Source organism: Manis javanica, chromosome X, assembly GCF_040802235.1.
Source record: "Manis javanica isolate MJ-LG chromosome X, MJ_LKY, whole genome shotgun sequence".
Lineage (NCBI taxonomy): Eukaryota > Metazoa > Chordata > Mammalia > Pholidota > Manidae > Manis > Manis javanica.
This window is the reverse complement of record NC_133174.1, coordinates 97,170,697-97,242,785: the sequence shown is the minus strand read 5'-3', so window position 1 is coordinate 97,242,785 and position 72,089 is coordinate 97,170,697. Positions and strand designations below refer to the sequence as shown.

General features: G+C 35.8%; 1 protein-coding gene across 1 annotated transcript; it reads right to left on the bottom strand.

Annotated features, from left to right (window-relative positions):
* Nucleotides 1-42,607: 42,607 nt before the first annotated feature.
* Nucleotides 42,608-67,729, bottom strand: LOC140847519 (kelch-like protein 4). Its single transcript, XM_073228048.1, has 10 exons — nucleotides 67,579-67,729; nucleotides 67,055-67,191; nucleotides 62,951-63,147; nucleotides 58,622-58,834; nucleotides 55,781-55,967; nucleotides 51,163-51,387; nucleotides 49,507-49,669; nucleotides 47,374-47,586; nucleotides 43,477-43,648; nucleotides 42,608-42,779 (listed from the first exon to the last, which is right to left on the bottom strand). The coding sequence occupies exons 1-10, from the start codon at nucleotides 67,719-67,721 to the stop codon at nucleotides 42,720-42,722; spliced, it is 1,710 nt and encodes a 569-aa protein (XP_073084149.1). The 5' UTR covers nucleotides 67,722-67,729; the 3' UTR covers nucleotides 42,608-42,719.
* Between the last annotated feature and the right edge of the window lie 4,360 nt (nucleotides 67,730-72,089).

The window sequence follows — 72,089 nt, the reverse complement described above, 5'->3', positions numbered from 1 at the left end:
GGTTCCTCAAAAAACTAAAAATAGAAATATCATTTGACCCAGGAATCCCACTCCTTGGAATTTACCCAAATAATACAACTTCTCAGATTCAAAAAGACATATGCACCCCTAAGTTTATTGCATCACATTTTTCAAAAGCCAACATATGGGAGCACCCTAAGTGTCCATCAGGAGATGAATGGATAAAGAAGAGGTGGTACATATACACAATGGAATACTATTCAGCCATAAGAAAGAAACAAATTACGCGATTTGCAACAACATGGATGGAGCTAGAGGACATTATTCCCAGTGAAATAAGCCAGGTGGAGAAAGTCAAATGCCAAATGATTTTCCTCATGTGTGCAGTATAACAATGAAGCGAAACTGAAAGAACAAAATAGCAGCAGACTCAGAGACTCCAAGAATGAACTACTGGTTACCAAAGGGGAGGGGTGTGGGATATTGGGTGGGGAGGGAGAGAGAAGGGGATTGAGGGGTACTATGTTTAGTACACATGGTATAGGGGATCATGGGGAGAACGGTGTAGCACAGAGAAGGCACATCGTGGATCTGTGGCATCTTACTACACTGATGGACAGTGACTGCATTGGGGTATGGATGCGGATTTGATAATATGAGTAAATGTAGTAACCACATTGTTTTTTCATATGCAACGTTCATAACAGTGTATATCAATCATCTTAATAAAAAACCTAATTAATTAAAAAAGAAAGATCACCTACAAAAGAAAACCCATCAGGCTATCACTAGTCTTCTCAGAAGAAACCCTAGGAACCAAGATCCGGCGTGCATAAAGCAGCGGAAATCTCCTCCCACAACCATATATATTTTTGAAAATACAGCAAATACAACTTTCCCTAAAAGAGAGACCAGGAGATACAGGACAACAGCCAGGATACATCCACACTGGTGAGAACACAGCGCCTCATGAAGGGGTAAGATACAAGCCATGGCCTGGCTGGACCCAAGCGCTCCTCACCTCAGCTCCCAGCTGGAGGAGAAGAGTCAGAGTAGGGAGGAAGAGGGAGCCCAGGACTGCTAAACACGCAGCCCTAGCCATCCGCACTGAAGTGCAGACACACAGCGCATGTGTGGGGTGCTGGAAACTAGAGAAACAGGACAGTAAGACCTGTGAGCGGGTCCCTGCATCTGGCACCCCTGGGACAAAGAAAAGCGAGTGCTTTCCAAAAGTCTAAAAGGGGCAGGAACCCAACAATTGGATAGAAAACATCCCGGCACAGCTAGCCCAGCTGCAGGGAATCCTGGGGAACTCCGGGCACCCTAACCCCTGGGCAGCAGGGCAGCTTGGAGGCCCCTCATGCAGATAAACAGCATCCCGCCCATTTCCCCTCCAACACAGCTCTGCCATAGTGGAGAAACAGCATGAGGTAGTATTGCAGAGCTTCTTGCACAGCTGTTGGGCAAGAATTAAAAACCCCGACTGTGTGTAGTTATGCAGCACAAGCTGCTAGGGGTCGCTGTTCTCCGAGAAGAGGAAAGGCACAAACCAGCAATAAGGGATGTTCTCCAGCCAACACACATGACAGCTCCCCACAAATACCTCTATCACCATGAAAAGGCAAAAGAATTTGATACAGATGAGACTAGCCCAGACATCCTCTGCTGAAAAAGAATCTGGGGAGATAGACCTAACCAATCTCCCTGAAAAAGAATTCAAAACAAAAGTCATAACCATGCTGATGGATCTGCAGTGAAATATGTAAGACCTAAGGGATGACATCTGGAGGGAAATTACAGAAATGAAACTATCTCTGGAAAGATTTATAAGCAGAATGGATAAGATGCAACAGGCCATTAGTGGAATAGAAACCAGAGAACAGGAACACATAGAAGCTGACACAGAGAGAGATAAAAGGATCTCCAGGAGTGAATCAATATAAAGAGAACTGTGGTACCAGTACAAACGGAATAATATTCACATTATAGGGGTACCAGAAGAAGAAGAGAGAGAAAAGGGGACAGAAAGTGTCTTTGAAGAAGTAATTGCTGAAAATTTCCCCAAACTGGGGGAGGAAATAATCTTTCAGACCATGGAAGTATACAGAACTCCCAACAGAAGGGATCCACAGTGGACAACACCAAGACACATAATAATTAAAATGGCAAATATTAAGGACAAGGACAGAGTTTTAAAGGCAGCTAGAGAGAGGAAAAAGGTCACCTGCAAAGGAAAATCCATCAGGTTATCATCAGACTTCCCAACAGAAACCTTATAGGCCAGAAGAGAATGGCATGCTATATTTATGCAATGAAACAGAAGGGCCTTGAACCAAGAATACTGTATCCAGCACGATTATCATAAAATATGAAGGAGGGATTAAACAATTCCCAGACAAGCAAAAGCTGAGGAAATTTGCCTCTCACAAACCACATCTACAGGGTATTTTAGAGGAATTGCTCTAGATGGAAGCACTCCTAAGGCTAAACAGATGTCACTAGAGAAAATAGAATCATAGCAAAGAAAAGAGACCAACCAAATACTAACTAAAGGCAAAAAATAAAAACAGCTACCCACAAAAGCAGTTGAAAGAAACACAAAAGAGCACAGAATAAACCACCCAACATATAAAGAATGGAGGAGGAGGAATAAGAAGGGAGAAAAATAAGAATCATCAGATTGTGTTCATAATAGCTTAATAAGAGAGTTAAATTAGGTGGTTAGATAGTAAAGAAGCTACCCTTGAACCATTGGTAACCATGAATCTAAAGCCTGCAATGGCAATAAGTACATATCTTTCCATAATCACCCTAAATGTAAATGTACTGAATGCACAAATCAGAAGACACAGAGTAATAGAATGGATAAAAAAGCAAGACCCATCTAAATGCTGCTTATAAGAGACTCACCTCAAACCCAAAGACATACACCGACTAATAGTCAAGGGACAGAAAAAGATATTTCATGCAACTAATAGGGAGAAAAAAGCAGGAGTTGTAGTACTTGTATCACACAAAATAGACTTCAGAACAAAGAAAGTAACAATTGATAAAGAAGGACATTACATAATGATAAAGGGGCAGTCTAACAAGAGGGTATAACCATCTTAAATATATATGCACTGAACAGAGGAGCACCGACATATGTGAAACAAATATTAACAGATTTAAAGGAGGAAATAGAATGCAATGCATTCATACTAGGAGACTTCAACACACCACTCACTCCAAAGGACAGATCCACCAAACAGAAAAGAGGTAAGAACACAGAGGCACTGAACAACACGCTAGAACACATGGACCTAACAGACATCTACAGAACACTATACCCAAAAGCAGCAGAATACACATTCTTCTCAAGTGCACATGGAATATTTTCCAGAATGGACAACATACTATGCCACAAAGGGAGCTTCAGTAAACTCAAAAAGATTGAAATTCTGCCAACAAACTTTTCAGACCACAAAGGAATAAAACTAGAAATAAGTTATACAAAGAAAACAAAAAGGCTCACAAATACATGGAGGCTTAACAACATGCTCCTAAATAATCAATGGATCAATGACCAAATGTAAACCGAGATAAAGCAATATATGGAGACAAATCACAAAGACAACACAAAGCTCCAACTTCTGGGGGCTGCAGCGAAGGCAGTTTTAAGAGGAAAGTATATAGCGGTTCAGGCCTATTTAAAGAAGGAAGAACAATTCCAATGAAGAGTCTAAACTCACAATTATTTAAACTGGAAAAAGAAGAACAAATGAGGCCTGAAGTCAGCAGAAGAAGGGACATAATAAAGATCAGAGAAGATATTTAAAAAATTGTGAAAAACAAAACCATAGAAAAAAGTCAATGAAACCAAGAGCTGCTTCTTTGAGAAAATAAACAAAACTGGTAAACCCCTAGCCACACTTACTAAGAGAAAAAGAGAATCTACACACATAAACAGAATCAGAAATGAGAAAGGAAATATCATGACAGACCCCACAGAAATACAAAGAGTTACTAGAGAATACTATGAAATTCTGTATGCTAACAATCTGTAAAACCTAGATGAAATGAACAACTTTCTAGAAAAATACAATCTTCCCAGACAGACCCAGGAAGAAATAGAAAATCTAAACAAACCAATTACCAGCAGTGAATTACATCAATAATCAAAAACTACCAAGAAAAAACCACCAGACCAGATGGATTTACTGTGGAATTTTATCAAACATATGGAGAAGACATAATCCCCATTCTCCTTAAAGTTTTCCAAAAAATAGAAGAGGAGGGAGTACTTCCAAACTCATTCTATGAAGCCAGCATCACTCTAATACCAAAACCAGGCAAAGCCCTCACCAAAAGAGAAAATTACAGACCAATATTCCTGATGAACATAGATGCAAACATACTCAACAAAATATTAGTAAACCAAATTCAAAAATACATCAAGAGGACCATACACAATGATCAAGTAGGATCCATCAACATCATCTACCACATCAACAAAAAGGACAAAAACCACATGATCATCTCCATCGATGCTGAAAAAGCATTCCACAAAATTCAACACCAATTCATGATAAAACCTCTCAACAAAATGGGTATAGAGGGCAACTACCCTAACATAATAAAGACCATATATGAAAAACCCTCAGCCAACATCATACTTAACAGTGAGAACCTGAAAGCATTCCACCTAAGATCAGGAACAAGACAGGGATGCCCACTCTCCCCACTGTTATTCAACACAGTACTGGAGGTCCTAGCCATGGCAATCAGACAAAACAAAGAAATGCAAGGCATCCAGATTGGTAAAGAAGAAGTCAAACTCTCACTATGTGCAGATGACATAATATTGTACATAAAACACCCTAAAGACTCCAAAATTACTAGACCTAATATCTGAATTCAGCAAGGTTGCAGGATACAAATTAATACACAGAAATCTATTGCTTTCCTATACACTAATGATGAACTAGGAGAGAAATCAGAAGTAAAATACCTAAGAGTAAACCTAACCAAGGAAATGAAGGACCTATTCCCTGAAAACTACAAGACACTCTTAAGAGATATTAAAGAGGACACTAACAAATGGAAATTCATCCCATGCTCTTGGCTAGGAAGAATTAATATTGTCAAAATGGCCATCCTGCCTAAAGCTATCTACAAATTCAATTCAATCCCTATCAAAATACCAACAGCATTCTTCACTGAACTGAAACAAATAGTTCTACAATTCATATGGAACGACAAAAGACCTCAAATAGCCAAAGCAATCCTGAGAAGGAAGAATAAAGCAGAGGGGATCTCGCTTTCCAACTTCAAGCTCTACTACAAAGCCACAGTAATCAAGACAATTTGGTACTGGCATAAGAACAGACCCACAGACCAGTGGAACAAAACAGAGAGTCCAGATATTAACCCAAACATACATGGTCCATTAGTATATGATAAAGGAGCCATGGATATATAATGGGGAAATGACAGCCTCTTCAACAGCTGGTGTTGGCAAAACTGGACAGCTACATGTAAGAGAATGAAACTAGAAAACTGTCTAACTGCATACACAAAGAAAACTGAAAGTGGATAAAAGTCCTGAATGTAAGTCATGAAACCATAAGCTGTTACAAGAAAACAGAGGCAAAAATCTCTTGAATATACACATGAGTAACTTTTTCATGAACACATCTCCTAGGGCAAAGGAATAAAAGCAAAAATGAAAAAGTGGAACTATATCAAACAAAAAAGCTTCTTTAGAGCAAAATGCATTAGCATAACAAAAAGGCATCCTACAGCATGGGAGAACATATTCATAAACAACATACCCAATAAGGGGTTAACATCCAAAATATATAAAGAGCTGACATGCCTCAACATCCAAAAACCAAATAACCAGATAAAAAATGGTCAGAGAATTTGAACAGACACTTCTCCAAAGAAGACATTGAGATGACCAAGAGGCACATGTAAAGATGCTTAACATCGCTAATCATCAGGGAAATGCAAATTAAAACCGCAATGAGATATCCCCTCACAACAGTTAGGATGGCCAACATCCAACAGACAAGTAACAGCAAATGCTGTCTAGGATGTGGGGGAAAAGGAACCTTTCTACACTGTTGGTGGGAACTTAAATTGGTTCAACTGTTGTGGAAAGCAATACGGAGGTTCCTCAAACAACAAAAATTGAAATACCATTTGATGCAGTAAATCCACGCATAGGAATTTTCCTGAAGAAAACAAGGTCACAGATTCAAAAAGACATTTGCACCCCTATGTGTATTGCAGCACTATTTACAATAGCCAAGACATGGAAGCAACCTAAGTGTCCACCAGTAGATGCATGAATAAAGAAGGGGTGGTATATATATACAATGGAATATTATTCAGCCATAGGAAGAAAACAAATCCTACCATTTGTAACAATGTGAATGGAGCTACAGGGTATTATGCTCAGTGAAATAAGCCAGGCGGAGAAAAACAAGTATCAAATGATTTCACTCATTTTTGGAGTGTAACAAGAAAGCAAAAAACTGAAGGAACAAAACAGCAGCAGACTCACAGAACCTAAGAATGTACTAGCAGTTACGAAAGGGACAGGGAGTGGGGAGGGCAGGCAGGAAGGGAGGAAGAGGAAGATTAAGGGGTATTACGATTAGCACACATAATATTGGAGAGGGGTCACTGAGAAGGCAGTATAGCACAGAGAAAACAAGTAGTGACTCTATAGCATCTTAGTACTCTGATGGGCAGTGACTGTAATGGGGTATGTGGTGGGGACTTGATAATAGGGGTGAGTGTAGTAACCACAGTGTTGCTCATGTGAAACCTTCATAAGATTGTATATCGATGTTACCTTAATAAAAAAAAGATGAAAAGGACAATAAAAAAAATGTTAAGCCTGGAATTGTTATGGCAACTTTGAAGAGGTTTTATACCAAAAAGATCTGTGTTAACACCTGTGCTACTTAGAAATAATACACAGACTTAGACAAATCTTGATTCTGTTGTTATTCCCATTCATAGGTGAAAAGAAGGTATAGAAATTCAATTCCTTATGTTAAGGCATTCTTTATGTTTTGGAATGAATTCTAGCTACAGTGTCAGTATCAATAATAATTATAGTTAACACTGAATGATCACTTATTTTGTGACAGGTACTTTTCAAAGTAGTCTAGGTAAAGTAACTCATGCAATCCTCTCAGCAATTCTATTCTTATACTAATTTAATTGGTAGGGAAACCGGCTGTGCAGATTGTTAAGTAAAGTGCTGATCATAATAGCTGCTAAACAACACAATGAGAATTTGAATCCAGGCAGTCTTCCTCTAGAGAGGCAGAGTCTTACCCATTACACAAAACCACTTCTCTTTCTACAGTATCCAGTCTCATTTGTCGCTTTCTTGATTAATTTTGGAGATTAAACGCAGACTAATAGTGACAAGACTTACATTAAATTTTCTCAGAATCTGGATAATTATAACAGCTGGTATATGTCAAATTGTTTAGGCGTCCCAGAAGTTGGAAGATTGCCCAAGAGACACTATGTGATTTAAATTTTCTTACATATAAATTGAAAGTGATAACTGCAGAAACCTAGAGGGAAGCAAATCTTCCAATGTCCCAGTGGGCTCTGCTCTGCCTCCCCACAGCCACATTTTAACTCATACTCTGTGAAGGAACTGGTTCTATCTGTACTATATTTGGAGGTAACTACTCCCTTAACTCTTGCATAATTTAATTTCTAAACAACTTTGAGATACATTTAAAAAATTTCTTTATGGAAGGCTATTTAGTTTCTTGCTAACAGTAATTTTCTACAAAGAGTATAGGAATTCATTCATCAATTTATCAAATATTTATTGAATGCCTACTCAAAAAGGAAGGAATACACAGTGGGTCTTCCCCCATCCATGCTTTCATTAAATGAATTGTCCTGTGTAACTAAGATGAGAAAATAAAGCAAAATCCATAATTTTATTACTAACCAGCAATTTTAGTTTTACCACAATACAGTTTACATAGCAATATTTTAAAAAGAAAACACTTTATATTTAATATAATAAGTTTGTATTATTATATTTTAATTAGGTATTATTCCCCAGCAATCTGATTGGTTATTATTTCCATCACTTTTTCTCATTTCCAATATAGCAAAAACAGAAGTGAGTATAAAATGACACTATATTAGCCAGTGCCACTCATTTTTCATTTGCAAATTATTACTCATATGCCCAAGACATGTAAGGGTTGAAGAATATGTCTGATCCACCCTCATGAAAAATGGAATATTCCTCTCCTGCAGTAAGTACCATCTAATGAGGAGGCCAAAGAGAGGAGATGAGGAAGGAAAATGAGTGATAGAATTTTACTGGCCCCCTAGAACAGAGACAGATCTAAAATGATGACAATGGGAGGTTAGTTCTCCTCTATTCCCACTGAAGAAAACTATTTGCGAGCCGGGAGAACCCTAAGGAATTTTTGGCAATTTTTTAGACATGAAGCCAACAACATCAGAGTTGGTGGAACAAGAGTTTTCATGTTGGTTATGAAATCCAAAGTGACATAAAAATCAAAATAATGGAAAAGCCTATGATTTTAGCTTTGTTATTTAGTGTAGTTAGAGATTCCAGATGCACCATTCCTTAGGAGTCATTTCTGGATGATACCAGCACCAGTTGATTCTAGTGAGTCTCCAATGCAATAGCAATATGTTTTCTCTGGGAAGAAGAAGTGGGATTGGGGATCACACAGACCTGTTTATGATAGCCCAAGCTGACAAAAAGGGAAGACCTTGTTCTTTTTTTCAGCTTTATTGAATATGGTTGACAAAAGTTACATATATAGGTTGTATAATGTCACTTTTAAAGTTTAAACTGTGATGATTTATTATATGTATGTATTATGAAATGATTACCACATCCATCACTTCACACAGTTTCTATGTTATGTGTGTGTTGTGTTGTGAAAATACTTAAGATCTACTCGTTTATCAAATTACAATTATATAATACAGTATTATTAACTGTATATCATGCTGTACATTGGCTGTCCATAACTTGCTCAACTTATAACTGAAGGTGTATACCCTCGGACCAACATCTTCCCATTTACTACATCGTTCAGCCCCTCACATTCATTGTTCTGCCATTTGCTTCTATGAAGTTGACATTTTTAGATTCCACATAAGTGAAGTCACCCATAATTTGTCTTTCTATGCCTGGCTTACTTCACTTAGCATAATAGTACCTTCCCCAGTTCCATCTATGTTGTAAAAATGAAAGGATTTATTTCTTCTTTATGACTGAATGACATTCCATTGTACACACACATACACATATTCCATTGTGCACAGACACAAACGCGCACACACACACGGGAACTTCGGTTGCTTCCATGTGTTGAGTATTATGAATCATGCTGCAGTGAACATGGGAGCACAGAGTTCCCTTTAAGGTAGAGACTTCATTTTCTGTGGGTATATATCCAGAAGCGGGATTGCTTAATCATGTAGTAGTACTTTCTTTAATATTTTGGGGAACATCTCCACTGCTTTTCATGGTGACTACCAATTTGCCTTCTCACTCACAGTACACAGGTTCCCTTTTGCGAATGGCCCTTACCAACACTTGTTATCTCCCATCATTTTGGTAATAGCCAGTCCTAACAGGTGTGAGGTGGTATCTCATTGTGCTTTTTCTTGAAATATAGTTGATATACAACAATGTGTAAGTTTATGGTGTAAAGCATATTAATTTGGTACATTTGTATTGCAATATGACTGCCATTGTAGAATTAGATAGCATCTCTATCCTGTCGCATAATTGTCATTTCTTTCTGTGGTGGGAACAATTATGGTCTAGTTTCTTAGAAAGTTTAATGCTTATTATACAGTTTGGTTGCCTATAATTATTGTACTACATATTAGATCTCCAGGATTTACTTATCTTCTACTTGCAAGTATGCAGTACCCTTGAACAATATCTCTTCTGTTCCCTCACCCACTAGATCCTGGTCACCACCATTCCACTCTCTGTTTTTGTGAGTTCAGTTTTTGTAGATACCATATATAAGAGACATCATATAGCATTTGTCTTTCTCTGTTTAGCTTATCTCACTTAGCATAATATCCTCAAGGTCCATCCATGTTATTGCAAAAAGTGGGATTTCTTTTTTTTCCTAATGGCTGATCAGTATTTCATTGTTAAATATACTACATCTTCTTTATTCATTCATTCCCGACAGATACCTAGACTGTTTCCATAGCTTGGCCACTGTGAATAATGCTTTAGTAAACAGGGGAGTGCTTCTATCTCCTTGATAACCTGAATATCAATGAGAAAGCCAGACACAGATTCCCTACCCTGGGGCGCAAGAAAAAAGCCTTTCAGTTTAAAGTGCATCCAAACCATAGTGAAAACACCCAATTTCCAGAACAAAAGCATCTGCTACTTGGCAAGGGAAGTGCTGGAACACACTCTGGGTTCGGAGGTGCTGGCCAGCATGACTGTTTGCATTCGTTCTGCATTTCATAAAGCTATGAGGAGCAGGAGCTGGGCACACACACCAATTTCAGATCCAGTCTAGGCAGCTTCTCAGCCCCCACCCATACACAAATACGTCTATTGTAGATCCAGTAGTCTACCTAGCTGCCCACTGCCATTCACCCACTCAGCCACCACCAGTGTGACCAGGAACACCCCCAGCCCAACAGCTAGTGTGCAAGGGACTACAGCTGCTCCACCAAGAGGATCTGGCCAGTGTTGATGCTGGAATCCCTGGAGAAGGCCAGAACAAGCACAGGCCAGTGGGTAATTTCACACAGGACCTGCTGCTGCCCTGCCAGTGGAGACCAGGCAATGAACCCAGAGTTCCACAGAAATCCCCATAGTACACATGGAGCCACTGGGGAGGTTGCACAGGGTTCGTCACCACCTGCTCCCCCAATGTGGCAATGAACCCAGAGTTTCCGAGAGCAGCCCAGAATATGCACCAACCTATGGATGAGGGAGCACAGGGCTTGTCTCTACCCTGCCAGTGGGACATGGCCTGAAATGACCCTGGGATTCCCTGGAGCAGTCCAGAGGATGTACCGGCCCTTGGGTGGTACAGTGGACTCAGCGAGTGCCAATCTGGGAGTTTCCTGGAGTGAATCCCTGACACACCACTGACTCACCACATTTCCCTCTTCAGGACAGACTCTACCAGTGCCACACTACCCAGTAGTCCATCCAATTGGGCATCACAGATAATAACCCTGGGACCATGTCTTGGGAGCCCCAGCACCATGACAAGCCTATCTTATGCTCAATTGGCCTCCAGTCAGCCAAAACCACCAGGTACATGCATTCTCCCAGGGGACCTTCCTACACAATACCAATACTTCAAGACTGAGAGTGCAATCCCTTCCAACTAATTCAGAGAATCAAGCACAGAGAGTCAAACAAAATAAGGAGACAGAAGAATATGTTCCAAACCACAGAAAAGGAAAAAACTCCAGAAAAAATACTAAAGGAAACAGAGATAACCAATCTATCTGAAAAAAGAGTTTAAAGCAATGGTTATAAACATGCTTACCAGAATTGAGAGAAAAATGGATGAACTCTAAGGAGTTCAAAAATAAGAGATATAAAATCTAAAAAAGAACGAGAGATGAATAATACAATAAATGAAACGAAAAATGCACGAGAGGGAGTGATCAGCAGACTAGAAGATGCGGAAGAACAGATCAGCACCTTGGAAGATAGATTAATGGAAAGAACTCATAAACTGAACAGAAGAAAGGAAAACGAATGAAACAAAAAGAAGACAGGTTATGAGAGTTCTGGGATAACCTCAAAAGTTCTAACATTCACATTGTAGGAGTCCAGAAGGAGAAGAGAGAGACAGAAAGAGATAGAAAAATTACTTGAGGAAATAATAGCTGAAAACTTCTCTAACCTGGGGAAGGAAATAGTCTTTCAAGTCCAGGAAGCACAGAGAGCTCCAAACAAGATGAATACAAAGAAGTCCATGCCAAGACACATAATAATTTAAAGCATCCAAGATCAAGAAAAAAGAGAGAACCTTAAAAGTATCAAGAGAAAAACAACAAGTTATACCTACAAGGGAATGCCCATAAGGCTATCAGCTGATTTTTCATGAGGAGCTCTACAGCCTAGGAGCTGGTGGCATGATTTATTATTCAAAGTGCTAAAAGGAAAAAGAAAAACTGTACCCAAGAATACTCTAGCCAGCAAGATTATCACTCAGAATTGAAGGAGCCATAAATAGCTTCACAGATGAATATAAGTTAAACAAGTTTCACCACTACGAATCTGGCCTTACAAGAAATGTTAAAAGGACTTCTATGAGAGGTAAAGAACCTAACTAGAAGCAAGAAGATTAGGAAACAGAAAATTTTCACTGGTTAAAGCAAACATATAGCCAAGGTACTTAGTAGAACAATTACTTCAAAGTTAGTATGAAGGTCAAAAAGAAAAATGTAGTAAAATCAATTACATCTAAAAATTAGTTAAGGGAATCACTAAATAAAAGGGTGTAAAAGAAGGTGTCACATGCATAAAATGTGGAGGAGGAGGACTAATAAATGTAGTGCTTTTAGAATGCATTCCAACTTAAGTAACCATCAACTTAAATATAAATTGTTACATTCATAGGATATCAAACAAGAACCCAATGGTAACCACAAATCAAAAAGTTATAACACATACACAAGAAATAGAAGGAAGTCCAAGCATTACACTAAATAAAATCATGAAGCACAAGGAAAGAAAATGAGAGGAATTAAATATAGGAGAAGAACGACAAAAACAACCAGGAAGCATTTATCCAAATCACAGTAAGTACGTACCTATCAATAATTACTTTAAATATAAATGGATTAAATGTCCCAACCAAAAGACACAGGGTGACTGAATGGATTAAGAAGCAAGATTGATGTATTTGCTGCCTATAAGAGAATCACTTCAGACCTAAAGACATAGAGCCTGAAACTGAAGGGATGGAAGATAGTCCATGCAAATAGGAATGAAAAAAAAAAAGTTGTAGTAGCAATACTTATATTACAGAACACAGACTGTAAAACAAAAACTAAAAATAGACAAGGATATTATATAATAATTAAGGGTTTAATGCAACAAGAAGATAAAACAACTGCATATATTTATGCACCTAATAGAGGAGCACCTAAATATATAAAGCACATATTAACACATAAAAGGAGCAGTAAATAGCAATACAAAAATAGTAGCAACCTTTAATGCCTCACTTACATCAATGGGTAGATCATCCAGACAGGAAATCAACAAGGAAACAGTGGCTTTGAGTGAAACATTAGACCAAATGGTCTTAAGGGATACATAAAAAACATTGTATCAACAAAAGGTGGCATACACATTCTTTTCAAGTACACATGGAACATTCTCCAGAATAAACTATGTTAGGCCACAAAGCCTTCTCAATAAATTTAAGACAATTGAAATAATAAAAGCCATCTTTTCTGACCACAGTGGTATGGAACTGGAAATCAATTATAAGAAAAAATTGGGGATAAAAACCCACAAAAACATGGAGGCTAAACACATGCTGCTAAGCAACCAATGAGTCATCAAAGAAATCAGAGGAAATTAAATAGTTGGAAAAAATGAAAAGAGAAACATAATGGTCCAAAATTGTTGGGACGCAGAAAAAGCAGTCCTAAGAGGAAAGTTTACACTGATAAATTCCTACTTTAAGAAGTAAAAAAACACCTCAAAAAGGCAATCTAACCCTATACATAAATGAACTTGAAAAAGAAATAAAAGCTAGTAGAAGGAAAGAAACAGTAAACTTCAGAGCAGAAATGAATGAAATACCAAATAGCTGATACCAAAATAAGACAAAGACACTACAAAAAAAAAAAAAAAATTACAGGCCAAACCCCTGATTAACACAGATGCAAAAACCCACAACAAAGTATTTGCAAAGCAAATTCAAATTAAAAATGACTCAAAAATATCAGTGAAACTAAGAGCTGGTTCTTTGAAAAACAATACAATATTTATAAGACTTTGGCTAGACTCATTAAGGAAAAGAAAGAGGACTCAGATAAATAAAATCAGAAATGAATGAGAAGTTACAACTGATACCACAGAAATACAATTATAAGAGATACTATGAAAAATTATATGGCAATAAATTGGACAACTTGGAATAAACGGATAAATTTCTAGAAATATACACTCTTCCAAGCCTGAATCAGGAAGAAATAGAAAGTCTGAACAGACTGATCACTATCATGGAAATTGAATCAATAATCAAAAAATTCCAAAGAAATAAAAGTCCAAAACCACATAGTTTCACAGGAGAAGTCTATCAAACATTTAAAGAAGAGTTAATACCTCTCTTACTCAAATTACTCCAAGAGATTGAAGAGGAAGGAAAGCTTTCACATTCATTCAACATGGCCAGCATCACCCTGATAGGAAAATAAGACAAAGACATGACAAAAAAAAAAAGATAATTGCAGGCCAATCCCCATGATGAACACAGATGCAAAAATCCTCAACAAATTATTTGCAAAGGAAATTCAAAAATATATTTAAAAGATCATTCACCATGAACGAGTAGTATTTATTCTAAGGATGCAAGCTTCTTCAAAAGTTATAAATCAATGCGACATTCCACATGAACAAGAGGATGGATAAAAATCATATGATCCCATCAATAAATGTTGAAATAACACTTGACAAAATTCAGTATCCACTCATGATAAAAATGCTCAACAAAGTGGGTATATAGGCAACATATATAAACATAATAAAAGCCATACATGTCAAATGTATAACTAACATACTCAGTGGTGAGAAACTGAAAGCTCAGGAACAAGGCAAAGATGTCCACTTTCACCACTTCTATTCAACATAGTACTAGAAGACCTAGCCACCAAAATCAGACAAGAAAAGAAATAAAAGTCATCCAATTTTTTAAAGAAGCACAACTGTCAGTATTTGCAGATGACATGATAGTACATATAGAGAACCCTAAAGACGCCACCAAAAAAATTATTAGAATAAATGAATTTAGTAAAGTTGCAAGACACAAAAGTCAATATGCAGATATTTGTTGTTTTCTATATGTAGATAATGAACAGAAAGATAAATTAAGTAATCAATCCCATTCACAATTGTATCAAAAAGAATAAAATACCTAGGAATAAATTTAGCCATCTAATTGAAAGACTTGTTTGTACACCAAAAATAATAGGACATGGAATAAAGAAATTGAAGAACATGCAAATAAAGAGAGAGCTATTCCATGCTCCTGAATAGGAAGAATTAAAGAATTGTTCAATTGGTCATCCTTCTCAAAGCAATCTACAGTTTCAATACAATCCCTATCAAGACACCAGTGACATTTTTTACAGAGCTAGAGCAAATAATCCTAAAATTTGTATAGAACTACCAAAGCCCCTGAATAGCCAAAGCTATCTTGAGAAAGAACAAAGCTGAAGGTTTCCTGGTTTAAAACTATAGTACAAATCTTCAGTAATCTAAACAATATGGTAGTGGCACAAAAATAGACATACAGATCAACAGAACAGAATAGAGAGCCCAGAAATAAGCCCACATTTATATGGTCAACTAATCTATCACAGAGGAGGCAAGAGTATGCAATGGGGAAAAGGCACTCTCTTCAATAAGTACTGTTGGGAAAACAATGAAGGCTACATGGAAAAGAATGAACCTGGATCATCATCTTATACCATGTATAAAAGTAAACTTAAAATGGATTAAAGACATAAATATTTGATCTGAAACCATAAAACTTCTAGAAGAAAGCATAGGTAGTAAACTCTTAAACATAAACATTAGTAAGGAATATGTCTCCCAAGCAAGGGAAACAAAGGCAAAAGTAAACCAGTGGGACTACTTTTTGTCCTTTTTGTCTGGCTTATTTCACTTAGCATGTGTGTCTTCAAGATTCACACATGTTGCAGCATATGACAGAATTTTAATTGTTTCTCAGGCTGAATAATATTCCATTGTTCATATATAATAGCACATATTTTATCCTTCAATAGTTGGTGGCTATTTGGTTGTTTCAACCTTTTCACTATAGTGAATAATGCTGCCATGAACACTGCTGGACAAATATCTGGACTACAAAAGTAGTCTCCAAACATAAATACTGTTCATTCATTTGTCAAGCTAAAAAGCTGCACAACAAAGGAAACCATCAACAAAATGAAAAAGCAACCTACTGTATGGGAGAAAATATTTGCAAATTATATATTTGGTAAAAGGCTAATATCCAAAATATAAGAAGAACTCATACAACTCAACATGGGAAAAACAAATCATTCCATTAAAAAGTGGGCAGAGGACCTAAACATTTTTGCTAAGAAGAAATACAGATGGCCAACAGGCACTTGAAAAGATGCTCTACATTGCTAGTCATCAACAAAATATAAATCAAAATCACAATGAGACTACCTCACAGCAGTTAGAATGGCTACTATCCAAAAGATGGGTGAGGATGTTGAGGAAAGGGAACCCTCCTACAGTGTTGGTGGCAATGTAAATTGGTACAGCCACTAAGGAAGGCAGTGTGGAGGTTCCTCAAGAAAGTAAAAATAGAAATACCATATGACCCAGCAATTCCACTTCTGGGAATTTACCCAAATAAAACAAAAAAAAAATCACTAACTTGAAAAGACATATGCACACCTATGCTTACTGCAGCATTATTTCTAACAGCCAAGGTATGAAAGCAACCATAATGTCCACTAACAGATGAATGGATAAAGAAGATGTGATGTGATTTATATATACACATATATATATATACATATAAAACAAAGCTATAAAAAAGGAATGAAATCTTGCTATTCATGATAACATGGATAGACCTAGAGGGTATTATACTAAATGAAATAAGTTAGACAGAGAAAGACAAAAATGCCATATGATTTCACTTATATGTGGAATCTAAAAATCAAAACAAACAAACAAAAAGAAATAAAACCAAAAGTACTAACAACAGACTGGTCATTACCATAGGGGAGGGGGGTGGAGCAATTGATGAAATAGGTAAAGGGGATAAAGAGGTACAAACTTCAAATTACAAAATAAATTAGTCACAGGAATGGGAGTACAACACAGAGAATATAACCAATAATGTTGCAATATCTTGGTATAGTGACAGAGAGTAACTATACTTACCATGGTGAGCATTTAGTAATGTATATAATTCTTAAATCACTGTTTTACTTATGAAGCCAATATAATATTGTATGTCAACTATATCCCAATAAAAAAAAAAACAGGACAAGAAAACCTGAAATGAAATGAACAAACTCAATCAGAAAATAACAAGTACTGGTGAAGATGTGGAGAAATTGGAACTCTGTACATTGCTGGTGAGTATGCAAAATGATGCCACTCTGAAAGGCATTTCCTCAAAAAGTTTTTAAATACATGAGTACTGTATGTTGCAGTAATTCCAATTATGGATATATACCCAAAAGAGTGAAAGCAGGGACTCAAGCAGGTATTTGTACAGCAATGTTTATGGCAGCAGTATTCACCATAATCAAGAGTTGTAAACAACCCAAATATCTACCAGCCGATGTGGAAACAACCCAAATATTCAACAACTGATGAATAGATAAACAAAATGTGACATGCAAATACAATGGAATATTGTTCAGCCTTGCAAAGGATTGAAAATTTGATACATGCTATAATGTGTATGGATCTTGAAGATATTATACTAAATGAATTAAGCCAGACAAAATGACAAATATTGTGATTCCACTTATGTACCTAGAATAGACATAGGAAATAAGACATAGGAATTCATAGACATAGGAAATAAAACAGTAGCTATCAGAGGCTGAGTGGCGGAGATACAGCATTGTTGTTCAGTGGGTACAGAGGCTTCATTTTGAGATGATGAAAAGTTCTGGTGACAGAAATTTCAGTATAAAGTGTACTAAATATTACTGAATTATACAGATACAGATACAACTTGTTAAGTGGTAAATTTTATGTTATATGTATTTCATCACAATGATAAAAAGTAAGTTTTGTTGAAAGAAATTGAAGCAGATATAAATAAATGGAAAGACATCTTGTTTTCATGGATTGAAAGACTTACTATGTTTAGGATGGTAACACTTCCCACAGCAATCTACAGATTCAGTACCATCCCTAACAAAATTACTACAGCTATATTTTTTGTAGAAATGGAAAACTTGATATTAAAATGTATATATAATAGTTACAGCACTGCCTAGCCAAAACAATCTTGTAAAAGAAAAATAAAGTTCACAGGCTCATAATCCTGTTTTCAAATCTTACTACAAAGCTACAGTAATCATGACAGTGTGGTAGGTGCATGAGAAGAGACACATAGACCAATGGAATAGAATTGAGAGTTCATAAAAGAAATCTATATGTCTATAGTCAATTGACTTTTAACAAAGGTGCCAAAACCAGTGGGGAAAGAGTAGTCTCTTCAACAAATGGTGCTGGAAAAAGTGAAGAATGAATTAGGACCCTTACCTTAAACTATGTACAAAAAGAAAAAGGAAACCTCAAAATGAATCAAAGATTTTAAATATAAGAGCTAAAACTATAAAAATCTTAGAAGAAAACATAGGATAAATCTTCATTACCTTGGATTTCATAATGGTTTCCTAGATATGATACCAAAAGTAGGAGTAACAAAAGAAAAAAATAATGAATTGGACATCTTCCAATTAATAAATTGGAATAAACGTTTTGTCCTCCAGAGGACACTATGAAGAAAATAAAAGACAACATATAAAATAGAGTATTTCAAACAATGTACCTGATATGGAACTTGTATCTATAGCATACAAAGAACATTAACAATTAAACACCAAAGGACACACAACACAGTTCATATAAAGCAAAGGATCTGAACAGATAGCTCTCCAGTGAGTACATACCAATGGAAAACAAGCACACAAAAAGATGGTCAACACCATTAGCCTTTAGGTAAATGCTAACCAAAAACACAGTGAGACACCATTTTGTACCTACTAAGATGGCTACAATTTTTTAAAAAGTAAAAGGAATGTAAGTGCTGTCAGTGAGGTAGAGAAATTGGAACCCTCACACACTGCTAGTATGAATGTGAAAATGGTGCAGGCACTGGAAAACTGGGAGCTCCTTATGGCACGTATTTTATAACCTTTGACCTCATTTCTCTTGGAAATATATTCTACTTGCCATATATTATGTTTCTGTGAGCTTCAAGTACTAAGCTGTAGTTATTGAATAAATTTGTAATCAACTATTTCTGCATTTTTATAGTTTCATAATATTTGGCTTGGAGGCAGGGGGCAGGTAGGTGTACTAGCTAAAGAAAAAAGTTGCTAGTACTCACAGCAAAAAAAGACTGTTAGCTAAGGAATAACTTAAATTTCTGTAATTCTGTTTCCAAGAATAACAGTTTTAAAGTGAAGATTTGTGGTTCTTGGTAAACAAAAATGTACTTGAGTTACCTGTTTTTGCATTGTATACCAGAGAGCCAGGTCCTGGAAAAGCTTTCACGTAACACACAGTTGTAAATAAGGCATAAAATATGAATCAAAGAGCCATTGGAAAGTAAAGAACATACAGAAATAAAATCCACAAATTGTCTACCTGTGCTTCCCCTTCTCAGGTATAAATTGCAATTTGATTGTTAGATACACGTAGTCACTCATTTAACAAAACAAGTACGTAACATATTCAAGGCTCTATGCAAAATGTTTGAAGGTTCTCTCTTTTTCTTCCTACAATACAAGGTTGTTGCTTTTCAGTGAGTTAATAAACAGACACATGTGCACATACAAATAGACATAAGAAAATATACCTTCAATGTTTCTATGTCAAAAGTTCTGTAATTACCATTTTTATTCTAATTTTTCCAGAAAGGATTGTGGTGGTGGGAAATATTAAAACATATACTAACCAGTGCAATCAGACTTAAAATTATAATAGATCTCAAAACAGGCAAAGAAACAACTGAACATAAGAGAGCAAATTAGCCAGTACCTGGTGTAAATGAGTTAGTATTGTTGAACACTAAAAGATATTCTGAGCTTGCTGAAGCCAAATAAAAGGAAAACGTGTTGTGTCATATAATTTTCTAAGAAACGGAGGCATACAAGTTCATTGACAGAAACAGGCTTTTTCTTGGCATAAATGTAGAAGAACCTGTTAGCTGACTCATTAAATGATGAACATTTCGTTACTCAACGGACAATATTTGAGTAATTTTGTAAAAGGCACAGGAAGATTTCACAAACCAATTTTTCTCTTAATGTCTTTTTATAAAAATTGAAGGCATAAACTGTTAATTCAATTAAGGCATTTGAGTTACCACATCATAAAATTCAGGACTGCTGCTTTTGGATGAACTAACATAATACAGAGACAAAGTTTACAGAACCCAGTGAATAAAAAATTAGCATGTACCCTGTACCAGTGTTCTTCAAACACCAATCAGATCTTTTAAAGAAGTATCCATCCCTGGGCCACATCCCCAGAGATTCTGATTCAGTATGCCTAGTGCAAAGCCCAGGAATTCTTTCTTTTAAAAAAAATGATTCTTAGGTGATTTTGACACACTACTCTATATTGCCTATCTCAAATATCACTGGGAAAACATCATATATATTTAACATTCCTTTTTTTCAGCTTTATTGAGGTAGAATTGGCCAAACAGTGGGATATATAAAGTGCACATCATGATGATAGATGTGCACATAAATTGTGAAAGGATTCCCCCATCTAGTTAATTAACACATCCATCACCTCACATATTAATCAATCAATTAATTAATTAATTTTGGTGAGAACATTTAAGTTCTACTCTTAACAAGTTCCAATTATACAATACATTGTCATCAACTATAGTCTCCATGTTAATTACATCCTAGACCATATTTACCTTATAGTTGAAAGTTTGTACCCTTTAATGAACCTCTCCCTATTTCCCCAGCACCCTAGCCTTTGTCAACCACTTTTCTACCCTCTGTCTCTATTCCTTTATTTCAAACAGTATACTCAAGCTCTTGCTATTTTCAGACAATAGCATCATGTCTTAGTCCACTTTATAACTGCCTTCCTCATTTAACTAATAGCTATACATTATCTCCTTTTTTACCCCTTTTTTCTCTAGCTATTTTGAGAAATAATTAACAAATGACATTGTGTAAGCTAAGGTGTGCATTGTGACTTCATACATACATATTTTGCAAAATGAATCCACAATAGGGTTAGTTAACGCATCCATCACCTCACATAATTAGCATTTATGTTTGTGGTAAGATCATTTAAGATCTACTTTCATATCAACTTTCAAGTATATAATAAAGTTATTAACCATACCAGTATGCTGTACATTAGGTTCCCAGAAGTTAGTCACTGTATATCTTGAAATCTGTATCCTCTGACCAACATCTACCCATTCCTTGCCCCCACACCCCTCAGCAGCCCCTGGTAACCACCAATTTACCAATCTACTCTTTGTTTCTCTGAGTTTGGCTTTCTTAGATTCTACATTTGAGATCATACAGTATATGTCTTTCTCAGGCTGACTTATTCCACTTAGTCTAATGTCCTCAAGGTTCATTGATGATGTTACAAATTGGCAGGTTTCCTTCTTTTTCTATGACTGAATATTTGATTGTGTGTGTGCACATGTGTATATATTATACACATTAAGAATTATGAGTTCTTTATACATTTTGGATATTAACCTCTTATCAGGTAAATGATCTGCAAATAGTTCCTCATATTCTGTAGGCTGTCTTTTCATTTTATTGATTGTTTACATTTACACATTTAGACAGCATAAAAACTATACATATAAACAACAAATTTGACTGGATCTATATTGTCAGAACTCAACCAAGAATTAGGAGAAGGGCAAGTTGCAATGCTCCAAAATCGTGTGACTATAGACTATCTACTGTTAAAAGAACACATGGGATGTGAACAGTTCCCAGGAATGTGTTGTATTAATTTGTCTGATTTTTCTCAAACTATTCAAATTCAGTTAAACAATATCCATCATATTATTGATAAGTTTTCACAAATGCCTAGGGTACCTAACTGGTTTTCTTGGTTTCACTGGATATGGCTGGTAATTGTAGGTCTGCTTTTATTATGTATCTGTATACCTATTCTGTTAATGTGTGTACGCAATTTAATTAGTAGTTTGTTAAAACCTATACATGCTTATGTTACTCTACAAGAAGTTATGTCAAAGAAATAATCAGTCTTCCCATGTTTTCCGTCTGCTACTTCTGTAGCTTTTCTTCTTCCTTCCTAATTACAACCCTTTAGTAGAATTCGTGCCTCATATAGAAAATTACTGAGTATCATAAGTCTTCCAAGTGGTAAAGATACCTCAAGACAGATGCTGGGCATAGAAGCCACAGGGCATAAATCTGCAAAGAAGTAAAAAGCTAACCTTTTCAAAGAATATTGCTTCTCTCTCACTTACCAACTTTACATTTCCCTGTATGGCCCCGGAAGATGGCTGGTTAGTCAGAGACAGGTAAGATTCCACAAGGGAGGAACAACCTAAGACAGGCACAGTCGCAGGGGGGCCATCAGGTGAGAAATTGGGGATCAACAGAGGTTAGGCTTAGAACCTCCCCCCCCCCCCACTGTTTTGTTGCCCTTGTCTAGCTTGGATTAATACTTAGTCTATAGGCACAGACCTGATCATCTACATTTGCCCTCTTACAGCACTAAATTATGTTTTCTACCTTTATCTTGCATCTACTTACCACTTCAGCATTTTATTAAAAAAAAAAAAAAAGGGAGAAATGTGGGATTCACATATAAATCAAGTATAAAAATCAAATGAATAATCATATCTGACTTGATTGTTTATAGTTCATGATGCATGATCAAAACCAAAAGTTTCTGTGATATGACTGCCCTTGCACTGTTCACCATGTAAGAACTTATTCACTACGTAAGAACTTGTTCGCCATGTAAGAACTTGTTCGTTATGCTTCAGAAGATTGGAGACTGTTGAGAATTAGGCTTGGAGTTGATTAGTGATTGTGCAATGAGTCCCCTATACAGAATTTTATTGTTAACAACCATTTGATCAATAAATATGAGAGATGCCCTCTCAAAAAAAAATTAAAAAAATAAAAACTAAATTAAAATTTTAAGTAAATAAATGAAAAAAACTATACATATATATAATTATGTAAATATATATATATACACACACATATATATATACACACATACATATCACATTATCTTCATTCATCAATGGACATTTTGGTTATGTCCATGCATTGACTAATGAGAATAATGCTGCAATGAGCACAGGAATGTGTATATCACTTTGAGATACTGATTTCATTTCCTCAGCATATATATATATGCCGAAGAGGGATTGCTAAATCATATGAGAGCTCTATTTTTACTTTATTGAGGAAGCTCCAAACTGATTTCCATATGAGCTGCACCATTCTACATTCCCACAAATAGTGGGAATGCACACGGATTCCCTTTTCTCAATATTCTCACTAACACTTGACAGCTCTTACATTTTTCACAATAGCCATTCTAGTAGGTGTGAGGTGATAGCTCATTGGGGTTTTGATTAGCTTTTCCCTGATGATTAGTGATACTGAACATCTTTTCATGTACCTGCTGGCTATTAGTATGTCTTTGGAAAAATGTCTATACAAGTACCCTGCTCACTTAAAAATTCAGATTATTATTATTATTTTGCCATTAAGAATTATGAGTTCTTTATTCATTTTGGATATTAACCTCTTATCAGGTAAATGATCTACAAATAGTTCCTCATATTCTGTAGGCTGTCTTTTCATTTTATTGATTGTTTACATTTGCTGTTTACTGTATTTTTGTTAATGTAAATAAAGATATTTTTCAATTGATGTACAGTTGACACACAGTACTATATTAGTTTCAGGTGTATAACATAGTGGTTCAACTTGCATACACATTATGAAATGCTAACCACAATAAGTGAAGCTACCATATGCCACCACACAGTTATTACAATAATGTTGACTATATTCCCTATGTTGTTTTTCTTATGCACTATGACATTTACTTTAAAACTGTAAGTTTCTATCTCTTAACCCCTTTCATCTATTTTGCCCATCCTTCCATCCCCCCATCCCTCTTCCCTATGACAGCCACCATTTTGTTCTCTGCATTTATGAGTCTGTTTCCATTTTTTCCTTTTTCCTTTTGTTTTTTGTTTATTTTTAGAATCCACATACAAGTGCAATCATATAGCATTTGTCTTTCTCTGTCTGACTTTAATTTGCATAATATTTCACTTAGCATAATACATTTTAGGTCCCTCCAAGTTGTCACAAAAGGGAAGATTTCATTCTTTCTTATGGCTGAGTAATATTCCATTTTATCTATAAACCACATCTTTATCTATTCACGTATCAATGCACACTTAGGTTGCTTCTTGGCTATTACAAATAAGGCTGCAATAAACAGCAGGAGTACATACATCTTTTTGAATTAGTGCTTTTATTTTCTTCAGATAAATACCCAGATGTTTTATTACTGGATCATACAGTCTATTTTTAATTTTTAGGGAATCTTCCATAGTGATTTCCGTGATGGCTGCATTAATTTACATTCCTGCCAATACAACATGAGGGTTCCCTTTTCTCCAAATCCTCATGGACACTTGCTTGTTGTCTTTTTGATACTAGCCATTGTGATTGAAGTGAAGTGGTATCTCATTATAGTTTTGATATGCATTTCCATGATGATTAGTGATATTGAGCATATTTTAATGTGTCTGTTGGCCATCTGGATATCTGAAAAATTTCTGTTTAGGTTTTCTGCCCATTTTTAATTCAATTATTTATTCTTTTGGTGTTGAGTTGTATGAGTTGTTTATATATTTTGGATATTAACCCCTTGTTTGATATAACATTCACACGTATCTTCTCCCACTCAGTAGGTTGCCCTTTTGTTTTGTTGATGGTTCTTTCACTGTGCAAAAAAGCATTTTAGTTTGATGCAGTCCCGATTGTTTATTTGTGCTTCTGTTGCCTTTGCTTGAGGAGACAGATCCAAAAAAGTACTGCCAAGACTGATGTCCAAGAGTTTACTGCCCATTATTTCCTTTTAGGAATTTTATGATTTCATGCCTTACATATAGGTCTTTAATCCATTTTGAGTTTATTGTTTATGGTGTAAGAAAGTGGTCCCATTTCATTTTTTTACATGAAGCTGTCCAATTTTCCTAACACCACTTATTGTAGAGATTTCCTTCCCCCATTGTATATTCTTGCTTACTTGTCATTAATTAGCCATGTAAGTGTGGGTTTATTTCCGTGCTCCCTATTCTGTTCCATAGATCTTTGTGTCTTTTTTTGTGCCAGTACCATACTATTTTGATTCCTATTGTTTTGTAGTATAGTTTGAAATATGGGAATGTAACATCTCCAGCTTTGTTGTTTTTTTCTCAAGATTGCTTTAGTTTTTCTGGTAGTTTGTTATTAGTGCATAGAATTTTTCAGAACCCTTTGTATTTTTGTGGTGTTGGTTGTAATTTCACTTTCATTTCTGATTTCATTTCTGAACTCTTTTTTTCCTATGAGTCTGGCTAATAATTTATCATGTCTTTATTTCAGAGAACTGGCTTTTAGTTTCATTCATCTTTTTAATTTTCTTTTTTTAAATTTCTGTTTCATTTATTTCTGCTTTGATTTTGAGCATTTCCTTCCCTTTACCATCTTTTAACTTGGTTTATTCTTTTTCTAGTTCCTTTACATGTAAGGTTAGATTGCATGATGTTTTTCTTATTTCTTGTTGTAGGACTGTATCATTAAAAACATCCCTGTTAAAACTGCTTTTGCCGTTTTAACTTTCATTTCTCTGATGATTAGCAATGTCCAGTTAGGATGTCCAACATCCAAAAGACAAACAACAATAAATGTTGGGGAGGATGTGGAGAAAGGGGAACCCTCCTACACTTCTGGTGGGAATGTAAACTAGTTCAACCATTGTGGAAAGCAGTATGGAGGTTCCTCAAAAAACTCAAAGTAGAAATACCATTTAACCCAGCAATTCCACTCCTAGGAATTTACCCTAAGAATGCAGGAGCCCAGTTTGAGAAAGACATATGCACCCCTATGTTTACTGCAGCATCATTTACAAGAGCCAAGAAATGGAAGCAACCTAAGTGTCCATCAGTAGATGAATGGATAAAGAAGATGTGGTACATATACACAATGGAATATTATTCAGCCATAAGAAGAAAACAAATCCTACCATTTGCAACAACATGGGTGGAGCTGGAGGGTATTATGCTCAGTGAAATTAGCAAGGTGGAGAAAGACAAGTACCAAGTGATTTCACTCATATGTGGCACATAAGAACAAAGGAAAAACTGCAGGAACAAACAGCAGTAGAATCACAGAACCCAAGAATGGACTAACAGATACCAAAGGGAAAGGGACTGGGGAGGATGGGTAGGAAGGGAGGGAGAAGGGGGGGCAAGAAAAAAGGGGGCCTTACGATTAGCATGTATAATGTGGGGCAGGCACAGGGAGGGCTGTGCAACACAGAGAAGTAGTGATTTTACAGCATCTTACTACGCTGATGGACAGTGACTAATGGGGTATGTGGGGGGGACTTGGTGAAGGTGGGTCTACTAAACATAATGTTCCTCATGTAATTGTAGATTAATGATACAAAAAAAAAATGAAATTACCTATTCTCGAGTCTGATCAAGAACAAGAAAGATAAAACCACAAATAAGCAACATTAGGAAGAAAACAGTGTCCAAAATTAGAAAGGTTAAATTATTAAAGACTGTTGTATACATCTTCATACAATATAAATTTAAATAGATATATGAATATAGTAATGGAGATATAGGTCATAGATAAAGGTGTAAAAATGTCTGGAAGGCTACACAGCAAAATGTTAACAGGGATTACATAACAGAGGGGAAAGGGAGTTAGAAGGGATGAAAAGGAACCTCTGTGCCTCTGTAGCACTGGGAGAAAAGCACACGAACATGTACTCATGTATTGCGTATACACACTGATTTTATTAAAATCATGAAGAAAAATGATATGTTGCTTTGGAGACAATAATTGTCAGGTGTTGTTGGTACATAGGTTACTTAAGCAAAACCAAAGAAATGGCTCACACCAGAAAACAAAACAAACACAATTAGTTTTGGTTTCCAGCCCAGCGTAGAAAATGCTTAGGCTAAAGCTGTCACTTCCATTCCCACAAGAAACAAGCAGAAAAACCTGAAAATCAACACCTCTTCTTAGATCCATCATGGAATTGATGTCACAGGACAAATCACGGCCTCCAAAACTGGAATGCAAGAGATGTCAGTACAGAGAATCACAACTCACAGGAGCAGAACCTGAGGAGCACAAACATCCACGAGAACCAGTACCAAGGCAGGAAAATATAAGCTGTAACTGAGACAGTGTTGGGGGCTTAGTGTGGACAAGTCTGAGTTAAAACCTGTAGAGGATCCCACACATATGTTAGTTTACCTCTAGGGGTCCTACCAGGTTCTCATAGTGAAGATCAGAGAAAAATCCTCTCCTGCTTCCTTCAGAGAGAGGGAAAGTGTACCACTTTTGAAACACACCCAGAGCATTCTGTTCTTGACAAAGCCTGTCCTAAAGGGAAATTATTTTATAAACGCCTAATCTGCTGGGGTTTTACAGAGCCAAACCAATCCAAAGGAGGGAAATACATGACTCCACTGCATTCCAGCCTTTAGTATGGGAGAAGGGAGATACTCAATTCCAGTCCCCTCTAGCCTTCCCATCTCACCTAAGGGGGGCATTTGTGACTAAGAAGCACCTATGAAGGTCACAGCTCAGGGGCGCAAGTTCACAAAAAAACTGATACCTACTCGTAGGATAATAAAATGCTTCCACCATTTTCCTCCTCCTTTCCCCATATCTTAGTACATCAGTAAGGCTCCTGTATAATAACATAAGAATACAGTTGAAAGAACTGCATGTTTCAGACATTATTTGAAAAGAAATCTTTTGAGAAACTCAACAATAAGAGAAACAAAATCAAGAATATCCGAGGAAGTTTTAGTCTCTGACACCAACTGCTAGAGCAAACAGTGCAAAGACTAACCTCTAGCCAGATAAACATAAAACCTCACACTAAATAGTTATTTACCCAAGTTATTTTTACCCAGTATACCTACCATACTCAGCTTTCAACAAAAAATTACAAGATACAGTAAAAAAAAAAATCAGTTTGAAGAGACATAGCAAACATGAGAACCATATTCAAATATTGCAGTGATTTATCATACTAGGTTTTTAAACAACCATGATTAATATGCTAAGGGCTCTAATGGAAAAGGTGGACCAAAGTCAAGAAACAGACAGGTAACATAAGACTGTTAGAAGCTCTAAGAAATAATCAAGAGGAAATGCCAGAAATCAAAGACACCATAACAGATATGAAGAATGCCTCGATGACTGATCAACAGACGAGACCACAGCCAAGGATAGAATCCGTGAGCTTGAATAAACTTAAATAAAAACTTCCAAAACTGAAATGCAAAGAGAAGAGAAGAATGAAGAAGGCAGAACAGAATCTCAAAAGACAATTGAAAAAGTTTTAAAGTGGGCATAGTGGGAATGCCTGAAATAGGTGAATGCACGAAAGGAAGGAAGGGGGGAAAGGAGGAAGGAAAAGGGAAACAGAGAAGGGAAGAGGAAAGGAGGGCCAGCAGACAGAAACACTGGAAGCAATAATACTAGAAGTTTCCAAAATTAAAAATATATATGAAGCCACAGATCCAATAAGTTCATATAACCCTAAGCAGGATAAATAACCAAGAATGTTAACATCCAGGCATATTATATTCAAACTGGAGAAAATAAAAGACAAAGGGACAATCCTTAAGGAAGCCAGGGTTGGGGGAAAGCCTTACTTACAGAAAAGCAAGGATAAGAATTACAATGGAGTTATTTTCAGAAACTGTGCAATCAAGGAAAAAGTGGACAGTATCATTTAAAATGTTGGCAAAAAAAGAGAAAAAAACTCCACCAACCTAGAATTTTGTATCCACAAAAATTTTCCTTCAAAATAAAAGGGAAATAGACTTTTTCAGACAAGAACAAAAGAGAGAATTTGTCACCAGTGGACCTGCCTTCCAAATAATGTTAAAATAAATTATTCATGAAGAAGGAAAATAGTGGAGGTTAGAAACTCAAATATAAGGAAATGAAGAGCATTAGAAAATAATAAAGTGAAATAAAATATTTATATTCCTTGTACTTAATTGGTCTAACAGATAGCAGTTTGCTCAAAATAAGCGCAGCAACAAATGATTTAGTAATTATGGTTTATGGATATGCAAAATGAATGACAGAAATGGCATAAAGGACTGGTGGGAGGAATTAAGAATACTTTCTATAAAGTACTTGCACTAACCAAGAAGTGTACTGTATATGAAAAAGGACTTTGATTAGCTGTCAATGGATATTGCAAACTCAAGGGTAGCCTTGAGGTAACTAAAAAATGTAAAGAAAAAGAAGGAAAGATAACTAGCATGCTGAGTGCAGATACAAAGGAATGATGTAAAATACTCAATAAAAGTAAAGAAGACAGGAAAGGAGTTGAAAACCAAAAAAAAGAACAAAAACAAGAACAATGAATAGAAAACAATTTTAAAATGGTGGATATTAATCCAACCCTCAGTAATCACTTTAAATGTCAGTGGTCTTAAAATATCAAAAGATAGATAGAGACTGTTAGAATGGAGCAAAAAACAAGACCCAAATCTATTTTGTTTATAAGAAACCCACTTTAAATATAAAAACATATGGCTTAAAAGTAAAGGGAACAGATATGCTAACACTAATCAAAAGAAAGTTGCTTATACTAATTTCAGACAGCAGACTTCAGAACAAGGAAAATTATCAGGGCTAAAGAGGGGCATTGCATAATTATCAGGGAGTCAATTCACTGATAGGCTATAACAAACCTTAATGCCTATGTGTCTAACAACAGATCACCAAAATTCATGAGGCAAAACCTGACAGAACTGCAATGAAAACAGATGAATCCACTATTATAGCTTAAGCCTTGAAACCTCCCATATTCATGATTGACAGCTCCAGTAGGCAGAAAATCAGTAAAGACATTTGAACAATTCCATCAGTCAACTGGATCTAATTAACACGTATAGACTTTCAACTAGCAACAGCAGATACGTATTGTTCACAAGCTCACATAGAATGTCACCAAAGTGGATCACAATCTGAGCCATAAAATACACCCGAACAAATTGAAGAGAATAGAAATCATACAATGCATCCCCTCAAACCACAGTGGAATTAAACTAGAAATCAATAAAAGAAAGGTAGCTTGAAAGCCCAAAAATATATTGAGATTAAACAACACCATTCTAAATAACAGGTGGGTCAAAGAACAAGTCTCAGGAGGAGTTTAAAAATATTTTTAACTAAATCAAATGAAAACATAACTTACCAAAATTTTGTGGCATGCAGTGACAGCTGCGCATAGACAGAATCTCCAGCACTAAATGTATATATTAGAAAAGGTGAAAGATCTAAAATCAATAACCTAAGTTTCCACTTCAGGAAACTAGAAAAAGAAGCATATGTTAAATTTTAAAAAAAGCAACACAGAAGGAAAAATTAATAAAAATTAAGGAAGACATCAATGAATTTGAAATGGGAATTCAATAAAGAAAATCAATAAAAAAAAAAGACTGTTCTTGAGAAGACCAATAAAATTGATAAATCTCTAGCCAGGTTAAATAAGAAAAAAGATAGAAGACATAAATTACTAGTGTAAGACATGAAAGAAGGGTCATCAATAAAGATTCTATGGACATTAAAATGATAATAAGCACATATTATTCACAACACTTAATGTTCATAAAATACCAATTTGATGACTTAGAATAAATGACCATTTCTTTGAAAAATGTAATGTGCAAATAACTTTTTGGAATTTCAGTTCTCTCTTTTATAAAGTGGAGTAAATGACAGAATTTGTATGAGGTGCAAATGAGAAAATAGGTATGAAAACATTTGGTAACTCCAATGCCCCAAATGCAATGGCCTAAGCCCTTCCATTGGTAGGAAGTGTTACCACAGAATGCATAAGCTATAGGTGATTGTTAAAATGGAAAAAGAAAACAAGGGTCACTGACCCACTTGCCCTGTTTCAATTTTTTAAATTCATTTTGTTATCATTAATCTACAATTAAATGAAGAACATTATGTTTACTAGACTCCCCCATTCACCAAGGCCCCCGTCCCACAAACCCAATTACAGTCACTGTCCATCATCATAATAAGATGCTAGAGAATCACTACTTGTCTTCTCTGTGTTGCACATCTCTCCGTATGACCCCCCCACATTATACATGCTAATCGTAAGGCCCCCTTTCTTTTTCCCCACCCTTATCCCTCCCTTCAAACCCATCCTCCCCAGTCCCTTTCCCTTTGGTAACTGTTACTCCACTCTTGGGGTCTGTGATTCTGCTGCTGCTTTGTTCCTTCAGTTTTTCTTTGTTCTTATACTCCACATATGAGTGAAATCATTTGGTACTTGTCTTTCTCTGCCTGGCTTATTTCACTGAGCATAATACCCTCTAGCTCCATCCATGTTGTTGCAAATGGTAGGATTTGTTTTCCTCTCATGGTTGAATAATATTCCATTGTGTATATGTACCACATCTTTATCCATTCATCTACTGATGGACACTTAGGTTGCTTCCATATCTTGGCTATTGTAAATAGTGCTGCAATAAATATGGGGGTGCATCTGTCTTTTTCAAACTGGGCTGCTGCATTCTTAGGGTAAATTCCTGGAAGTGGAATTCCTGGGTCAAATGGTATTTATACTTTGAGCTTTCTGAGGAAACTGAATACTGCTTTCCACAATGGTTGAACTAATTTACATTCCCACCAGCAGTGTAGGAGGGTTCCCCTTTCTCCACAACCTCGCCAATATTTGTTGTTGTTTGTCTTTTGGCTGGTGGCAATCCTCACTGGTGTGAGGTGATATGTCATTGTGGTTTTAATTTGCATTTCTCTGATGACTAGCGATGTGGAGCATCTTTTCATGTGTCTGTTGGCCATCTGAATTTCTTCTTTGGAGAACTGTCTGTTCAGCAACTCTGCCCATTTTTTAATTGGATTACTTCCTTTTTGTTTGTTGAGGTGCATGAGCTCTTTATATATTTTGGATGTCAACCCTTTATCAGATCTGTCATTTATGAATATATTATCCCATACTGTAGGGTACCTTTTTGTTCTATTGATGGTGTCCTTTGCTGTACAGAAGCTTTTCAGCTTGATATAGTTCCACTTGTTGATTTTTGCTTTTGTTTCCCTTGCAAGGAGAGATATCTTCATGAAGAAGTTGCTCATGTTTATGTCAAGAGATTTTTGCCTATGTTTTTTTCTAAGAGTTTTATGGTTTCAGGACTTACATTCAGGTCTTTGATCCATTTTGAAATTACTTTTGTGTATGGGGTTACACAGTGATCCAGTTTCATTCTCTTACATGTAGCTGTCCAGCTTTGCCAGCACCATCTTTTGAAGAGACTGTCATTTCCCCATTGTATGTCCATGGCGCCTTTATCATATATTAATTGGCCATATATGTTTGGGTTACTGTCTGGAGTCTCTATTCTGTTCCACTGGTCTGTGGCTCTTTTCTTGTGCCAGTACCAAACTGTCTTGATTACTGTGGCTTTGTAGTAGAGCTTGAAATTGGGGAGTGAGATCCCCCCACTTTATTCTTCCTTCTCTGGATTGCTTTGGCTTTTCGGGGTCTTTGCTGTTTTCATATGAATTTTTGAACTATTTGTTCCAGTTTGTTAAAGAATGCTGTTGGTAATTTCATAGGGATTGCATCAAATCTATATATTGCATTGGGCAGGATGGCCATTTTGACGATATTAATACTTCCTAGCCAGGAGCATGGTATGAATTTCCATTTGCTAGTGTCCTCTTTAATCTCTCTTAAGAATGTCTTATAGTTTTCAGGGTATAGGTCTTTCATTTCTTTGGTTAGGTTTATTCCTAGGTATTTTATGCTTTTTGATGCAATTGTGAATGGAATTCTTTTCCTGATTTCTCTTTCTATTAGTTCATTGTTAGTGGATAGGAAAGCCACAGATTTCTGTGTGTTAATTTTGTATCCTGCATCTTTGCTGTATTCCAATATCAGTTCTAGTAGTTTTGGAGTGGAGTCCTTAGGGTTTTTTATGTACAATATCATGTCATCTGCAAATAGTGACAGTTTAACTTCTTCTTTACCAATTTGAATTCCTTGTATTTCTTTGTTTTGTCTTATTGCCATGGCTAGGACCTCCAGTACTATATTGAATAACAGTGGGTAGAGTGGGCATCCCTATCTTGTTCCCGATCTCAGAGGAAAAGCTTTCAGTTTCTCACTGTTCAGTATGATGTTGGCTGTGGGTTTATCATATATGGCCTTTATTATGTTGAGGTACTTGCCCTCTATACCCATTTGGTTGAGAGTTTTTATCATGAATGGATGTTGAATTTTGTCGAATGCTTTTTCAGCATCTATGGAGATGATCATGTGGTTTTTGTCTTTCTTTTTGTTGATGTGGTGGATGATGTTGATGGATTTTCGAATGTTGTACCATCCTTGCATCCCTGGGATGAATGCCTCTTGGTCATGGTGTATGATCCTTTTGATGTACTTTTGAATTCGGTTTGCTAATATTTTGTTGAGTATTTTTGCATCTACATTCATCAGGGATATTGGTCTGTAATTTTCTTTTTTGGTGGGGTCATTGCCTGGTTTTGGTATTAGGGTGATGTTGGCTTCATTGAGTGAGTTTGGGAGTATTCCCTCCTCTTCTATTTTCTGGAAAAATTTAAGGAGAATGGGTATTATATCTTCTCTGTATGTCTCATAAAATTCCGAGGTAAATCAATCTGGCCTGGGGGTTTTGTTCTTGGGTAGTTTTTTGATTACCGCTTCAATTTCTTTGCTGGCAATTGGTTGGTTTAGATTTTGTGTTTCTTCCTTGGTCCGTCTTGGAAGGTTGTATTTTTCTAGGAAGTTTTCCATTTCTCCTAGGTTTTACAGCTTGTTGGCATATAGGTTTTCATAGTATTCTCTATTAATTCTTTGTATTTCTGTGGGGTCCGTCGTGTTGTTTCCTTTATTGTTTCTGATTCTATTGTGTGTTGATTGTCTTTTTCTCTTAATAAGTCTGGCTAGAGGCTTCTCTATTTTGTTTATTATCTCAAACAACCTGCTCATGGTTTCATTAATTTTTTCTGCTGTTTTAGTCTTCTCAATTTTATTTATTTCTTCTCTGATCCTTATTATGTCCTTCCTTCTGCTGACTTTAGGCCTCATTTATTCTTCTTTTTCCAATTTTGATAATTGTGCTGTTCAATTATTCATTTGGGATTGTTCTTCCTTCCTTAAATATGCCTGGATTGGTATATGCTTTCATCTTAAGACTGCTTTTGCTGCGTCCCACAGAAGTAGGGGCTTTGTGTTGTTGTTGTCATTTGTTTCCATATATTGTTTGATCTCTATTTTAGTTTGGCCATTGATCCACTGATTATTTAGGAGCATGTTGTTAAGCCTCCATGTGTTTGTGGGCCCTTTTGCTTTCTTTGTACAATTTATTTCTAGTTTTATACCTTTGTGGTCTGAAAAGTTGGTTGGTAGAATTTCAATCTTTTTAATTTACTGAGGCTCTTTTTGTGGCCTCGTATGTGGTGTATTCTGGAGAATGTTCCATGTGCACTTGAGAAGAATGTGTATCCTGTTGCTTTTGGGTGTAGAGTTCTATAGATGTCTATTAGGTCCATCTGTTCTAGTGTGTTGTTCAGTGCCTCTGTGTCCTTACTTATTTTCTGTCTGGTGGATCTGTCCTTTTGAGTGGGTGGTGTGTTGAAGTCTCCTAAACTGAATGCATTTAATTCTATTTCCTCCTTTAGTTCTGTTAGTATTTGTTTCACATATACTGTTGCTCCTGTGTTGGGTGCATACATATATATTTATAATGGTTATATCCTCTTGTTGGACTGAACCCTTTATCATTATGTAATGTCCCTCTTTATCTCTTGTTACTTCCTTTGTTTTGAAGTCTATTTTCTCTGATACTAGTACTGCAACACCTGCTTTTTTCTCCCTATTGTTTGCATGAAATATCTTTTTCCACCCTTTGACTTTTAGTGTGTGCATGTCTTTGGGTTTGAGGTGAGTCTCTTGTAAGTAGCATATAGATGGGTCTTGTTCTTTTATCCATTCGGTGACTCCATGTCTCTTGATTGGTGCATTCAGTTCATTTACATTTCGGGTGAGTATTGATAGGTATGTACTTATTGCCATTTCAGGCTTTAGATTTGTGGTTACCAAAGGTTCCAGGTTACTTTCCTTACTATCTAAGAGTCTAACCTAACTCTCTTAGTATGCTGTTACAAACATAATCTAAAGGTTCTTTTTTATTTCTCCTCCTTTTTCTTCCTCCTTCATTCTTTATATATTAGGTATGAAATTCTGTACTTTTTGTCTTTCCCTTGATTGATTTTGGGTTTAGTCAATTTAATTTTGCATTTGCCTCGCAATCAGCTGCTCCACCTTCCCTACCATGGTTTTACTACCTCTGGTGACAGCTATCCAACCCTAGGAACACTTCCATCTATAGCAGTCCCTCCAAAATAGACTGCAGAGATGGTTGGTGGGAGGTAAATTCTCTCCGCTTTTGGTAATCTGGAATTTGTTTAATCCCTCCTTCAAATTTAAATGATAATCTTGACAGATAAAGTAATCTTGGTCCCATGCCCTTCTGCTTCATGGCATTAAATATATCATGCCACTCTCTTCTGTCCTGTAAGTTTTCTGCTGAGAAGTCTCTTATTAGCCTGATGGGCTTTCCTTTGTATGTGATCTTATTTCTCCATCTGGCTGCTTTTAACAGTCTGTCCTTATCTTGATCTTTCCCATTTTAATTACTATATGTCTTGGTGTTGTCTTCCTTGGGTCCCTCGTGTTGGGAGATCTGTGGATCTCCATGGCCTGAGAGACTGTCTCCTTCCCCAGATTGAGGAAGCTTTCAGCAACTACTTCCTCAAAGACACTTTCTATCCCTTTCTCTCTCTCTTCTTCTTCTGGTATCCTTATAATGCGAATATTGTTCCATTTGGATTGGTCACACAGCTCTTTCAATATTCTTTCATTCTTAGAGATCCCTTTTACTCTTTTTGCCTCAGCTTCTTTGTATTCCTCTTCTCTAGTTTCTTTTTCATTTATTGTCTCCTCCACTGTATCCAACCTGCTTTTAATATCCTCCATCATGCTCTTCAATGATTGGATCTCCGACCTGAATTCATTCCTGAGTGCTTGGATGTCTTTCTCTACCTTCATTAGCATGTTAATGATTTTTATTTTGAACTCCCTTACAGGAGAGTTATGAGGTCCATGTCATTTATATCTTTCTCAGGAGTTGTATTAATAATTTTACTTTGAACCAGGTTCCTTTGGCATTTTATATTTGTATATGGCTCCCTCTAGTGTCCAGAAGCTATACTCTCTGGAGCTGCTCAGCCCCTTAAGCAATGTCAGGGATTTCAGGGGTGTGTTATTTGTGCCTGCAGGTAAGAAAGAGCCCTGCCTCCCAGCTGCTATGCCTGCCTCCACTGCCTGATCCAGTGGGCCAATCACACAGGTATAAGCTTTTGTCCCAGAGCAGCCGGGTATGGATCTCTGCTTTCCAGAAGCAACTGGAGTCCCAGTCTCCCCAGGAACTCTGCCTGTCCCAGCTTTCCAACCCCATAATCATGGGAGTACAATGAAAGCACCATGAAATGTAGGTTTGTGCTCCCAGAGGAAATCTCAGGAGCTAGATATTCAGCAGTCCCAGGCTTCCACTCCCTCCCTGCTCAGTTTCTCTTCCTCCCACCGGTTAGCTGTGGTGGGGAAAGGGTTTGGGTCCCACCGAGCCACAGCTTTGGTACATTACCCCGTTCAGTGAGGTCTACTCTTTTCTCCAGGTGTTTGCTGTGTGGAGCCATCCTTTTACCTGTTTCTCTCTCTGGATTAGTTGTGCCAACTATATTTTCTAATTGTATCCAGTTTTAGGAGGAAACCTCTGTCTCTCCTCTCACACCGCCGTCTTTAATCTGACAAAATTCCACTGTTCCAATTTTAATTAAGAATGAACTTAAAATTTGATTCTGCTGGCTGTAATTGTTGCTCATTTATCAGATGATTGGTATACAAGACTATGCTTATCAGATAGTATTTTTCCCCTCTGAAGAAGGTAAGACAGGATGTTTGGGACATGTAGTATCAGGCTCAGAATTCATTAACAGGTCAAAGTTATTGCCAGAGCTATGACTACAATAGTAACATATGTTTTATGGTACTAAATGTCTTATAAAACACTAAGATACAATTTGTATTACAGAGGTTCTGTATACCCTTATGACAATTTAAACTTTGTTTCCTTCTTCACCTACAAATATTTATTTCTGGGCATTGGATATACAGCAGTGAATAAGATGTATCAGGTCCTGCTCTCACAGAGCTGACTCTCAAGTCCTAAAAAGCCCAAAATGCCTAAAGTGAAGTCAACAGGTTCCCTTTAATCCTATCATCCATCCCCCAAGATAACTATTGTCAATAACTTGACACCTTTGCTTTCATACCTTTTCTTTTCCTTATACAAGCATATACATGTAGATACTTGATTTTGTTTTATGCAAATGTGTGATCATACTATATATGTTATTAACACTGGGTTTATTCACTTCTTAACAAAACATTGAGAATATTCTTTCATGTACGTACACATAAATCTACCTTATCCTTTTCAGTAGCTTGGTCATTTTCCACTGCCACTACATCATATTATTGCCTCAATTCCCTGTTGATAGATCTCAAAGGCACTTCAGCTACATGGAAATAAATACCTTAGTCAAGTCTCTTCCATGGAGATAACACTTCTTCAGGTAAACTCTCCAGAATGAGACTCAAAGGGGATGTGAGTTTATAGTCTCAGAAACACTGCTGGATTATTTCCCCAAAATGTTGACTAATATATGTACTAGTAACATTGTTACCAATAATTATAACAATACAAGAATCACTATAGTTAAAATTTATTTAGGACTTATAATGCCAGAAACTATGGCACACAGTTTGGCATAATCAATTACAAAGTAGTTCTGCAATGTGGGAACATAACCTCCTCCATATATATAAGTGAAGAAATAGAATCAGGAATAAGTTTAACTGGCCTAAGATCACACATCTAGCAAGTGATGGAGCTATTATTTAAACTCATGTAATTTTGCTCGAGTCCAACTTCTTCTACCAGTTATTTGACATTTTTTATCAATATAATGGAGAAAAAAGTTGTTTTACTGTTGTTTTAATTTTCCTGTTTATTATTAGAGCAGTTTAGAATTTTTGGTGTTTATTATCTTCATTCCCTCTCCTACGAATTGCTTGTTTATATTTCCACCCATTTGACATAAGATTGGTTTTTTTATCGATAATAACTTGTAGGTGCCTTTTGAATATTTATTATAGCTATTTAGAATGAAAACACGTTGTTTTGTGTTGCACTCAACTTCCCAAATTCGCTTTTCTTTTGACGTCCATGATTCTGCTTTTTGCCTCACAGATAAAGTTTTATATCAAGCATTTTCCTTTATAGCTTTTAGAATTCTTGTCTAAGAAGGTCTCCTCTATCTAGAGTATATAAATATTATTCTACATGTCCCTATATTTGATTTTATGTTTAAAGTTGTCTTTAGTTCACTGGCAGTTAGTGCATAAATGGTGTGAGGTTAGGCTCTACTTTTATTTTCTGAAATAATTAGTCAGTTATTCCAAAACAATTGTTTCAATTAGCAACCATTATGCATATGCTCTTTTAATAAACTTGTTACTCTCTTCTCTCTTTTTCACCTGTGCGTTGAGATTCTGATATGGCATTGCCCATCCACTCCCACCCTCCCTGGGTTGAATATTACTCTTTTAATATAAATAGAGATAACACTGTAATACTTGTAATTTCAAGTGTCATAGACAATGGGAGAGGAAAATGATATTTTAGGTCCAGAGACCACAGTACTTCTTCATCCGTAAGGGAAGAGTTTTCTCTTTGTCGTCTTCTCAAACCTTTTACCTTGCAATTGGTTGAGTTCATTGGGAAACTCATTCTAATGATACTCACTCCAATGCCAACAGAAGAAAATTAAAAATCTGCCTCAAGAAACATAAGAACCGCAAGATATCTTTATTTCACAAATCTCCTAAAATATCTAAATATATCTGTTATAGAAACTAAAAAATACATGTGTTCTAAGTAGAAAGACTTGCTTAACAGGACATACTAAAATAGAAGAGAAACTATTTCACCTTTCTTGGTAAGCTTCTCACATTGTAGTGAGAGCAGTGATGAAAATTTTCTTCACACTACAGTGTCCTCAAGTCAGCTACATTTGTTTTAATTTCTACTCGCTAGCACTTCTCTTTATCAACCATAAAATTTAGCAATTATTAGCACTTCTGTTTCTTACAGTATGAGTATAATGCCTCAGGAAAAATGTGAAAGTCATTCAAAATAGCTAGTGGTCTAAAAAGAAACAGCCTATCTATATAGACGTTAAAGAGAGAACCAAACAAACACCTCACAAGCAAGCTGTAGAGGCTTACTTATATCTGCATTTGAGAATTTTAGCTATAAGTATTTTAACTGGTTTTAAGGAAACCTTTAGACAAACTAAACAATTACCAACTTTATAATTTGACTCGTCCATATATTTCATCTTATACAAATTGAGTTTTAAATTAGATTTAATTTTCTAAATTTAGGGAACAATAAAGGCAATCATTCACCCACCCACACCACTTACAGCCACATGTTTAAAAATATTTTAAAGAACATTGTCTTGGCCAAGCAGTTTTTGGTATAGCAATATCATCATATATATAAAGAGATTCAGGGTAGAGCAAAGTAATTTTCTTCCCGTTCTCATTTTTTTCCTGCTGGAATTATTACAGGAATTTTAAAAGCTAACTTTCGAGGAGATTTTGTGAAATTCCTAAGATCAGTAGTTTTCCGAGGGAATTTTTCTAAGAAACCATAGAAAAACAAAAGGTAAATAAAAAGAAACAAAGAAGCAAAAATCCAGTCACACATTCAAGACATTATTTTTCTCTGTGAGGAATATAGCTAAACTTTAATTACGTATTTCTAGCTTGATACAATTACCAAGAACAGGCAGATTTTCAGCATCAAGTAGTTTTAATTTTATCTGTAATGATTTCTCCATCTTCTAGGTTTAGTTTCGGGAAAATTCTCCTCAGACATTGGTGTCTGTCCTGACCTGGTGTACCTTACGTGAAGTTTTTCTTAATTTGGCTCCAGTATTCCTCTGTAGACGGCAAATGTCACAAAAAGGTTTTGCGTGTATTGCTTTAACCCTCTATAAATAGATTTACGCCCATCAATCTCCTCAGAAACTGAAGTGTGGATCGGCACCTGCCTTTCGTCGACCTACTAGGACTTACACTAGGCAAGCGGTAAAAATCAGCTCAAGTCTTTATTAAGTATCAGTTCATTCACCCGGTATCATCAACTATTGCCAAGAGAGGAAGGATTTTTATCTTAACCAGTCAATTATATTTTTACTTTCCCTCTTACGAGTGACGGAGATGCCTTTCGGCAGTTAGGAGCCGGCTAGAAACGCGCCTTCAGCTTGTTTCTCGTCCTAGGCTATGCTCATTGGTCAATAAAATTTGATTGGTATAAGCTAGACCCAATTATGGCCTAGTCAGGTTTAGCATCTTCCCAATATGGAAAATTCGTTACCTCACTAATTGCAGATAGGGTGACCGCCCGAAATACAGGATGGGAGATTAAATTTGTACTTTAAACAGTGGATAACTCTTTAGTCATGAGTACATCTCATCAAATATTTTAGATATGTTAAGCTAAAAATATCATGCATTGTTTATCTGAGATTCAAATTTGCTCAGCACGTTGTATTGTTATTCACTCTGTGGCAATACTGCTTGCAGAGAATCTGTCTTTATGAAAATCTATACCTCATTTTACAATTTCCTAATGCTTCACTAATGAGTATATATAATTGCAGCCTATATACTTCAGGAAGAGGGACGTGACTCTCTCATTGTGGGTTTACCTGCTATCATAATGCCCTTCCTGCTACCTCCTTGTCAAGTCGGCAATTACTTTTATCACAAGCAAGAATAAAAAATAACAGAGATAAAGGGTGATGTGGCTCTAAACCTTGTATTGAAATCATCTTCACTAAACATAGAGAACAGCAAAATAACGTCTCTGAAGATGTTTTAAATGCATTGAGGGATTTTTTTTTTTTCATTTCTAGTAACAAAGACCTTAAGCAGGGTAAAAGAAACACAGATAAAGCCCCCTATTTTGGGGGTAATGGATCCTAGGGCCAAATTACAGGACAAAATCCACCCAGGGTCTGGCAAATAGTAACCACAAATAAAAGTTAAACTTTATTTTGATTCTAGTAATTATATGAGGAGAAATCCTCCGTTTGTATGTCTATTTTGAAGTAATTTAACAACCTAATCTATTTACAGTAATTGCTTTTAAATTTTTTATTAAGATATTATTGATATACATGCTTATGAATGTTTTCTTCTGTATGACTACAACAACAGGAAAGCATGTATTGGTACATAAAATATAATTATAGAATTAAGTGTGGACATTGGACATTTGGTATTTTCCATGTGTTAATATTACAGAGCATCTTGCCAATTTTACTGTACGCTATAAACTGTTTTTGAAAACTTGTTTAACTTTATTGTAGGTGTTCACAGAGTTCACAGAAATGTTTGAGAAGAATATTACTTCCTATACAAGTGAGGCCCTGACACTCTTAAAGGTGAGGTCACAGTTTATATCAATGTGAAAAACATTTGCTCTTTTTTGTATAGATTGTATATACGAAATTACAATAATATTTTACTAGTAACATGTGACATGACAAAATGTTAGGGAATAACAAATCTCTGTGTGCTTTAGAAGACGGTCCTGTACAAGAGTTAGTTTGAACATTTTAGCATACTGTGATCGGTGTAACAAATTACGTCAGTGAGCTATTTTTTGTTTTTGTGTTTTAGCCTCACCACAGTGAAGGCTTTCCTTTTGCTAAATGTGAGGAATTATATAGCTATTTGGGGTGATATTTGAGTAAGAGAATGATATTTTACTGAAAATGAGACTTTCTATTTTCAGCTTTAGATGTTCTCTTTTATATTTGTTACTTTCCAGATATTAGAGGACCATTTTTCTTAAAATAGAAAATGTTTTTTAACTTCTGACTCTTAACTTAAAAATTACCAATGATTTTATGACATTTCATCCATTGGGTACTACCAGTTTCCCTTAAACATTTTAACATGTTAAAGTAATGAGGCTAAGCCTGGACTCTTGGATTTCCATTTATAGTATGAGGTGTGACAACACATACACTTAACACACTTAACAGCTATATGTAATTTATTCTTGAAAACTTGTTCTGCCTTCACAAATGAAAGCAATTATAACTACATATTAAAATGACACAAGAATTTTCATCTTTGATTACTTTATGAAGGAAAGAACATTCTTCTCTTCTTTCTACTCCATTTCTTGAAAGTATCCACTTTCTTTCCCTTTGAAAACATTGCTTTATGGTAGCTTCATCACCACCACACATGGACCCATTCTTCCAATGTTGACAGGAGCTTCCTAACACAGAAAATAAAAACAAGGAAAGAAATGCTGTTTGAATGAACTCTTGTCTTTAACATAATACAGCATGCTGGAGTTGAAAAAGTCCTTAGCTATTCTGGTCCAACCTTCATCTTGCATAAAAGTAAGGGGAAATACAGGCCAGATCGCAGTCCAGGGTGGTGGAAAGAATGTACATATCTTTGGAGTGATGCAGACCTGAATTTGAGGAGCAGGTGATATTGAAGAAGTTTCACCTCTCTGATAATTTTCTCCTTTGAGAAATTACAGCTAATAATACTCATCCTTCATTTTGTTGTTTACTTTTGGGCACAAGCCAAAAAGAGGAGCAGACATTTGTGGATGAGGTCATTGCTCTTTGACTCACAAATCATAATATATACATAGAAAGTCAGCCAGAGAGTAAAGCTCTTAAATTATTGAATATATTCACTTTTCTGTGAAGGGAATGAGTCCATGAAGTCAAAGGAATGTTCTGCCCTCTTTCTTGTAAGTACTATTGGATCTTGCTAATGATCAACTAGATCAACTAGTAATTTTCTGTGGCACAGATAAAGCACACACTACAAAATTTTCTAAGAGAATCTGGATAGCCCCTAGAGAAGAAGGTAATCCAATTAATTCCAAACATATATTTTGAAATATTTTATTAAAGTCTGAAATATACCAATCTTATTATATTCAATGAGAGTACCTCTCTCCACTCATCTTTTTGTGCATCATATGAATCAACAGTATTCAAACAAGTATGTCCATCATATCCTCCAACCACATAGAGCCTGTCTCCAAGGGGACATAGAGCACTGCCTTCTCGAGGAACCCTCAGAGGCGCCACAGTGGACCATGAATCAGTTTTTGGATCATACCTTAAGAGGTTTAGGAAGACAACAGAGAGAAGTCCAATAGTGTTAAAATTAAATATATAGACATTAATAAAATGCATATTTATCTAAGGAGTTAAAAATACCTTATAAATATCAAACGTAGTCTACTAAATGTTAAGGATAAGCACATGACAAAATTCGCTTCTGCCATCAGAGGTCACTGAAAGCATATCAAAATTGTATTTCCTTTCCAAAATACTAGGCATTTCTTTAATAGGTACTCAAATTCTCTATGAGCAAATCTCACATATTAGCATCTTAACACTCTATGAAAAATGCCCCCTCTCTCACTTAGTGTACTGATTGGAGAGCTTTTATTTTTCTATTATCTTATTCATTATTTACCAAAGTTATACACGATCCTGTTCATACAAGAGCTCACATTTTAAGTAAATCTGAATATAATGGCCATTTTGCTATATATAATGTAGTATCCTTTTTTTCGTACTATTTGCAGTTAGAATGATTATCGTCTTATCCTATGTTTTTCCCCTCTGGGAGTTCCTATTTATCTTCACAGGAGCCTACGATTATTTTCCGTTTATTTTTATCTGAAGTTAAGTCCTTGTCCCCCAGCTTCTTCTGTAAGCAAATTAAAGGTAGTTTGGTAACTAATATTAATTAAATCTTCTCCAGGAATTATTTCTCAAAATTTGAAGCTTATCAAAAAATATGCAATACTAAAATCTAAAAGGAGTGACTAAAAGAAAACTCATGCATGGAAATGTTCTCTGATTTTATACTGGCCTATTTGAAAACCCCAATGAAAAATATTTATTTTATGAAAAAGATTTTCATGTGTTACCTTCTACTAATTTCCTTATAGTTCTAATACCTCTCTTATTTCTGTTTTTATCTCTTTAATCATATAATAAAGTATCTGATCCTAGCTTTCCATTTGAACTTGGCTGCACACATCCAGGAATATTTTTAATAATATCTGAAAATAAGCAATAATTAACATGACCTCAATAGTCCAGTAGATACTTCTTAGTGTCACAAAGGATATCACCTGGAGTTCTGATATTACAATAAAACCCAGAAACGGAAAATCTCATAGCTGCATACTTTAGTAAGCTGAATCTTCAGCACAATTGCTATTAATTGATGCTCCACTCAGCTAACACAGTACACACATATATGAATGGTGAACCAGGGCCCACAGGATATCCTTAAAGACTGGCACCCAAACCCAAGACATTTATACATGTGCATAATAATGCTAAAAAATTCTGGCTGTTAACAATATCTGGATACTGTTTGGCTAACAACAGGGTTTTGGGGAATGCTGAATGTTTTGGGGGGAAAAAACTGGCAATATGGTTACCATCTGTAAAGACACACAGAAGCAGTTATTTAAAAATAATTAGCCACTATATCACTTTCAAATTAAAATAGCATTACGCCTCTCCCTTTTTGTTTCTTTTTTGCCTTTCTGTCTCTCCTTACTTTGGATAAAAATATCTGTATTCTAGTGGAAATAAAATGGAGGCTGCAACAAAGGGAATCAGTCCTGGACATTTTCTTCCACTTGGAAGAATAGCTAGGGATAATTTGCTAGACCTCTTTGCCTCAATTTTCTCATCAACATTACGGAAATAGTAATCCCTGAGCCAACGAACCTAAGTTTATGTGATAGATTTAGAAACATCTAATTTATATGATTATCTTAAATAACTGGATGAGACTCCCAAGGTACTCGGTAGGCCAACAATTTTTTAGTGAGAACAGTCTTAGAAAAATTGTCTAACTGATTGCCGTGTGGTGTGGGGGGGACTTGAAAATATGGGTGAATGTTGAAACCACAATGTTGCTCATGTGAAACCTTCAGGAGATTGTGTATCAATAATACCTTAATTAAAAAAAGAAAAAGAAAGATTGTTTAAGTCATGGAAATAAGGATTGTCTGATTCCACGGAATATGCACCTTTGATTGAATTTCTATTGACAAAGCTGTTTTACAACTCTGTAGATATAGAGATGAACTTGTAGAAAACTGAGTTTTCTTGTGATTCTTGTACATAACAATCAAATGAATTTTGCCAGACACAGAATTAAACTCCACCACGTAGAAATGATGACGCTCAAAGATTACATTTCATTCCCTATAGGATATTACCTACTTTTGCATCTATTAACAATTTTTTTTTCAGAATTCCTAAATTATCTATATACCTTTTCTTCAAAGACTCTTTGAACTGGTTTTAGCATCTTACGGGCTTGCTTCCTTAATTAATCACATAAAATCCTTGACACGTGTAATTATATTTGTGTGAAAGTCATAACTTTTTGAAAATTATACTTTAGCACTAGCCATTTTGTCAGGGTTTTTTGAAGGAAAATGCTAATAAGGGGATAATGGTAGTCATAAGAATAATACTGTTTACAAAAATAATACATGTGAAAACAGTATCATGAGCTAACTTCTACTGAGTACTTAATGGGTGCCAGGAAATGTACTAAGTACAGTAACATTGATTATCTTGTACCCAGGGAGGTTGAAACTATACATATTCCCATTTTTCACATGAAGATACTGATGTCTAGAGATATAAAGTAACAGGATCAAGTTCACATATCTTGTAAACAGTAGTCCTGGGATTTGAACTTAGACTTCCCTTGATTGGTATAATTCATTATTGGAAAATAACAATTTCTTAGTGTTCTTAAGAATTGGCTTTTCTCCAGGCTCTATCAGTTGGTTTTCTTCATACTGCACCAACCCCTTCTTCTCAGTCACAAATTGTTTTTCTCATGCTGTTTTCAAGACTGTCTCTGTTTTTGATGTTCAACAGTTTGATTACACTGCTTAGTGTGGATCTATCTCCCTAGGTTTGCCTACTTGAAGTTCCAAATGACATTTCAACCTAAAATCTCTGCTCTTATCTACAAACCTTTCTCCTTTACTTCCACAGTATTGATTGTGCTTTTTCCTCTCCCTGAAATTCCCTCAATTTGTTTGTATACATACGAATTACAAATTTCACATCTTGCATGAATTTCCCATGAGGACACCATCCCACACTGATCTTTGTCTATTGAATTTTGATAACCTTACTGACTATAAATTTCTCATTTGTTCTTTGTTAATATCATTTAACTATTATATTTGAATATTTTTCTATCTTGAAAAGGAGCACGAATAGTATAACTGCAAAGTCATAGGATTGACTTATTTTAAACATGTCACACAAATAAGTGTTTCTCATTCAAAAAAGTTACCCTTGGAAAATGAAATAGTTAACACAATAGAGTCATAGTTCAGAACATAATACCTCTCTTTGGGAATACTTTCTGTATATTTTGTGGTGGTAAGTCTTCATCTTTTGAAGATTGATTTGATTTTTGAAACAATAGTTATTTTTAATTGAGCTGGTGAATGGTTTGAGTGATACAGCTGGGTGTAAAATTTATTTATTATTACATCCCTTCTGTCACATTATTTTAAAAGTTGACTATCAAAGAAAGCAGTGTATTCTTTTAATATATTTCTTAATGACGGATCTGAAAGGCTTAAGGAAGATTTCTTCAAAATATTTTGAGCACAGGAGTTAGGTGTGCAATTTTACAAAGGTTTAGTTCCCTGAAAGGATTAACACTTTTTTGGAAGCGTAAAAATCTTTCTGGTAGCCTGAAAATCTTTCCTACTTCTGACAAAAAGAAAAACAACAAATAAATAAATGTATAGGTAAATAGAAACATTTTACCATTCCACACGGTTAGAAATGCCTGTGCATTGGTCAGAAGTAGAGAAATCATGGCCCCCAACAACATATAAAAATCCATTGTATGTTGCAGCTCCCACAAGTCCACGTCTTTCAGACATTGAAGCACACAGACTCCATTTGTTAGTGTGTGGGTTAAAGTATTCCACTGATTTGAGGCAGGAACATTCATCACATCCACCAACAGCATATAGCCTAGAAAAATGACACAAGTGTGTGTATGTATATACACATACAGAGAGGGAGATTATATTTCCAATTTGTGAATAGAATGAAAGTGAAAGAACCTTGCACAAAGCATTTAAAGTTTCTGAATATATATTCTTCTCTGGGATCGACTGACTCTGTGAATGCATACTTATTTGAAGGCACATGCTAAGGTCAAACTTAATCCAAGCCTCTCTCCTTTATAATTTTTGTGAAAGTTACTTTGATGTGGTAGATTAAAGGATTCCATGGGAAATGAAATACAGAGAAAGAAGGGACATATCAAAAGCATTGACAGCGTTTGTCAATTATGGTTTAATAAAGCTGGAAAATAACAAAAAGGTAGGTGTTGCCAAAGACCAACTCTAGGAACCTTATAATTTTAGCTAGATTCAAATGCCTAGCAGTGGAATCCATATTGTCTTTATGAACTGCTTTGTTTAATATTAAAAAACTGTCAGTAACAAAGCAATAACTAAAACATCTAAGGGAATAGGATAGAACCAAGAAACTGGGATTTTTCCTAGGGAGATGTATTGTCAAGGAGATCTCTCTGATAAACTTTACAATGCCAATTATTTTGCTGAGCAGCATTGTAAATCTGACTTAAATTGCATCCTACATCAATAAAGAAGATAAACATCTACTAAAACAGATGTCTATAACTATATATATATATACTTTATATATATGTCTATAACTATATATATATATATACTTTATGCTCATTAGGAGCCCATTTGTTTTGTGAGTGAGCAAAACATTTACTTAGTCAAATTTAATGCTTTAAGCCTATTCTGCAATAGGTAGGAGATGGTTACTGAGTCCCCTGATATCATTCAGGTCAGACCAGAGATAATCACGGGTAGGAGTCTTTTAAGCTCTAAGACATGGTCAGACATTTCCTACTTCATACACAGGTGCTAAAAAACATCTGTGTTGAAATTTCTACTGAGACCATTTATATGACAAAGACCTGGCTTTATACATAGAAAATATGGACACAGAAGACTATCTCCTGTCACTGATATATTGTGGTGTCTGAAATTCTTATCATTCAAGTGCTTCCTATACGCTAGCCGTTGTCTCCAAAGGTCCCTTGTCAGAAAGCACATAATTACTTGAAAGAAGTAACCATTCAGGCTCTTTGCAACCTCTAACACCACAGGACTTTAATATATTAGCTTTCTCTTATAGGCAAGTGATCACAAGAGGGAAAGATTCAGAAAGACGGTACTAGATGGAATTCTAGAGTTGGAAATCCTGTACTCTCAGGAGAGAGTGAGTAGTAAAGAACAAAAAGACTTCTGTATTAGAGAGACCAAAGTTTTGATTCTAAAAAAGTAAGTCATAATGTAAAAAGTGGTAGGCTCTTGAGGGCAAAATTGAAACTGTTTTGCCTACAAAAGTGCTTTTCAAGTTTACTGCGCACACAAGTCACTTGAGGATATTGATAAAATACTGATTCTGTTTCAGAAGTTGTATTTAGGTTGGAACTAGGATTCAGCATTTCTTTTTTTTCGTGAATTTTTATAGAGGAACATAATATGAAACGCACAAATCTTCGTGTATAGCTTGATGAACTTTGACACGTGTATACGCTCACGTAACCATCACCCAGAGCAAGATATCAAACCACCATATCTAAATAGATCTCAGGTAATGGTAATGCTGCTGGTCCCAGGATGCCACTTGAGTGGCAAGGGACTACAGAATATGTAATTTAAATGCTCATTTGGAGAAATGTTTTCTGTCATAGTGAAGGGAGGGTTGCAACAAAGGCCTTTTATGACTGATAACTAGGATGTCCTGGTCACTGGGAATGCTTACTCACTGATGGAGCACATCAAGGAAGTGCTGTATCACATGACCTGGGAGCAAAGCCCATTCAGGTTTGGTTTTACTCACTTGCCATTTAATGCAACAACGCCAGCTGAGCTTCTAGGAGTTGACATACTGGCCACATAAGTCCACTGACATCCCTCAGAGTCCCATCTTTCAACAGTATTTAGATAATTCGACCCATCATGACCACCAACAGCATACATTAGTCCTTCAAGTGTGGCTACACCTTAAAGGATAAAAATAGCATGATACACCACAGATAAGGGATGCTGTTTCATTCTGCAAACAACTGATGGGCTAAAAATTAGTTTTTTGTTTCTTAAATGGTTTTGTGTACACACGAATAATTTACTGATCTTAATATGAAACTAAATATGGTCTACTAATCCTAGGAAACTTTCAGGCTATAGTTACTGTATCGTGAAAGGGTATCACTATTGTAACACTGAAATCAAAGGAGGTAGTGAGACCCACTCTAATAGGGATATCATAGAAAAGGCAAGCTGATTTTTTCTGGCATAATTTCAAGGCTAGGTTTTGAATGTATAGGGTAGATGAGAAATGATACTAAATCTTCGATCTAAGTTTTAGAATTTTAGGCTATCTGTGGTAGGTCTTTTTAAACCCTGCTCTTTATTATAGGGATTAAAAAAAAGAGATTCCCATGGGATGACTAAATAAACAGGGCTTTTTGAGGTTTAGTCAGAAGTGTATTCCTTTAGATACTATGAATAATCCCTTTCTAACTGCTGCTTGTCTGCTCTGGGAATTCACATAATTGGTTTTCTTCCCCACCTTCTTCATCATCTTAGTCTCTCAGTGATATATCCTCATCACCTCTCTTACCTCTCAAGTGATATCAATGAGATTTTTTAAACTTGCTCTGATGTCTCCACAAGTTATGTTTTCTAAGCTATGTCAATGAATCACACTGACACAACTGAGCTGCATAATTATATAGTCTATCATTTGGCATAGACTATCTATTAGATAATTTGGGGTAAACAATACCAGACCTTGTCTCCACTTCTTAGCTGTATATAAGTCAGTTCTTAATTGCCTTACTAAGGTAAGTATTCTTTTTAAACAAAGGAGTCTAGCATGCAGAAAGATGTACTCTGCCAATATTCAGGAGAATCAAAGTTCCTCACTATTCAGTCGTTTTTACTACATCTTTCTTCAACTTCTTGGCAACTTCTGGCTTAAGTATAACCTAGAACTGCTCTGAATTTCCTAAATATCCCTGCTTGGATCTGCATCCTAAGGCTTTTGCTGAAATACCAATTTGATGTTCTGGGAAGGGTCATGATTCATGCATCTAGAAATGCAATGTCTCTCCATCATCATGTGCCCTTTCCTCTAAACTGAGCTTAGAAAAAAAATTCCTGGTGGAGTTTTATATTCCTCAACAATGTATTTCTTCCAAAAGTTTTTATCTTTCTTAAAGCAGGCCTTGTTAAAATACCAGTAGAAGGGAGAAAGGTTTGACAAACACGACACCTGAAACAAGAGAAGTGTTTGACAGGTTTTTACCATTTGCTTAACTTTTCAGCATGTTGGAGACATTTTGACTAAGGGTTTGGCTAAATCCCAATTATGTGCAACTGAATTTAATTTTTAAAAATCCCTACTAACTATACATTCTTTAGAAACTACTTTTTAAAAAGCTCTACTAACAACTGTACATTCTTTATAAACTACGTAACACTAAGCTCTTACCTAAGCCATGCCTCGGTGTTGACATGGGAGGCATCACAGTCCAGATTTTGCTAGCTGGATCAAAACATTCCACAGTATTTAAGGTTTTTGAACCATACCTTCCTCCGAGGACATAGAGTTTATTACCAATAACTGCAACTCCGAACTGAAACCTAAGGCTACTCATGGTGCTACTATGTAGCCAGCTGTTGGTCCTGAGGTCATATTTTTCAATTGTTTGGATACCTGTTAAAGGGGATATTGGACAAAGTTAAAAAACACATGGATGAAAATGTGAATTGGCACCATTCACATTTTATTTATGTACCTATTATTTATAGCATAAAATCAGTGATTGCAACTCAAAGTAATGTAAGTAGACCAGATGATTCTCCAACTTGGCAGGCAAGGCAAGGGGAATATTTTATCATTCCTGGATCCAAATGCAAGAGTCAGAGTGAAATAGTTTATTTACTATATATATGGCTTACATGCTCATAATGGTTTCTTTGGCTACACTATGATACTGGCAGTTCTAACACAGGTGGCAAACACAAAAAATTATCTTGGAATCTATCACTGACTTATTTGCACATCCACTACGGTTTTAATTACTTATTCATTCAATATGGTATACATTTTATTATACCATTCATTATATTATATTGTGCTTTTTAAAAATTCAGCTTGGGGTGTGTGTATGCTAATCTAAAATGCAAATGACCTAATGTGTAGGAATGATAATTCCTTTTAAATGAGTCTTTGGTGTTGATTCATAGAAAGTTTCATGATGGTGACACAGAGAATTATTATTAAGAATAAAATTATTATTGTTGGTATTAAAATATGACGTTGAGTTATTACCTCCTTTATGCATTAATAGTTTGTTTTTAATTCAATTACTGAAATACCAAGTTTACTACCATAGTATATTGTCACCACTGCCATAGTAAATAGTCATTACTTCATAATAAGTTGTCGCTTTTGCAGGCAGTACTTTTTACCAGTCATTCACAATGGCTGCTAAATTTTAATAAAAGTTGATTTTGTACAACAGGGAAGTTTCTGACTAATAACCAAGGTGGAAAATGGAAGAATTGTTATTCAAATGTAAAATGTACCTAAGAGAGCTTGTGATAGGTTTAGGGAATTTCATCCCAATCGCACAAAGCCAACCATAAGAATAAACAAAAGCAGTTTTCAGTTGTTTTTTCTACTGGGAGATTTATGGAGAAAATATAATCTATTAGTAATTATGAAAATACACTTAACATGTGAAGCATCTCCACTGGCCAATTATAATGCTATGATAGGAGGTCAGATCAAGTCAGTATTTAAGCAGGGTATATTTTACATTTATGGTTGCCTCTGAAAGTTTTTGTGTGTAAAATGGATTAGTGGCAACATTTCTTTTCTTTGCTTTTTAATCTTTTCTGGTGAACAGTACACTGGAAGTATTTGTCTGAACACGTTGTATTTTCACAATAAAATCTTGTGACTATATAGGCACTCATTAACCCTTACTCTTCAATCTCTGCATCTTTCACTGATAATGTGGATTTGGCTAAAGGCTGATTGACAGATCAGCAATTGCTATATTGACTAGAGTTACTGCTGAGAGATCAAATACCATCACCTAGCACAGTATCTTTTCTAAACTAAATATCTCTGGGTGATAACCATGAAAACTGGACTATCTACAAACAAACTCACCTCTGCTTTCACTCTGTCAACCAATTTTCTCTGTTTTTATATCTTTTCACTTCCACATTCTTATCTTCCCAAATCTGTCTTCCTACTTGATCCTTCTTATTTTAAGTTTTTATTTTGAAGTCTTTTAATTAGTGGAATTTACCAAACAGCCAATTTAGATTAAGAAATGAAGGTTAAGCTGCACTATTAAGATTATACAGATATTAATGGTGAAGTAATTAGGAAATTGTACAAAGCTGTATTAATCCAACGCATATGGGAGATTTACACTTTGAAAGGATGTAGAGGTGTGTTTCATGCCAAGTTAATTTTTCCCAGGCATTAGATTAAATATGGAAGATAAATTTTCTCCACATCTTTTATTTGTATCTATGAACATATCTGACTGGTAATTCTGTGTGTTGAATTCTGAAGATGCTTTTCAGCCCATTTTTCCACCTCCGCTATTGTTGGAAATAATCAAAATGTAAATCATCTAGCTGGCTTGCTATGACAGCTCTATATTTGATGGGGAAAGTTAAACTGGATTGTTTTACTTATTTCTCTCCTTAACACCCACTTGAAAATTTTTCTGTGTAAAGTGACCTTCTGCCCTAAAACACTGCAAAAACTGTTTTTCAATTCATTTCTAAGCCCCTACTCATCCCTCACTAATGACCTATTCAAGAAGGAACAAAACCAGCTAAACTTTGTAGTATTGTTGGTAACATGATAGTTCCTGTAGTTCTGACTATATCTGATTTAGTGATTTCCTGTATTTTTAAAATGATGTAAAAATGAGTAATTGGTCCCTTGCCATACCATCTCTGAGAGTTCATTGTTTTTAATAAATGAAAAGCTACTGATTACATGGTAGGTACAAAAGCCCAAAGTTTACCATTCGACCATTTACAAATTTTGACTCCATGATCATGCTTACAGTTTTCTGATGATTACTTTAAATGGTAGGGGTCATAGTTAGCCCCAGCCACTTGTGTGATGTCTATATTTAGCCACTAATTCCAAGTTACTTGCATGAGTCAGAGAGGAAATTAAAGACTGAGGAAGTGCTACTTTCCCAAGATATCAAAAGGTGAAAGTTCAAAAAGTATCTTAAAAAGAAAGGTAACTGAAACAACACACTAAGCACAGGCACATCTGCAGAAATTCTTTTTAAAGTTTTACGAAGGAGTGAAAATTGGTACATTCTAAAATGTAGTACTGATTTATGTAAATAAATGCTACCTCGGTAATATTTTTGCTATACTTAGGTCTTTTTCCTTTTTTGTTCCTAAGAACTCGTGTTGGTTCTTCAGCAGATTCTAAAACCCTCAAAGAGGGGAATCAGTTTTTTTTTTGGTGTTTCTCTCTCTTCTAAAATAGTGGCAATATAGCAAAAAGGAACATAGGATTTGAATGAGAATTCCATTTCTAGTCTTTCTAGGTGTTTGTCCTTGGGTTGGCTATCTAAACTGAAGAACCTTATAGTTTCTTTATCTGCAAAATTACATAATAAATCTATCTTGGAGCCTTATTGTAAGGATTAGAAATGATGTTTCCAAAACGCCAAGGATCAGATACTCAAAAAGGGTAGCTTTACTATTTTAGTTGTCTGCAACTTCCCACAGGGCCTTTTATGTCTCCATGCTGTCGGTATGCAAAAAGTCTCAAAATCATGGCCTTACTTCCTCCCATATAAAATTGTGGTAATAGAAGTAGGGAGCTGTAAGGTCACATTTGACTCATTTTCAGAAACTGATGAGTTGTAAATACTTAATACCATGTTCTGTAACAATAAAAAAAGAAAACAAACACAAAACCAAACAAACAAATACAACATTTTCCACTTCTCACGTTGCAAATTAGGTCCTTTTTTTAACAAGAAACTAAGAATGACTGTACTTGCATTTTTTATTTAGTACCTCTTTTAATTTAAATATCAAACAAGACACCTTTCAACATGCTGTTAATATTCATTCTATTCAATAAAATGCAATAAAATAACAAGTTGTCAGACGTGAAATAAATTATAAGATTTCGTTGTATTTGTTGTTTTCTGAAGAATACTAGTTTTGTGAGGTTACTCTACTACTTTGGAAATAATTACATTTGCAAGCTCTTGTTTTATAGACTTGTGATTAATTGGCATTACTTCCTGCAATTTCCATATTAAAATTACAACTAGACATATCAAAAGAAAGAATCATGTTCTAGTAGTACAGAACTTTGATGTTTGCAATATTTTCTGAAAGGCGTCCAATGAAATTTGTAAATATGATTTGGCGAGTTTCAAGTAGGTGGATTTTATTTCCTGAACAGTCAACTCTTAATTATAAAATCCTCAACCCACTGTTTTGGCAAACACAGGTCTACTGACTTATATGTAAAAAGGGCAGAACTACAGACAAATAGGTTCTAAGAAGAGTTCAAAGTAAAGATGATGGCTTCAGAAACATTTCCTTATTACCTTTAATAAAATTCATATGTAAAACCATTACTTTATTCCAGGTTTAAACTGCTGATCTTATCATCCTTACTTCAAGATTCTTTGTACCTGGCCTTTGAGTACCTAACAGGAAACTGACATCAAGGAGTTAGAGGCCATTCTTCTATTTCCGACAAAAAGCAAATTTGGAGGACCTTGTCCCTTCCATTTATGATAAGCCTTAAATAAGTTTTCCTTGAAGAAATATTATACTGCAGGGAAAATGCTCGTATTTAAAAAGTGCTGCCACAAAAGTACCTGTTCCGAGTTTAGCCAACACTAATAAAAGGGTTATATCCCATAAGATAAGAAAAAACGTCACAAAATTACATAAAGAAGCCTAAAATTAGCTTTAGATGCCAATATTTAAATATGGCTTTAATACCACCCTCATAATTCTGAGGGTGTTGAGAATATATCCTCTCTTTAAAATGATACTTTCAATTAGCTTGTTCCTGCTACCTCTTATAGTGTCCTTGCATCCCACAGCATAAAGCGCCCCCAAAGTCGATATTCTAGGCTTGGTCCGAGGGCTTTGCAGCATGTGTTTTCTCTCAGGTAAGAGATGATACTTCATAGCTTCTATCAGGAGTTTCTGGCACTGTAGATCAGCAGTAAACACGGGGCTCTCCTCAAGATCCACCAGTAACTGAAAAGTAATAATTCATGGTGTACGAAATGGGGAGCCCACCATTAGAAAGAACAGATTCATTTAGAGAACTGTGGCGAAAACTCGAGCTAATTCAAATGTAGGAATGCTATCATTTAATATTTTGAGTTGCTTACTGACATACTTTGTGTTCACTGATGATTTGAAGTGACTAAAGGCCTCAATGTAGTAGCTAAACATCTCTGCAGATTTGACATATTATTTTATCTTTGGAATACATACACATTCACTCTCAAGGGGTGAATGTGAAAAAGCACTCATGAAATGTGTTTCTTAAAGCAGTCAAAGCAAAGGACAGTGTGTATGTACACAAAGCAAGCATCTACCTCCCAGTCTACTGCATGTAGCTGGACAAGCAGCCACCTTTATGCTGGATTTAGAGGAGGGAATACAAACATGCCCAGTGAAAATAAAACAGCGTTGCCTGCAGGGTGTCACATCTTTATCATCAAATCACCTCTGTAAGGTATTCTGAAAGGAAGTGCTTTTTAACTGTACGCATGTACATGTGTACATCACTGAAGTGCATGTGTTAGCAAGAAGGCAACACCTCAGCAAGAGTAGATGGCCAGTCCTTTCTGGCCAAACCATTACTGCCTGACAGACAATAAGACCCTAACTGAATGGGATAAACATTAGGTATAGTATTTTTCCTGAGATGAACTGAGAAATTAAGTTTGTTTCAGCATTTATCAAGCATCATTTAGATTCTTGGACTGTCCTTGGAGTTTGGGGTCCACAGTATCACAAGGACCTTGAGAAGAGTATCAGACTGTTGTAATGAAGGTGCTTATTTCACTTCCTAAAACTTCCCTGAAGTTTCCTGTTCTGCACTGGTTAATCTCACCTCTGATCTCACCTTACCTATAATTTTTGATGAATAACTATTTTTACTTGGCTGGTGAGACCCTAGGCATTTCCTAATGCATACACTGCTGAAATAGGTTTGAAAATTGGGCTGTGAAATGCTTTTCCTCCAAAAATATTCTTCAAAGGTTTAGTACCATTTTCTTCATATATTTCATTTCTAGAATATTTGCTTAAGCTCACTTTCAAAATTGTTTTGGGAAGTCTGTATTCTGTATGCCATTACCCACCACTGCCATCATCAACAAAAGTCCACAGGAGTCCACATTGCAGGCTCTAAGGCCGGCTCAGGGGTGGGAGGCCAAGGTACCACTGGTTGTGTGGGCTGGAAATGTACCTACCTTCTAATAAAATAAGAGAAGTCCAAACTGAGCACTTTGCTGAAATAATGTCATATTGACTTAGAGCAGTGTAGAGTCCAATGGGTCTGATCCTTTACACCAGTGCATCTCAAGTGCTTACATACCTAAGAATCATCTGGAGAACTTGTTAAAACACAAATTCCTTCTCGCTGTCCCCAGAAATTGTTTCATTATGCATGTGGGGGGATCAGAAACTGAGTTCCTGACAAGCTTCCAGAAAATGGCATGCAGCTGGTCCAGGGACATTTTGAGTAGCACTGCCTTAGAAAATCTATTACATTGTATAGACCCTCTTATGAGATTAATGCACATAAAATCAATATACACTCCCATAGATGTTGAATCTTGGTTCTAAGATTACATGTATATTTTAATGTTTCTCTTTTTGGTGTGACTATTGCCTTGCCCTTTGAATAATTTGCCTAACCAAGGAGAACAGTCAATGTTTTTCATTGCATATGAATAGATTCTCAAGCTTACTAGAGTTCCATGGAATTTATCTTACAGCTAAAATGTTTTTAAAAATGTAGAGAAATCATCAGCAAATTAGCATTCTGTTTTTCAATATTAACATTTAATTAGTAAACTTGTTGAAAATCAATGAATTTTTTAGTGTCTATGACCCCACTGATCCACTAGGTCCCTCCTCCCAATGTGGATGATGTTTCAGGACTTTAGCTAGAGGCTCTATATGAACTGTGAAATATAGTCAGATATATGGTACATAAAGGATATCTACTATTGATCAATTTGCTGCAGAGAAAAAAGTGTAGTTTTCACTAATGGTAGAATTATGTAGTGCGACTGTATTCTGCCCTCCCTAAAAATCACATACTAAAATTCAATATGAGATGGGTCAATCCTGAATCTTATGCAAGGGTGTTTGTTTTTAGAATCATTTTTAGGATAATCCTTCAGCAGGCCTGATGAAGATGCTATTATAATGATGGCCTAGTGCATCTGACTATTATAGTATGCTTTCAACCACAGCAGCTAATTACCCATGTCAGTAGTGATTATCCAGAATCTAACTCCTTCCTAGAGTCTGCTCTGACATGCTACTGTACCAATTGTCATCGCCTTGCCTAGAAGGTGGCAGAAAAAAACAGAGTTAACGTAGTCATTTTCCCTGGTTGTTACAAGCGCCCTTTGGTGAGAGAGGAAACGGAAACTGATGTGTAAGCTGACGTTCAGGGATTACCGGCAGGGTTTCAAAAAAATTCCTTTTCTCTGCCTTCATCATATATATTGCTAATTGAAGGCTGCATGTGTCGTTCAAAAATCCTGTACACTCCAATTATCAGAAATCCTCTGAATAAAATAAAACTAGGCAGCTAGGGAATGGATTAATACATAGTGGTTGTTGAGAAGGAGAGTTTGCTCTGCCTGGGTAGATGTCCCTACCTGTGGTGGAAGTAAGGGCAGTCTGATGTAAGAGAGCAGCACTGGCAGGTCTTGCTTCCTCGCCTGCACATCGTAACCCACCCACTGCATGACAGCATTGAAAATGGTTTCTTCATCAGGCACATTAACGTCATCACTGCCTAGAAGTTTGGAAATCCCATTAGCTGGAAGCAGGGGGAATTCTTCATTCTTTATTACCTCGATGAAGTGTTCCTAGAAAAGAAAGGTCTTCTACTGAAACCTTGTACTTTGGAAACTTCTTAACACAATGAAAATATCAAAACATTTCACTTTGTTAAATTTCAGAAAAGGCTGGAGAGACAGACATATGCATTTATACTGCCTGGGACAGGACGCATAGGCGGGAGGGTGGTTGTGAGGCTGAAGATCCAAATGCTTCCACTAGGAATATTTACACAATACAAGGAAAGACCTTAACTGTTTTACAGGCCACTCAGAGAGTCACCAAGTTGATTTTCTTTCCAGGTGTTGTGGGTGACAACAGCTTATGGCTCCAGAACTGATGTTGAGTTCGTTATGGTCAAAAACCTTAAATGAAAGGCTGAAAAATTTCAAGGTGGGTATTATGTTGAAGGGCTTGGAGAGGTAGCTCTGGCTGTTCATTTGAGGGGAGAACATGCTGAATTCCTCTGAGATGAGAGGAAGAAATTGATGAAAAACTCTTTTCTCTTATGGCAAAACACGATCTTCTACTAACCACAAAAGATTTCTTTTATAATGGACAACAATCTCCAGATTCAGGATCATTTAAAAGGCACTCCTGTGGAATTATTTTTGGGGGACAGTGGGACTCTCTCCATTTTTATATATTATATCTCCATTCTTCCTTCTGTCATGGTATTATCTTGCATTTTGTAAAGTCCAAATTTCAGGCAACTGTGTTTCATTTTTTACCTCTCAAAACAAAACTCTATTTTTTCTGATTTATAAGGCCATACATTTTCTGTGACAACACGATTATCATTTCCAATGTTTTCCTCAGTAAGGGTCTCCTTTTCAATGCAATGAACTATACTTCTGAAGTGGAGATAAACATGTCTAGTTGGCAATTTATGTTGCCCACTAAATAGATATTCTGGAAGAAGCTAAAGACAGCGTCTGAATGACTGGAGTATCTGTATAAATCAAAACACTCCCTCAGCTCCACTCTGAGTTTAGTCACTGTGCAACTGAGTTAGCCTAATAGAAAAGTACATCAAGTTTGATATATGCATCAGGAAGCTCTGATACCATAAAACCTGAGTTAACTTGCTTGTTTAAACCAAGAGCCCTTTTGTGACTGAAGCGAATGACTGAGAAAGACCTGATGATCTTACTGTAGCAGATGTCCCCAGAGGAAAACCCTCTCACCTATAGCAAAAGAGTAGAACTAGAAATGTTCCTACAACTAGTAGTACATCACATTTGTACAGTATTTCACACTTTACTGGTTTCTGTCATGAACACTGTCGTCAGCAATGGGATCTTGAGGAAGGTGGAATTTTTCTGAGGAGAAAACAGGCTACGTGAACTGTTTGATCTCTCATGCAACAAATGGCAAGTATGGATTCAGACCTAAGCCTTCAGGTCTACTTCATTTTGTCTGAATCTGAAACTGCTTTTCATAAGTGACATAGTTTTTGTGAAAGGGTTAAGAAAAAGATAAAGCACTCCAAAATTTGTGCTTGTCCATTACTGGTACTATATGTACACTCTGAATAGTATAGTGCTAATAATACTACAGAAGCCTCCATACTTCCTTTTCCTTCCTGTCCACTCTCTAATGAAAGAAAAGGAAAAGAGAAAATACATGCGATGGCAGGAGGTAGGGAGAGAAGGAGAAAGGAAGGGAGGTGGCCAGTATGGACCGTAGTACAGTCTGTCAGATGTTGCCATGCATTAGAGAAAGCTAAGAAATGATTAAAATGTTTTACATGTGGGTCATATTAAACAAATTAATATGACAAACAAACAGACAAATAAACAAACAATTAAACAAATACAGACAGACAAATAAAACAGACAAATTAAACAGACAAATAAACAAACAATTAAAGAAATACAACCAGAAATTACATTTTTTGATAGAATTGATTATGGCTTCAGAAGGCTTGCCTAATGAGACTGTTGAAAATTGTTTGGCAATACAGTGAATTAATCTAAATAAAAAATAACTGTGTTGGTCTAAAGTATGTATGTATGGCACTGCCATACCCAGTACTGTAGAGAAATATTTAGTGAGTCAAGATTAATTCTAAATCACCTTATATTAGAATTATTTTGCTCCTAATTTCAAGGCAAACACTCTCCTCCGTGCACCATCCTTAGAGTCTTCTTTTGTGCCTTTGGTTCCATATTCATTTTTTTGTCCACACTTAGACACTGTTGTAAAACTTATTAAATGAATATAGCACACTTGCTCAAGGTTTCACTGATGCCGGGTACTGATTATATGATTATGATGCTTAATTTTATGTCTCACCTTGAGCAGTGGAGTGTCCAGACTTTTGTCGAAATATTATTTTGAGTGTGTCTATGAGGGTGTTTCTGGATGAAACTCTCTCACATTAGGGAGGGCAATCTGTTTACTCACTTTACAAAATCAAGGGACTGTAATAAATTCTTGGAGTTTAACATTATTCTAAGACATTAAACTTATTTGCATAGTATCCTGTCAATAGCGTATTACAAAGGCATTATTACAGGAAGAACTTTAACTATTTTACTGAAATAACTGAAGAAGGAGTATTTAAGGAGACCACAGTATTGTGTTTTGATGCACATCCTGCACTAACACTCAGTTTCAGTCACATAATACGAAAAGGAAGACAAGTTCATTTTGAGCAACGAAAATAATTCAGGCTGTTTATCAGAATATATTTTGTCTGCAAGAGTAAAATACCAGACACGAAACTGTTAATACTTAGTTCAAGAATTTAGGTAATTTAACAGAGACGTTTTCATGTTCAGTTTTTGTGTAGGATTAACCTTTGAATTATATAATTGGTGTTCCTATAGATTATATGGCATCTGTATTTAGGATATAGGAATATACATAACATAATTAAAAGATGTTAAAAATGCCAATCCACTATAATATGGCTCTCCACATATTCAGGAATATGTTTGAACACTTCAAATTCTGAACAATAACCAGGGCTGGGAAGAAGAAAGAAGAAAGTTTAGAAGAAATTTTTTGAGACCTCAAGTACTAGAAATTTAAACATTTTGATGGTCTCATAAAAACTCTAGAAAACAATCTTAATTTAAATGTACCTCAAACCTAAACCTGTAATGTTAATTTTATTTATTTCTGTTTATGTGTAATTTTCTATTGTTTTCTTTTATATACTTGCATTTTATTTTTGAATTTTTAAATAACTAGCAATTTTCTTAGCTTGGAATCTTTATCTTTTGACTGGCTTGCACAGAAAGATCCATCTCTTGTGTTGGTCCCTCCTTCAGAAGTTAAAACATTCATTTTCTTCTTGTATCAGGGAATTAGCATTACTGGTCATTTAATATCTTCTTTTCTACTTTTTCTTGCCTCCCCTACAAAAATCTGTATTTCATGTCACTGCCATCTGACTGAATAAACGTAGCCTTGTTCCATGCAACTTTCAAAGAATTAACACATACAAACATGTTCATTTATTACAATTCTACTAATAGAATTGATAAAGATCTTAAGTTAGTTCGACGTTTGAACTGAAAATTGTTTTTAACCAAATACATGTTTTCACTAGGACATAAGAAGTCCATTCAATAGAATTGGTTGATTTACTAATGTTGTTAAGTTCTCAAGTTCTTCCAGTTAATATTGGCCCATTAATATTTGTTTTCCCTTATTGTACATTTAACTTTCATTAGAAATCATAATTTGTGTGATTTTATACATATAAGTCCTAATAGTATACAAACATCAGGGAAACTTTATTTTCCTAATACTGTGGATTCTACTTGAAATATGTTTGGTAGAATTTTTGGCAGAATTTCCATTTCTCCACGCTTTGACATTTAACTAAAACTTTTTAATTTCAAAAATGAGAAACTTGTTTGAGTACAGCTCAGCCATACAAATACTTTTATATGCTATCCATTAGGTGCAAGTCATTTTCAAATTATATGTTCATGCTGCTTTTTATTTTATCCCAACATTATAATCTTTACTTTGGAAAGCTTTTATATATATATATATATTCATATATGTGCAAGTACACACACACACAAATATATAAACATATATACACACATATATGTATACCAGTAAACAAATCAATAAGTTAGGTATTGTGTTAATATAAGTTAATTTGAAGCAGTTAGTTTTACCATTGTGTACTTATGTGCCAATCTCAGGAGCTCTGTGCAGCCCTGGGCATCTCCAAATGACAGAATCCCTAAGCAGTTTGAAGGATGGAGCTGCTTTATAAGAAAATTGGAGCAGACTTCAATGACTTCAGTCAGCTGCAGAAAACAAGCTGCACCCAGCAAATTTTCAATAGTATCTTCTTTCAATTGGAGAACACCTAGATGTTTTGAAAAAATAATGATTATATGTCCCATGAAATAAGGCACAAATATGCTAACTAGAAATTTTTCAATTCTCTCATTAGCAGTGCTGTCTTTTGTAATGTACAACAACCACTCAGGAAATAACTTTTTAAGCCACCATGTGCAAGGGAATCTGTATAAACATTAATAAGATGGATGAAGGGAGCCAGTCTAGATTATCAAAAACAACTGTAACAAATGAACAGTGAATACTATCATTACAAAGAGCAAATTGTTATTTCTTTACCATCTTAAACCTGCACTACACATTATTTAAACACATGTCTATATCATGACTCAAGGGGCATTATATAATATTATACAAGAATCATACAATTGGCCAAAGAGGTAGCTGTCATTTGTGTGGAAAAACATCTTGGTAAATAAGATCATTGAGGTTATATGTCTGTTTTTTAAAGTCTCCATTTATTAGCTGATAAGGATGATGTTTCATAAATATTTTGCCCATAATTGACACCTAGACTGTCTCAAAAGAAAGAAAACGTTGCCCAGAGTCTACAAATAAACAATTGCTTATATGGTTACATTTGAAGGTATGAAAAGCAGGTTCTGTTTAATAATATAGGTAAAGACTATCTGTAAAGGACTTTTAAAAAGGAGATGAGAGCTATTTAAGCTATTTCCTGTATACTGATATACTGCAATAAACACATATTTATTTACATATTAAATAACTATTTAAGGTATTTCCTGTGCATTAATATGCTATATTATTTTTGGAACAAGCACTATTGATGAATTATTGCAAATGTTATTTTATTTTGGTAAGTTATATTCCTGTTTGTTTTGGCCAAGCAATATAGGTAAGTTACAATGTGTGATATTTCATTTAGATTATATAAATTATAAACTCTTCCTTTGTAAATTTACCTTTTAAAATTCCTCCATATAGATTCTGTATGGTTGCATAACCATAAAAAAAGAGTAATACATACTGCGAGTTGATCTATATTTGGTTCACCCTCTAAAATATGTTGTAAACAAATCCTGTCCATCAGCACACTTTTCTGTATTGTTCTTGTCCTGGATTTTGAAGGGAGAGCCCTGCCCATATCTTATGAGACCCAGAGAATTATGAACTATTCTTAGATTCAGATCTAAAGATTCACCTGCCATTGACATTGAGACTTGGCCTGGTTATTAAGAATATTTATTGCTTAATGAATGAAACCATAAAACTCCTATAAGTGAACAGCAAAAAAAACAAACTCCTTAATCTTGGAATGCTTTCTTGAATAAGCCACCAAAATACAGACATCCAAAAGTAAAATAAACAAGTGAGATGACATTAAACTAAAGGGCTTTTTCACAACACAGGAAATAAAAATAAATTGAAAAGATGACCTATAGAATGAGAGAAAAATTTCCAAATTATATATCTGATAACTGGTTAATATTCAAAATGTATTAAGGACTCATACAACTCAATAGCAGAAAAGAAAATAATTGAATAAAAAAAGGACAAAGAAACTGAATGGACATTTTCCAAAGAAGACATACAAATGATCCAGTAGGTACATGAAAAGGTACAGGGCATCACTAATCATCAGGGAAATGCAAATCAAACCCATGAGATATCCTCTCACACCTGTTACGATGGCTATTAGTCAAAAAGACAAGAGATAACCAATGTTGGTGAAGCTTTGGAGAAAAGGGAACCCTTGTACAGTTGGTGGGAATGTAAAGTGGCACAACCATTATGGAACACAGTACGGAGGTTCCTGAATAAATTTTAAAAAATAGAACTAACTCATGATCCAGCAATCCCATTCCTGGGTATATATGCAAAGGAAATGAAATCAGAATCTTCAAGAGATATTTGTACTCTGTGTTTATTCCCGTGTTACTCACCATAGCCAAGATATGGAAGCTAAATGTCCTTTGACAGATGAATGGATAAAGAAACTGTGGTGTGTATATATGTGTATATATATATTGTGTGTGTATGGTGTACATACACCATAGAATATTATTCGGTCATGAGAAAGATAGAAATCCTAGCATTTGTGGCTACATGGATAGAACCTGGAGAACATTATGCTAAGTAAAATAAGCCAGAAATATTTGGACAAATCATGTATGATATCACTTATATGTGGAAGCTTTTAAAAAGTGCTGATTTTATAGAAACAAGTAGATTGGTAGTTGCCAGAGGCTGGGAGGGGAGAACAAAAATATATAGGTCAAAGGGTACAAACTCAGTTACAAGGACAATAAGTTCTGAGGATCTGATGTACATCGTGACATGGGAAAGATGCTCCATATCACTAATTATGTGGAAAATGTAAATAAAAATCACAATGAGATATCACCTCACACCAGTTAGAATGGCCAGTATTGAAAAGACTAAGAACAACAAATGCTGGCGAGGATGTGGAGAAAGGGACACCATCCTGCACTGCTGGTGGGAATGTAAGCCAGTTCATCCATTGTGGAAAGCAATATGGAGGGTCCTCAAAAACCTAAAAATAGAGAATATCATTTGACTCAGAAATTCGACTCCCAGGAATTTATCCAAAGAATATAATTTCTCAGATTCAAAAAGACATATGTGCCCCTATGTTTATTGCAGCACTATTTACAATAGCCAAGATATGGAAGTAACCTAAGTGTCCATCAGTAGATGAATGGATAAAGAAGAAGTGGTACATATACACAATGGAATACTATGCAGCCATCAGAAAGAAACAAATCCTACCATTTGTGACAATATGGATGGAGCTGGAGGATATTATGCTCAGTGAAATAAGTCAGGCGGAGAAAGACAAATACCAAACGATTTCCCTCATTTGTGGAGTATAAAAATGAAGCAAAACCGAAGGAACAAAACAGCAACAGACTCACAGACTCCAAGAAGTGACTGGCGGTTACCAAAGGAGAGGGGTGGGGAAGGATGGGTGGGGGCAGGAGGGAGAAGGAGATTGAGGGGCATAATGTGTGGCACATTATGGTGTGGGAGGGATCAGGGGGAAGACAGTGTAGCAACGAGAAGGCAAATGGTGACTCTGTGGCATCTTACTATACTGTTGGGCAGTGGACTCCAAAGGGATATGGGGGAGGGACATGGTAACACGGTTAAATAAAGTAACCACATTGTTTTCTTATGTGAAACCTTCCTAAGAGTGTGTATCAATAATACCTCAATAAAAAAAATATATATGTATATATATAAAATAATGTACAGTGTGATGTCTACATATAACAACATGGTACTGGTTATTGTATATTTGAAAATTGTTTGAGAGTATAGCTTAATCATATATCACCATGGAAAGGAGTTAACTATTTGCCAACCATTAATTTTCAAAATTTTGGTAAAGTTTCCACAAAGTACATGCATATCAAATCATTACATTTTATACTTTTAAGTATGTACAATTTTACTTGTCAAATATTCCTCAATAAAATTGGCATGATTGAATGAACAAAGAAATACTTGTTGGCTCCCAACTCATCTTGGGTACCTTTGTTTTATAGTTTGGGTAAATATGGGTAAATATCATTATTTCCAAGAAAGAGACTGACTAAAAATCTAATATAGAATTGGTATATTCCACTTCCCTTCTAAGTTTTACCAATGAGAATGTACGCACACCATGAGAGAGACATATTCTTGTATCACTGTGTTAAAAGAGCTCTATTCTCTCACAGTCAAAAGTTTTTATTGCATATTATTTACCTCTTTCTCTCTTATACTACTGAGTTTAAATCCTGATCCTTCCCCTTACTACCTTAGGATAGTTACTTAACTGGTCTATCCTTCAGTTTTCTCACTGGTAGAGTAGAAATAATAGGACTGTGGGTTATATGATGCAGGGTTATTGTGAGGACTGTATCAGCTAATACATACCAAGCACTTACCTGTGTAAGCATACTGAACTAAGGAATTAAGTGAATTAGGATCAATTCCTTCCACCTTGACCTCTTCTTGAATGGCTTCACGCATATTGATAGTAAACATCACAGCAAAAAAATCGGACATTGCCATAAGAACCAACCTGGAAATAGGAATATTTCATAGGAACTTAAATTAGTCCATAATTTCACTGAGAAGCATGAAATGCAGACAGTAGGTTTGTAACACTGGTAAGTCTGTTTTCAGCAAAAATCTTTCACAGTTCATTAAAGTGTTATGAAATTAGAAAGGTAAACTGAGTTGATTTTCTTTTAGAGGGTTTGTGCTGTTTTCCTTCATCAATTTCTCCCTAGCTTAACTCTTCTAAGTATCACACAGGGCGGTGGAGCAAATATGCTACTTCTTTTTCAATACAGGAAGATAAACATTTGTTTTCCTTAGTGTTCCAATTTGTAATCAATGGACTGGCTTTTGTTTATTCATACTTGGCTACACTCAACAAATGTTCTGTTTGCATACGGATACTTACCGATGGGCTGGGATTCGCATGTTTCCAGCAATGAGTATCACGTCACACAGTTTTTTCTCTTTCCAGTAGTTCTCTATTTTATGGAGAGTTTTCTCTGCATGGTTTACAGCACGGAACTCCTCCTCATCTCTGCTGACATCCATTTCTTCAGGGTGTTGTGTGTCTAATCTAAAAGGGGGTGAGAGTGAGAATATGTGAGTGCAAATGTCCCATGGAAATTTAGACACATCAACTACAAGAAATATATTGTATTAAAGTAAAATTGAAATTTGTCCTACAATTTTTAATATTTCACTGTGATTATAACCTAACCTTCCATCAACGTGATGTGTCATGGTTAGTATTCATACGTGGAGTGGAACCATAAGGAGGTATGGACTAGCTGCAGGGCTCCTGGTCACTGTCATATGAACAATCATAAACTTCAATATACCAGCCTTTCTTTGATTTATATTGGTATCACAGTTATGCCAATATACATCAAATTGTGGGCATGACTTAAAATATTTTTCAAAGTTGAAAGGTATCAAAGTACTCATAACTTATGCGAAATCTTTCTTAAAGCATCTCAAGCCTGAGAGTTTGGTTACACTCTACATGTCAATCCCATTAAGACAATGTAGAGCTTTTATCTTTTTTGGGGGGGGGAGGGAAAGATTTGTTAGGCTGCTTTAGAGTCAGGGTCATTTCCTATTTTTTTTTATTTTGGATCATTAATATACAAAAACAGAAAGAACATTATGTTTACTAGGTTACCCCCTTCACCAAGTCCCCCCCACATAGCCCTTCACAGTCACTGTCCATCTGCATAGTAAGATGCTGTAAAATCACTACTTGTCTTCTCTGTGTTGCACAGCCCTCCCCGTGCCCCCCACGCACTATACATGCTAATCGTAATGCCCTCTTTCTTTTTCCCAGCCCTTATCCCTCCCTTCCCACCCATCGTCTCCAGTCCCTTTCCCTTTGGTAATTATTAGTACATTCTTGGGTTTTGTGATTCTGCTGCTGTTTTGTTACTTCAGTTTTCCTTTGTTTTTACACTCCACATATGAATGAAATCATTTGGTACTTGTCCTTCTCCGCCTGGCTTATTTCACTGAGCATAATACTCTCTAGCCCCATCCATGTTGTTGCAAATGATAGGATCTGTTTTTTTCTTATGGCTGTGTAATATTCCATTGTGTATATGTACCACATCTTCTTTATCCATTCATCTACTGACAGACATTTAGGTTGCTGCCATATCTTGGCTATTGTAAACAGTGCAGCAATAAACATAGGGGTGCATGTGTTTTTTTCAAACTGGAGTGCTGCATTCTTAGGGTGAATTCCTAGAAGTGGAATTTCTGGGTCAAATGGTATTTCTATTTTGAGCATTTTGAGGAATCTCCATACTGCTTTCCACAATGGTTGAACTAGTTTACATTCCCACCAGCAGTGCAGGAGGGTTCCCCTTTCTCCACAACCTCGCCAACATTTGTTGTTGTCTTTTCGATGATGGCGATCCTTACTGGTGTGAGGTGATATCTCATTGTGGTTTTAATTTGCATTTCTCTGATGACAAGCGATGTGGAGCATCTTTTCATGTGTCTGTTGGCCATCTGATTTTCTTCTTTAGAGAACTGTCTATTTAGCTCCTCTGCCCATTTTTTAAATGGATTATTTGCTTTTTGTTTGTTGAGGCATAGGAGCTCTTTATATATTTTGGATGTCAATCCTTTATCGGATCTGTCATTTATGAATATGTTCTCCCATACTGTAGGATACCTTTTTGTTCTATTGATGGTGACCTTTGCTGTACAAAAGCTTTTTAGCTCAATATAGTCCCACTTGTTCAATTTGGCCTTTGTTTCTCTTGCCCAGGGAGATATGTTCATGAAGAAGTCACTCATGTTTATGTCCATGAGATTGTTGCCTATGTTTTTTTCTAAGAGTTTTATTTTGTCATGACTTCCATTCAGGTCTTTGATCCATTTGGTGTTTACTTTTGTATATGGGGTTAGACAGTGATCCAGTTTCATTCTCTTACATGTAGCTGTTCAGTTTTGCCAGCACCATCTGTTGAAGAGACTGTCATTTCCCCATTGTATGTCCATGGCTCCTTTATCATATATTAATTGGCCATATATGTTTCGGTTAATGTCTGGAGTCTCTATTTCGTTCCACTGGTCTGTGGCTCTGTTCTTGTGCCAGTACCAAATTGTCTAGATTACTGTGGCTTTGTAGTAGAGCTTGAAGTTGGGGAGCAAAATCCCCACCATTTTATTCTTTCTTCTCAGGACTGCTTTGGCTATTCGGGGTCTTTGACGGTTCCATATGAATTTTTGAACTATTTGTTCCAGTTCACTGAAGAATGCTGTTGGTAGTTTGATAGGATAGCATCGAATCTGTATATTGCTTTGGGCAGGATGGCCATTTTGACAATATTGATTCTTCCTAGCCACGAGCATGGGATGAGTTTCCATTTGTTAGTGACCTCTTTAATTTCTCATAAGAGTGTCATGTAGTTTTCAGGGTATAGGTCTTCCACTTCCTTGGTTAGGTTTATTTCTAGGTATTTTATTCTTTTGGATGCTATTGTGAATGGAATTGTTTTCCTGAATTCTACTTCTATTAGTTCATTGTTAGTATATAGGAAAGCCACAGATTTCTGTGTGTTAATTTTGTATCCTGCTACTTTGCTGAATTCTGATATTAGTTCTAGTAGTTTTGGAGTGGAGTCTTTGGGGTTTTTTATGTACAATATCACGTCATCTGCAAATAGGGACACTTTGACTTCTTCTTTACCAATCTGGATTCCTTGTATTTCTTTGTTTTATCTGATTGCCATGGCTAGGACCTCCAGTCCCACGTTGAATAACAGTGGGAAGAGTGACCATCCCTGTCTTGTTCCCGATCTCAGAGGAAAAGGTTTGAGACTCTCGCTGTTCAGTATGATGTTATCTGTGGGTTTAACATATATGGCCTTTATTATGTTGAGGTACTTGCCCTCTATGCCCATTTTGTTGAGTTTTTATCATGAATGGATGTTGAATTTTGTCGAATGCTTTTTCAGCATCTGTGGAGATGATCATGTGGTTTTTATCCTTCTTTTTGTTTATGTGGTGGACGATGTTGATGGATTTTCTAATGTTGTACCATCCTTGCATCCCTGGGATGAATCCCACTTGTTCATGGTGTATGATCCTCTGGATGTATTTTTGATTTGCTAATATTTTGTTGAGTATTTTTGCATCTACGTTCATCAGGGATATTGGTCTGTAATTTTCTTTTTTGCTGGTGTCTTTGCCTGGTTTTGGTATTAGGGTGATGTTGGCTTCATAGAATGAGTTTGGGAGTATTTTCTCCTCTTCTATTTTTTGGAAAACTTTAAGGAGAATGGGTTTTATGTCTTCTCTGTATGTCTGATAAAATTCTGAGGTAAATCGATCTGGCCCGGGGGTTTTGTTCTTGGGTAGTTTTTTGATTACCAATTCAATTTTGTTGCTGGTAATTGGTCTGTTTAGATTTTCTGTTTCTTTCTGGGTCAGTCTTAGAAGGCTGTACTTTTCTAGGAAGTTGTCCATTTCTCCTAGGTTTTCCAGCTTGTTAGCATATAGGTTTTCATAGTATTCTCTAATAATTCTTCTTATTTCTGTGGGGTCCATCATGATTTTTCTTTTCATGTTTCTGATTCTGTTGATGTGTGTTAACTCTCTTTTTCTCTAAATAAGTCTGGCTAGAAGTTTACCTATTTTGTTTATTTTCTCGAAGAACCAGCTCTTGGTTTCATTGATTTTTTTTATTGTTTTACTCTACTCAATTTTATTTATTTCTTCTCAGATCTTTATTATGTCCTTCCATCTGCTGACCTTAGGCCTCATTTGTTCTTCTTTTTCAAATTTCGATAATTATGACATTAGACTATTCATTTGGGATTGTTCTTCCTTCTTTAAATATGCCTGGATTGTTATATACTTTCCTCTTAAGACTGCTTTTGCTGCATCCCACAGAAGTTGAGGCTTTGTGTTATTGCTGTCATTTGTTTCCATATATTGCCGGATCTCCATTTTAATTTGGTCATTGATCCATTGATTATTTAGGAGCATGTTGTTAAGCCTCCATATGTTTGTGAGCCTTTGTGCTTTCTTTGTACAATTTATTACTAGTTTTATACCTTTGTGGTCTGATATGTTGGTTGGTAGGGTTTCAATCTTTTGGAATTTACTGAGGTTCTTTTTGTGACATAGTATGTGGTCTATTCTGGAGGATGTTCCATGTGCACTTGAGAAGAAGGAACAAAACAGCAACAGACTCACAGACTGTTGTTTTTGGATGTAGAGTTCTATACGTGTCTATTAGGTCCATCTGTTCTAGCTTGTTGTTCAGTGCCTCTCTGTCCTTACTTATTTTCTGTCTGGTGGATCTGTCCTTTGGAGTGGGTGGTGTGTTAAAGTCTCCCAAAATGAATGCATTGCATTCTATTTCCTCCTTTAATTCTGATAGTATTTGTTTCACATATATTGGTGCTC

Excerpts from the sequence above, each read along its gene's own strand:
- LOC140847519 (XM_073228048.1), bottom strand. The coding sequence starts at position 67,721 with ATGGATGTCAGCAGAGATGAGGAGGAGTTCCGTGCTGTAAACCATGCA. Across the intron at positions 67,192-67,578 it reads ATGCGAATCCCAGCCCATCG|GTTGGTTCTTATGGCAATGT; the intron begins GTAAGTATCCGT and ends TCCTATTTCCAG. Across the intron at positions 58,835-62,950 it reads TGGCACATAAGTACACAATG|GAACACTTCATCGAGGTAAT; the intron begins GTAAAACTAACT and ends TTTCTTTTCTAG.